The following is a 72,089-nucleotide window of genomic DNA, read 5'->3' on the forward strand; positions in this document are numbered from 1 at the left end:
GGCTCTGTCCCTGCCTGCCACCATGGGGCAGCGGCGGGCCAGGGCGAGCAAACCCAGTGGCAGCGGCGGCCGGCCATGAGCGGCCCCACCGAGCGGCCCCACCGAACTGGGCCACCTGGCCCTGTTGGCAGCCCCGAGCGGGCCAAGCCTGCACAGCCCGAGCCGAGCCAGTAAACCCCGCCATGCCGCAGTTCTGTTACTAATTGGCAACTTTGTTGCACGTAGGTCCTCACTGCGAACAACAGAGTGGCTTATACTCAGGTGCGGCTTATTTATGGACAAAGAACGAAATGTTTGCCAACACCCAGAGATGCGGCTTATAGTCCGTGCAGCTTGTATTCGTGAAATTACTGTATACTATCACATCCAAGCAAATATCCCTAAAACAAATTTTAAAAAAAGTTTCCCACATGTGTTTTCAGTGTCATCATTCAAAGTGATCCTCACTTAAAATAAATCAGAAGTAGAATACTGTCTAGATCAGCAATCACAACTACTAGGGTGCAAAGGAATGGGAGGTCATTGGGCAAGTTCCCCAAAGTGCAGCATATGGTGTGGTCATGAAAGCTGAAGCCTCGTGACCTGCTACGAACACAAGCAGCTCCCAACTATTGGTCAATAATTTTCTGTATAATTTACAATAGATATTAAAAAACCACCAACACAGTATGAAATTGTGTCCACCTGCTTTCTAGGACATATCTGCATATTTGCTAATGGAGCAGGCATTAGCAAAGAATTTCTCTGTAGCAGATTTTATTGAGAAATTCTAGAAGCATTTAAGATTCAGAATTAAATTAGAACTTAAAGCTTAAGAAATACAGAGTTTTGGAAGTGCTAGTCAGCCTTTTCTATAAAAATTTTACTTCAAATATAAATCATGGGAGTTTTGTCATTATCTCTAGAAGAAGTAAAATCATAACCTACTTTGACAACCTCTTAGTTATTAGACCATAGGGAATTCAAAACTGCTTTTCACCTCATGCATAAAATTTTCAATTATCTATAAAACACTTTTTTCCTGTATACTGTATACTGTAGCTTTTGATGTGAACTTTTGTGTTGTGGAAAAACTAGTTCTACCAGTTTGTATTGAGATATATGCTTCCTTCTGGTGCTTCTAGATCTTAAAGTATCTCTCTAATGATTCAGACATGAAAACAATTGTATGTCAAATAGTTAATGTTTTATATAATTGTTTGAATGACCAAAAAGAGGATTTACATCCACAGACAAGATCTGCATGGTGTGTAATGCAAAAACATATTTGGGGTCAACAGAATTCTGCATGAAAGCAGGGGTCCCAGCCTCTGGAGGGATACAAGGTTTACTTGCTATCTGCATTCCTCTTTTTACTCTATCTTATTAAAAGAGCTGTCTTATTGAGCTATTTGTTGTCAGATCTTTCTTGCCAAAATCCAGAAAGAGCCGTACACCATCTCTCTCTTTCTTACACACTCTTTGCCTTGATACAAAACTATTTCTCAGGGCTGCTCTTAGCTCATCTAACTTTTATATTTTTCTGTTCTTCAAACAAGAATGGATCTGCAGAATGCTATGAGGCTGATTAACCTCCCCCAAGAAAACCTCCAAAATTGCTTTAGTTATGAGGTAATTTACTCTCAGAGACAGGAGTTTGAAAACTCTTTTAAATTTTGGTGAAAATAAGGTTTATTACTACACTTTTGCTGAGGGCTACTACATATCCTAACCTAACCTGATTCACCAAAAATCTTTAAAGATAACCTAGCTAAGAAAATACTCAGTTAACTAGAGAAAGTCTTGACAGCCTAGAAGGTAAAACTCTTTTGATAGTCAATGGCAAGGTGACAAAAAGATCAGGCAGTATTATGGAATTTGGCTTTCAAAACTATTAACTGATTGTTTTCTTCCTCAAGGGCTCACTTTGAGCAGAGGGAAGATAGCTTAAGTGTTCAGCTTCTGTAATACCATTGCAAAAGGCATAGCTGACAAAGTTCAGGAAGGCTGGAGAATGAAGACTGCTAAGCAAAATCTATCCGCAGACTCCTTCCGATTAACCTAGAACTCCATTAAGAGAGTTCCTTGGTTAGCAAAAAAAAATTTCAAAATCATTATTATTTGGGGAACTTCACAATCAATTATGCTGATAGATGGTTTAATTTGTTTGGGAGAGGACTGTTTCAGTGCTGTGACAGGGCAAAAAGGAGCAACAGCAAATTCGGCTGTGAGCCACTTGGCACAGTGTTTCAGCATATGCTGCTCTGCATCACATTTTTGGAAGGACAGAAAGCTCTTAGAAAAGTAAGTGGACAGAATCAATCTCTTATGAGGCAGCCAAAGGCATAAGTGCCATTTTTCTCTGAAGATTTCTTCTATAAAAAAACCCTGATTCTCCCCATTAGGCAGCAGTCTTTGCTAATAAATGTAACTCGCTTTGTTCAAGTATTCATGGAGTAATACTGAAGTTGCAGATTTCCTCCCTGAGAATGGCCTGAGCAAGTAAGTTCTGAATTAACTGCACTTACAGACTAGGCCACGAACTCTTGCACATAGAGGGATTCAGAATTAGGCTACGACTCAACTACACAGTTTTTACTCAGTGCAAATGATTATGGTCTTCGGAGAGCAGATATTCCTCATCTGACAATCTGCTCCATGGCCACTGTAATGCTAGTGACACTGATCTTTAATGAAGCCAGTGCCACTACAGGATTCATCTGGAGTGATGAAGGTCAGCTACATCACTCTCAACATGCCTCTTACCAGCACAGGACCCGAAGGGGAAAAACTAATGGCTCATCAGTGACACAGATGTGCCTGCGGGAAAATGTTCCTCTGGTTATTTATGGTTGGATAAAGTCATTTACAGCGTCTCAGTGGAGCCAAAGGGCCATAACCAGACTTGAGAATCTATTTTCTTTTTTAATCTCCACAGGAATTTCCATATACTGTAACTACATTGCATTCATGGAATGTTCCTCTCAAAGAAAAAGCTGCTTCATCCAAACCCATTATTTGAAAGAGGTTTCTGGAGGGGGTTTTCTACAGAATATTTCCCACTAGAAAATCAGGGTGAAATGAAAAATTTGCATGTGTTCAGTGTAATCTACGCATTTAGTTGGGGCAAAAGAAAGCAGGAACTATAAAGGAGAATGAAATAAAAGAGACAATTACCAGTGCCTTCAACAGTCCTTAGAAATACCTAATGAACATACAGTTTAATATTAATGTTACTCAAGCAAAATATTCTAATATATACAAAGGTATTTTTGAAACAATTTTCCATTAGAAGAAAGGGGGTTATTTTCACTTTTAAAGATGTTGAGGACAAAAGAGCATTATATCAAGACTTCCCATGTGACAATATTCCTTTTACAGATAATTTCTATCAATGATTGGCAAGGATTTCTCTTTGATGAATGTAAACAGAAGTTAATCAGAAGAAAAGACTAGGAGAACCTTGAGATGGACAAAGCTGAGGTATTCAGAAGATGCAAAACAAAGACAGAGAGAAAACATAGAAAGAGAAATCAGCATACAAATGAAATGCAGGGTTGGGAAGCAACTGAAAAAAGATGGCTAAAGCTTAAGTCTTCCTGCTAGTGGTCTCGAGTATTTTTTCTGTCTTAAGCCTTCAAACATAATTTATTAAGGATTCTCATTACAGCTAAATGCTAGTCCTAGTACATGATTTAATAGCATTCCTTAAAAAAATAATTGCTTAAATTTCATAAGATTTTGTTCCCCCTACTTGAACAGTGGAAAATGGTTATTCCTTAGAAAGCTTAATATATTTAGTAAACTTTCTACACACAGGTGCATCAACATTGAATTACTCTATTTATCTTCGTATTATTTGTCATACACCTAACAGAGTATCACTTTTAAATTACAAAATAGAAATTGTCTGTCTCAAAAGCATTGTACACAAATTTAATCACCCCTGTCATAAAGTGAATGACCATTTCTTTCAGCCACAACATCATAAAGTTTATACTAAGAAATAAAATATGTTCCTGATTTCAGTATCCATTCTCCATTAGCCTTCTCTAAAAAAGTCAAGATAGATCCTGACACTTGTGCCATACTATATAAAGAAAGGATTTTAATATTATTTCTCAAATTCTGTAGGTTAAAACACTGTCCAAATCCTGTGTTGTGTTGTCTTAGTTAGTAGTGCCTAATAAGAAAATGTAAACCCATAAATAAAAATATTTTGGTTTTCTACTATATGGTCAATCTACTTAATCAGAAAGTACTAAGCAGATCCCACAAGGCTCCCCAAAACAAAACAGCAACAAAACGCAACAAAAAAACCCAAGCAAACAAACAAAAAGAAAAAAAATCTTCAAAAGCAGGATATATATGTGCATAAAACAGAGGAGCCAATAGTTCGAATTTTACATGTAGTACATATGTTTATGACAAACACTTTCATTCTCTATATAATTTCAATAACCTCTGCAGACTACTGTGATTTTGTTGAAACCGTGATTAGGTTACTCTATTGAAACAATCACAAGTAGTATAAAAATACTTTAGAACATTTCTGTGCAGCTTTGAAATTTATATTTGCCTTTTAACTTAATAATTATTTACTTATGAATGCAAAAATAAAATAAAATATGGAAGATTTTAATCGTTGATGATTAAAAAAAAAAGTTTTAAAAAGTCAAATTTGGATCCTCTCCATCAATAAAAGCAGTAAAAAAACTTCTACATGATTAAAACACTACCCTTAAATGATAATGCTTTTCAGTAAAAGTATATTAATATTACAAATAAATTCTTTATTTTATATCAAATACAGCTTTTTTAACTTGATTTCCTCATGGAAACTACTGTGGTAAATGACACAATTCACAGAGCCATGAAACAGGCAGAAGAAATATGTTGAGCATGTTAAAGAATAAGAGTTTTTTTAACTATTCTTTGTGCAACTTGTATGATATCATATGGTCTGCTATTTCAATAAAAGGAAGGTTCACTGGCCTACTCTTAAATACAGATTTGAAAATCATAATGCAAAGCATAAAATATTAATTAACATATTTATTTAGGGCTACTTTTTAGAAGCTTACACAATGTTACAATTGTTCAGCACATGACATTTTGACATAAAGGCAGGATAGGCTCCTCAAAAGAATAAAACACAAATGCACTTGCTTAAAGTAGGATACATATTTATACAGGAAGATGAAGATTCAAAATAAAACCTATGCCTATTCACCTATGGTTATTTTAGCTCTACCTCAAAATACATAAACAAGTGAAACAATCCAACTGCTGATGAACAGCCGTGAGTTTCACAGACTGTCTCTGTACTTATTAAACTGGACATAAAATGTGCACACTGCTTCTAAACAAAAAAATGTAGTGGAGTGCAATTTTACTTTAACAACATGGCTTTTCTGTAAGCACACTAAAGCATATTCTAGTCACAGAATAACCTACAATTAAATCAATAAGCATTAAGAATTTAAATAGCTTCCTGGACTGGGGACACAGAATTTACTACAGGGTACCAACAGTCTCTATTTGGCAAGGCCAGAATACTTTGCTGAATAAGGAGTTCAAGATATGCATAATGTTTAGCTGTAAAATATTTTAGCAAGTATGGCCCACAATGATGAATTAAGTGAAAATCAAGAATTTTTCTAATCTTTCAAAAATACTTTTAGGTTAAAATTAATTAAACTTCTTTCACAACATTTTTAAGGGCACAGAGTTGGGAAGCAACTGTAAAGACATTCAATTGACTACAATTTTAATATTTGGTTCATGTCTTGTAAATTGATCTATGAAAAAATCAAGTGTTCAAGAGATCAGTTGTTGTCTAAACAAAAATCAAATATTAGCTCCTAGAGAGGATTAGTTGGGGTTTTCTACAATAAAAATTATAACCTACCATATAGAATTCCTTGTGAGAAATATATTGATAAAATACTTGCACTTTTCAAGTTTCTCCGGACAGTTTTCATGAAATCTAGTGCCTAGTCCACAAAGTCCTTCATCCTTATTTAAAGTGAATATGGATTTTGACACAGGTTCACAATGGTTACCTGGGAAAATTTAGCTTGCTTTGGGCATAACTGAAAAAAGTTATTCTTAGAAGCATTTGCAATTTTAGGTGGATGCTACTTGAGAAGTACATGTAAAAAGGTGAAAAGACTGACCTCTGTCACCACGGATGTGTCAGTGTCTCCATTACCCAGATTGAATTTAGCTATAGTTTGCATAAAGAGGAAGGGTGATTCACCTTGGATCACAGATTCAGTGCTCAGAAAAAGGGCAAAATTTTCAGTGACTTTATCTATTGCTGTCACTTGTCACTGTAGGGATCAATTTAACTTTACAGCATCCAAAGCACCTTTTGCTCCTTTTTGCTGCCACAGCACAACTCAACAGGATTCTTTCATTGAGTGCTCTTAGATCCCCCGTGACTACTTAAAACTCTCAGGGTAATTGTGTAATAGAATACAACCTGACTGGCTGCAACCTACTGGCTTTCCGGCACACCAGAACAAAAGCAAATCAAAACAAGACAAATACCCAGCATTCAAAAACCTCCTTCATTCTTCTACTCTCCAAAGCATGATCATAGGAGACTTAATGGGTTTTTCTAAGAGGAAGAAAAGGGAGAGGGAAGATAAACATGAATAATGTGAATATCTAAGGATTGCTAACAAAATTCAGGAAAAAAATGTTGGCCACAAGCATTCACTACAAAATTTAATTAATTGCAAGCAAAGACTGATTTAAAAGACCTTATAAAAGCAGCATTAAACAGAAATCTAGACCTTCAGGCAAGAAGTTCTGATGTAAGATTAAATGCTACACAAGGTTATACCATTCGAAGTCTCAGTTTTTAATATATGTTTTTCTTTAGCTCACTGGGTAAATCTGGCAAACAGAATTAGCTATGCAAGCCATCTATCCAACATCCCCACAAAGTCAAACAGAATAAGTAGTTACAGCTCTTCTTCATATCATATGCTCTTTAAAACAGTTATTTCCTATTTATTATTTTTATTACATACAGGTAGTTACTGGCACATGACAGAAAATTGAATGTGTTTTATAAAAAACACTTATAGATCTTAAATATTGTTTAGTATTTAATAACATTATCATCCACATTGTTTGCAACCTAAAAAGTCAGATTTCCAGGGGAAGCAGAAGGAGAGATGATGGACCCTTTAGCTCTAAAAAACCTCTATATAAGAGTCCTTGCTATTCCTTTGAAATTAGTTAGGGGAGGGGAATTAACGCTAATAAATTATTCAGTAAAATGTGCACAGTTAAGTGCCATTTACAGTATTTTAAACATTGATTTTCAAACTTTCTTTTAAGAATAAGTAGTCACAGAGAAACAGGGCTAGCAAGCTATTTCATCATACGAACCTTTGTTGCTTTAAAATTATTACCTTGGAAGGGAGGAAGTCACTCTAAATAAGCCAATATGATGTTGTATCTGATTTGATTTCAAACTTTAAGGTTTGTATGCTCTCATACTGCACCCAGAAATTTTGCAAACATTAATTTATTTCCCACATTCAGCAAGGCTGCTGAAGTATTTAACTAAATATTTATGAGGTTTTTGAGGAAAACATTAAATCATCCATCTACTGGTAGGTGACAGGAAAATTGAAGTAAATACTCACTGGTTTAGTATATATATATGTGCATGTGTGTGTGTGTGCCCACGTGTATGTATAAATTTGTTTACTTTTTTCAACTCAACCCCCAGTTTGGAGACTTAAACCAATTCAAGGACCTAGGTGGGTATGGAAGGGGAGTTACAGAGACAACGGGTCTGAATCAGCAGGTTACACATCACTGTACTGCAATCTAGATGAGCTTTCAAGATCAAGGCATTTCTCTCTTACTGACAAGAATAATTCATGTACTGATTGTGGTGTTTTAAAGTGCACAGTCTTGTCTCTAAGTATCTAATTACAGCATATGTTTTGAGATAAATCTGAAAGTATAAATAATGATCTATTTCCATCTTAATGTGTGGTTCTTCTATTTGGGGCTGAGAACAATCTCCCCTTAGAGCAATTATTCTGGCTAAACCTTGATGTTAAAGAGATAGATGACCAAGACCACTAAAACTCTTCTTACTCTTATGAGTGGAATTAAAAGAAAAACACTGAATTTTCAATACTGATTATAAAGTGTGTATTTCAATACTGATTATTGAGAGATTTAGAAAATTATAATGCATCTTTTCAACTTCAAATCATTACAGCTCTGTATGAATCTTTGTCAAATATAAGAAACACACAATCTTTTCTCATATACATATTACCTGAAGAACACTGGAAATATTATGGTTTGGCACATACACTGTAAATACACAGGCTTGGTCAATTCCATCCTTTAAAAGAGAAACTTTATGGCTTTTGCCTTATTTATTTTCTAAGATGTTTTAAATAAGGAAAAATTTATAAAAGTGATCATTGTTATTGCTTTTATGGTGTATTGAATAATCCACAGAAGACTTTTTACCTGCAGTATATATCAAAAAATAGCAGTTCAATAAATTTAAGAGGCACCTTGAGCAGAAGGCAAGTAAGGAATATGAATGCCACTGCTAAGGAAACAAAACCTGCTTGGAACTAAATTTATTTCATCCCAACAGAAGAAATTCGGAAAACTTCAGAAAGACAAACAAACAAACAAACAAGAACAACCACAGACTTTAAAAATATGTAAAATAGTTCTGTCTTTTCAGAATACAAAAAGAGCTGCCTCTGAATCCTTTACTGGAATCAGGAATTGCATTCTCCCCTCCCAGCTGCACTATGGAGAGAGGGCAGTATAACTCTACAGCCTACTAAATACACTATTGCTAAGAATAGGCCATAAGTTCTGTACTGATGTTGCAAAGACTCCGAAATGAACTTTGTCAGGATTACTTTGTACTTTTCTTGACCTACCTGGAACTTTGTTTTAGCTTGTTCAGCTATAACAGCCTAACTAGATGGCTATGACTAGTTTGGGTTTTCTTTTTAATAACTCTGTATTAATTAACCATAATCCTGTACAGAACTCTTGCAATAAGTACGTTGTTATTTCATGTATAACAAAAATCACATGGCTCTAACATAATGGTGTAAAGCAGGGAAATATGGCTTGGTATGACAGTAGAGGCTTTAAAAGCGAGTTGTAAACTGTGTGTAATGTAGAGGAGCACTGGGAGAGGATAGTGACAGCAGTGACCCAGGGCTGGCTCTAGAGAACCTACACCTGTAAACTCAACTATGGACAATTAAAGAAATGCAGAATAACAAGGAGAAAAGCAAGAAGTATCCAGTATATGCAAAATGTTTTCTATATAGTCAATTCAGCTTTAATATAGACCTGCAAAGAAAGAGCAAAGTTTGCAATCTGTGCTAGAAGAACATGGAAATGACCCTGAGCAGATCCTACAGTGAGGGGGAGGCAATTATCATTAACATTATATTGCTCTTGTTAATGGACTCAGGATCCTGAAAACTTGCATGTCCAACTGAAGATGTCAACTCGAAGAAGCCAAGGAGCAGTGGAAGGGTGAATATAAGTGCAAGAGAAGGGGTAGATTAAAACAAGTCCATGTTTAATAATTTTACTTTATTACTATTACTGATTCTTCCACAATACAGGAGGGTTTGTTCATTTGTTTTTTTCTATATTTTCCTATCACAAATTTGAAGCAATGAATATTCTTTAAATTTTTAAATTTAAGATTTCAGTTTCACAAAGAAAAAATATTGGTTTTTTGTATATAAGATTTGTTTACTTTTTGCCCATAGGAAGACAGAAACTTAAATTTAGATCCCTGCAAAATGGTACTGAAAGATTTTTTTAGTGTCTCAACACAAGGATATAACCTTCTAGTTCAGTCAAACTCATGCAACCTGATGTTCATTTGGAACAGTTTCCCCCACAATCTTCCACACAGTTTTTCCGTTTACATATCCTTCTTCTCTTTGTATGTGTCAACAGTTTCATTTGAAAAGAATCCACATGGGTGTATATATTTGCTCGGGCATTTGAACAAAAAGTAGACTTTTATGCTTTGCTGTCTACTCTGAAGATTTTTAATTCTAACAGAGTACTATTGGAACAACATTTTTAATTTCAGTTTCAAGTAGCATAGACTGGAAGAAACACTTGATATCTTGATATAACGCATTTATTTCTATAACAACCTGCTCTGACAAGACCTCATTATACTTCAGGCTATCATCTGGAGCATCTGTTCACATATCCCTTAAACTGTGAAGTGGGCAATGTATCAGCACAAAGTGCATGCTAAAACATCAGAGCGATACTAGGATCATCCCTTCTCTCATCAGAACATATTGTCTGCTACCTGTGAAGAAGCAACATGTAAATAAAAACATTAGAAGAGGCTACATAGAATATGTTTTCCCCATGGAAACATGGAGCTGTTTCTGCAGGACAAGCAACCTATAGGCAAAGTAGATTGAAACTGTTCTAGGTTGAAGCTACTCATTTTCACTTCTTTGCACACGTTACAGCTTCTTCAAGCAGATCTGGAAATATGAATGACTATGAGGTTTGATTGAAACAAGTGCTATTTCCTTACTAACTGTGCTAATTCAGCAAAATGGTAAAGCTGAGATGAATCACCATGCAAATCTGTGAGAAGCTTTAAAATACTAGCTGCAAAATGAATACACATTTTATATTTGTTCATAAAGCCAAGAGACTAAAACTCTGAATCTTCCTTATGTCTGCTGAACTTTACAATACACTACAGAGCAAGAATTATAATATTAAAAATTTTAAAATAAACCCCAAACCTTGTATGAGGTACAGTAATAACCATTCAGAATAGAATTGGCTATCGTTTATATTACATTATTATAATGTGTAGAGAGCACACATTTCCTGATGTTCTCTATTTACGTTCTCACATTTATGTTCTCTATTTACGTTTCAGTACAAGACACATGCGCAGCATACTTCATTAAAAAGTAGCATGTAAGAGAATAAGGCATACTGTTTGCATCAGAATTCTAGCTGCAGAGGACTTTAAAAATATCTCAGCTGCACTTCCAACTTTATGTTCAGTTTTCAATGTCCTATAAAAGAAAATACGTGAATATTAACGTGAAGTTGGCCACCATTCTGAAACCCACTGACCACCTGTTTTTTACAAAAGAATAAACATGGTAGAAGCTACACAAATACATTCAAGTGTTGTCCCAAAACAGACTACTAGATGCAACCAGCAAGCTCCAAAGATGTTCTGCATCTTTCAAAACATGCAAAAAACTGATAAACACCAACAGCCCTCTAAATGTCAGAGAGCATCCAGGCACAACTCCAGAGACAAGATATCCTTGTTGAAGATGCAGCTCCTGAAAACAATTCAGAGGAGGAGCTTAACCTGTCTTTTTCCCGAAGCTGATCCACATAGTTCCTTCTTCACTAACAGTACAATAAGATAAACCTTCCTTAACTTTTTCTCCTGGAAACTATATTTTGTCTGAATAGGGTCTGCTTCAGTAGGGAAATATGCCTAGAAGATTCAAATAAGCATCTTCCATGGTTGCAAATAGTTGGCCCAAAAGTGTTCTTCTGACTGACCAGAAGGCACTATGATTACACAACAGCATTTCAAATTATGTGCTTGCATACTCAGGTGCTGAGCAGGCTGGAAACAATGAGACTGCATACCTCTGGTCTCAAATCGACTCCAAACTCCTCAGTCTATTTCCTGCCTGCTATATCTCTCACTGAATACTCAAAAGCAAGAATCAAAACAGTTCAACAGAGGAGGAAGAATGAAAAAGTACCCAAAACAATTAAAGGTAAGAAAAAAATTAAAGTAAGAACAATTAAGGTGTCAGTTAACAATTTTTCTGACCAAAATTATGCAAAATTCTTATTTTGGATCCAGGAAATATAATTAAAATGTGGTGAGATTCGATGTAAATGAGTTGTCATCTGCAGGAGGACTCAGTACTTCAGTAAGCCTGAGGACAAGAAGCCTAAGGACATCTATGGACTATATTTCCTGGTAAGTTTATTGTATGCATTAAGGAAAAAAAAAAGTCAAAGAAAATGGCTCAGAAAAGTGTAATTCTCCAAAACGTATGGAGAACCTATTCTTTCTAACAAATGACTTATTTTTGATGTCTAAAATGTCTTCAGTTTGTAATTTATTTTAGGGATTAGAAATTTTTAAAAGTTCAAATGACTCCCAGTTGTCATGTTATGCCAGTGTAATGACATTGTTATGTGTAATATATCATCAAACTGACAATTTTGTAGTACAAAGGGGAATGAAAGATAATGGATTGCAATGAAGGACCTTGAAAAGGTAGGTTTCAGAGTTTAATGATTTCAGTTTAGGAAGAAATCCTTTCTCAGGGTTGTTCATCTTGTTATTCTATTTTCTTCTTCATTTAGGCTTAAAATGTTGGTAACAATCTAATCACTACCAAATGTTTTCAACAACTGTATTTTTAATAGTGGCCTTGCTTCAAAGTGTTCTATATTGCTGCCAATAGCCTGGCAAAGTCTCTGAAAATTACAGACATTTAAAAATGGTCATTGTCTATATATAATGTTCTGGCTATTGTCCATTTTCTAACACTAAATGAGCAAAATCCAATAAATTATTTTTCCTCAGGCTCAAGACATTCCTTCTTCTTAGAATTTATGTGAAACAAGTATGCATGATATAGAAGAAAGTAAAATATGTTTTACTGATTGTGGTATGTACCCAAAATTGTAAGAGAGTGCTGATAATGTCTCTCCTTTTATTTGGTTATATACATACACACACAGGCATATATCTTTAATAAAAGTAGAACTGCTACAAAAGGAAGGAAAGACATAGACTGAAAAATAGCCCATACTATTGTACCAGCTTCCAGCTGCAATTAGAGCTGGAGCTTGTACAAACCTTTTCACATACCAAGTGCATATTCTAGCAATTCTGAGTTAGTTGCTCAACTTTTCAATCTGAAAATGCTCGGTCTGAAATGCTCATAAAGGAGAAGTAGATTCTTATTTTTAAACATGTCTTCATAATTTTGTATATTGGGGGCAAACTGGGCAATCTCTGAAAGCACTGGACCACCCATAGAATAGTGTTACTGGTAGAGCTTCACTCAGTTTAAGAAAACTGTGCTCACTCAGTGTCGCTAAGCACACAAGACTGAGAATACATCCAGAGTTCTTCTCCTTATCATAATTCCATGTGATTTGAAGTCATTGTTCCTCAGGGATCAGTATTGGTACCAATGCTGTTTAATATCTTTTTCAGCAGCACAGAGGGTGGGATTGAGTGCAAGTTTGCTGATGACACCAAGGTGTGTGCTGGAGGGAAGGGATGCCGTCCAGATGGACCTTGGTAGGCTTCAGAGGTGGGCCCATGTGAACTTCATGAAGTTGAACAAGGTAAAATGCAAGGTGCTGCATCTGAGTCAGAGCAATTCCAAGCCCAAATACAGTCTGGGCAGAGAATAGATTGAGAGAAGCACAGAGGGGATGGACTTGTGGCTGTTGGTTGATAAGAGGCTCAGTATGAGCTGGAAATGTGTTTTCAGGTCAGAAAGTCGATCATGTCCTGGGCTGCATCAAAAGTAGCATGGCTAGCAGGGTGAAAGAAGTGTTCTTCTCCCTGTCCTCTCCTGAGATCCCACCTGTAGGGCTGCATCCAGCTCTGGGTTCCCCAGTATAAGAAGAATGTGAACCTGCTGAAGCAAGATCAGAAGAGGGCCATGAAAGATGATCAGAGTGCTGGAACCACTCATCTATGAGAACAGATTGAGGAAATTGGGGTTGTTCAGCCTGGAGATAAGCCAGGCTCCAAGGAGGCCATATAGCAACTTCCACTACCTTAAGGAGACCTGCAAGAAGGCTGGAGGGACTTGTCACAAGAATATATAGAGATAAGACAAGGGACAATGCTTTTAAACTAAAAGAGGGTAGGTTTTGATAGATATTAGGAAGAAATACTTTACCGTGAGGATACTGGAACAGATTCCATAGAAATACTGTGAATACCCCATTCCTGAAAATGTTCAAGAACGGGTTGGGGGGGGATTTGAGACAACTGGTATAGTGAGAACTCTCCCTGCCCATGGTAGAAGGATTGGAAGGAGATAATCTTTAAGGTCCCTTCCAAGCCAAAGCGTTCTATGATCAAAGACTTTGCATGTCCAAATTCTAATGGCTACAAAAAGCCTGAAAAAATAAATATATCTCTGAAATACCACTATATTGTGTGTAGGTGGCAAGATTTTGAACAACATGAGGGCTACAGTGATGACTGCTTTGGTAGGAGATCAGAACTCAGCTGATTTCAGCCTTCTCTGCAAGGGACCCACAACAGGGCAAAGTGGAAGTTGTTGGACATTTGTACATTTCCTTGTATTTACAGAGAGAGAAGAAAGGAGAAAGTGTGAGAAAAAATCTTACAAGCAACAAGGTGTGACAAAGAGGGTGAGGATGTGCTCCAGGTAGTGTACCAGTCATTCCCTTATAACTCTTGCTGGAGCAATTTGTTTCCCTGCAGTGTATGTACTTGACCACACTGGAATAAATATCCATTTGCAGACCTTGAAGGACTCTGCTCTGGAATGTTGTTCATTTCCTTTTAAGATACAAAAGAATGCATATTTTGTGTGTATATTTTCAGATTCTCAGACCTACTATTTATTAGTCATAGTGCATCACAGTGGTCAAGAATGCTTTCTAATGCAAGATTCATGTTAGTTTTGAGTTAAATTATTGTACTTCCTGGAGTTCTGAATGCCACAGATAAATAGCACAAGTTTAGGAAGATTCACTTGCTATCAAACATCATATTCGACTTCAAAAAAATTCTGTATTAGGAGATTAGAGGATTGGACTCAAATCAGAAGGAAGAGATGCCACTATTATGATATGTCTTTTATGATGAGTTACCCTTAGATTTGTCACACTCTTTTTGTTTAGTTAAATAACAAATAATTTTTGTACATCAATGTACAAATGTGAAAGGTATAGATACATAAGATATATGCTTAAGTGTTTATATGTATTAAAAATATGCACATATGTCTAACCCTTGAGAGTATCCTGTGCATTTGGATTTCAGATTGCAGCAAACATTTTTAATTATTTGCATGTACAAAGCTATATTTGGCAGCACATTTTAACTTTTATAGTTAAGTAAGGCTCAGATGAGAGATTATTCTGAATGCTAAGAAGCCATTGGAGAATTTTAGCTCTCTGACTATAAAGAGATTGACTTGTGATCTGTAGTGCTGTGTCATTCACTCTTGTCACTTCTTTGCTAACGGAGCATACAGGGGAGATCAAGAAAAAGCATATTAGAATCTTTGCCAACCTTCCACTGACATTTCACCCCTACAGTGGAAGTATTGGAAGACAACAAAACTGTAAAAAAAATTAACTCTTTAGCAGTTGGGTATCACTTATCAATTTAAATCTAAGCCACCACAAAACAACAACAACAACAACAACAACAACAAAAAAAAACCAAAAAAAAAAAAACCAAAAAAAACCCCACTTGCCAAGGACTCAATATATATTAGCAAAAATGTGCTTTAAAGGATATGATTACATATCACTTTATCATAAGTGGGAAGGAAAAAAAAAAAAAGAACTAGATTTTCCATTTCTCAAAGTTTTAGATGTCAACAGCACAAAACTGTTTCCATGGAAAGAAAGAATATGACCACCTGCTTTTTATTGTCACATGAATAAATCATGCCAAAGATTAACACTCTCACAGAAGTGTGTGATTTCTTCTTTTTTGTTTTATTTTGTCAGCTGTGCACATTTGTTTAGTTCCTGAGGTGAAAGTTTGGTCAGGACAGAAGGAATTTGATTAGGGTAAGAGAGAAAGGGAGAAAATAACTGAAGACAGGAAAAAAAAAGAAGGCCTATGAAACATAGAAAGAAAGCAAATAGGGAAAATGGAGGTATTATGGTGTAAAGAGCCTGAATGAGACAAAGATATGGAACTGAATTAAGCAACAAATCAACATAAAAGAATGAATGCCCAGATTAAAAACTCTGAAAGTCACCTGGAATTGATGGCACCCATCTCCATTATAGCCACCATATTCTGCTCATGTCAGTTGATTTTCTATGTATTGTAGCAATTGTGGGCTTTTTTCTTCTCTGCTTTAATGGTTTGGGAGTTCTTTTTCTCTTCTTTCTACCATGACCAAAAAGACAGAGTGACCATTGCAGTGTTCTTGGTATTTCATACAGAGGAAGCAAATTGAGCTTTAAAGCTATGCAACAATATTAGTTCAGTCCCATGCTCAATAACAGTTCAATCAAAATCATAGCCCTATTTTCCTCAAAACGTCTTAGTGATTTCCCAACCTGGTATTAGCAGAGCCAGGTATTGCTTGTCTGATGAGACCGCATGCAACAGTATCTAGGGTACTGCATCTGCTTGTGACAAACTTTTTTGGCTACAAACTCTCCCTCTCTTGTTAGTGATTTGAAGAAATCTTTTTTTGCATGTACATATGGTCATGCAAGTGCAAGGGTTCCATTCAACCTGTTTTGTACTTGGAATTGAAAGTTAGTGTATTCAGAGAAGCCCAGCCCTGAGAGTACCTACAATATTCTTGCTATTACATATCCCACTATACTTGGTTCTGTTTAGCAGTAGCCTACTCTGGTGTAAAACTAAATTTTTTTTTTCCCAAATAAAATGTGCATTAATGAAAATATGTCCCTGAAGTCATGATGAAAATTTGATAAATAAGCCATACACCAAAAAAACAATGAATAAAATAAAATCTTTTAAATGAAATTTTTAACATTTTCCCACTACAGTATAATGTGAAGTAACGCGGAGATTTTAATTTAATATAATATGCTACAATAACTATACAGTTCTGATTAAAACCAAACAGGGAGAAAATTATGTATGCATTAATAATAATGCTCTCTTCATGAAATCCTATAGCATTTTTTTAACTCCCTAAGGATGTTTCAGAATACATTAGAACTCTCTGGTTACCCAATGATGTGTAGAGATGACACATTTCGTGTAATTTTTTTTTTAGCAAATTAGTACTTACTAAAAATGACATGAATGAAACAAAGAATTAGAATTTAGGAAAATAGTACTCATTAAATTGGATTCAAAAGGGGAGGATGCCAGGGAGGAAACAACCCTGAGATATGTTTTCTGTCATTTCTTCAGCCATTCAACACATATTTTCTGGATCAGTGAAAATGAATAGCACCTTTTCACAGATGCGTGTTAATTTCCTTTTCTCTCTCAAGCTAGTAGTGTAGTTTTGCAGGAAGACAGCATGACTGATCAACTGTTTTCCATGCACAGTGTTTGGTTACTGATATTTTCTCAACTGAGAAAGAAAACAAGGTAAGACTGACTTGGTTTAGCAGCTTTACACTGACTATTCATTACTGACTAACATCATTAGCAGGGAATAAAAGGTAAATTCTGTGAATGGAAAGTATAACACCCAAACATGTGAGGTCCTGAAAACTCTAATTCCTTCCCTTGGCTTCTAAGACAGGAAGAGTGCCAAAAGAGAACAAAGCAAGGTCAGTAATTAAATGAAGCATCCATGCAAGTTCTTGAGAGGTGGCACAGTATAAGGGACAGTTGCAGTCTTACCAATTAAAGATACCTTGAGGTCATACTTACTAAACCATACAAAATGGGCTGAAAGACTAATGACTCAAATCAGCATACACAAACTCAGATTTTAAAATGGTTGTCTTTACTGCTGTGACAGCTGCTTTATAGACTATTGCATTGTTAAATGGATCAGTATTCCTTTGATGTTGTGGAAAACCTGACATACACTCATAATCGGAAACTGACTAAGAAGACATTAAATACAGAACTCATTTAGGTAACTGCTATCTTTCTTTAAGGACTTCACTGTGAGCTGGTTAACTTCCAGTCCAGTAACGGAATATAATTACCTGTTACTTTTCTGTATGAGTTATTCCCTGCTATGGCCGTAAAAGAGAACGGAGAATGTAGATGTAGCAAATCCGTTGCTTTCTCCACAACATAAACAATCAGAAAACAGTCGAATGCATAGAGAAAAGGGACTAGGGAGAGGGAATCTTTTAACCAAAGGGTAAACCCTTTATAAGGGGAGTCATTTCTTCAAAGAAACAAACTCAAAGTGGTGATGCAGGCAGGGAAAAAAAAGTTGTTCTCAGTATTCAAAACTGTTCTCCATGGTCACTTCTTCTGCAACATGCAGAAGAAGCAGGCCTAAATTGCTGTCCAGAAATTTTAGGACAGGCACTGCTCCCTTGAATAAATAACTAGTAGAAGGTGGGCTACCAACATATGGGAGTTAAAACCAGTTTTCTCAAAGCAAGGACTGAAAGCCCACTCAGTTCCAGAGTCAAGAATATTTATAAAATGATGATAAAAATCTGGGGAATACAGAGAGGATAAACTTGATATTACATTATTCAAGGTCATAAAATAAAAGTTGGAGGTGAAGAGCTCTAGAAGAACTTTTCAAGAATGGGCAATATGATAACAGATGAAATTCAATAATCACTGTCTACTTAAAAAGCATTAATACATGTAAACTGATTCAGATCTCCACCTAAATCTTTTTTTTCCCTTCTTTTTTTTTTCATGGTGGTGATGCACCACTATGAAACTAATGTTGTCCGCCAATATTTAAAACCTGTTAGTATTTCTGGTAAACAAGAATAAAGAGACACCCTTTAAGAACAAGAGTTTTCTTTGCTGGCACCCTCAGCTTGACAGACTGACCCTCTTCCTGCTATGAATCAGCCCAAGGCCTTGTTCAGACCACTGTCTCTGTAGACAGAGGTACTCCATTTTCATATCATCTTCTCTTTCAATTGCTAGGGCTGAGGCAAGCAAGTATCTATGGTTTATGTGTATGTCCTAAAGTATTAGAGAGAATGATCAGAAAGGAGAAAAATATTGCAAAGATAAGAACAAGAAATGTATATGAACATGAATGTGTAACTATGTTTCAAAACCACCCAGTGTTTCAGTTTGGAATGCACTGTACAATTACATATAAAAATATTAATTAAAGACAGAAATATGTTGTCCTTTTAATTACTGAATACTAAGATAAGCAAACTCAGTATTTAAGTGTAACAATATAAACATTTAAGAGAACAGTCATACAAATTACTGCAAGAAAGGAAGCCCCACACTTAAGTTCCTCCTGATTGTCCTGGTTTGGAGGACAGGTGTCTGCTAAGACAGGCAGAAGCCTCTCTTTGAAATGGAGAATGTAAACCCCCTCCCTCCAAATTATTATAATTTTGAAATCAAGGGGCTCTCATGCAAAGATATGGGAATTAGGAATAACAACTCTTTACTAGGAAAATTAAAAGAGAAATATTGTACTACAAAGAACAAAATCCAAACACTGACAGAGTCAGAATACAACCTGACACCCCGTCAGGCAGGGTGTTGGTAGCAGTCCCATTAAATGGTGGCTGCATCCTCCTGCAGTGACGGATGTGATTCAGTTGAAGCAGTGATCCTGTAGAAGGTGCAGTTTCCCTCCGGAGGTCCAGTGGTGATGTGGAGAAATCCGGTTTTCCTCTGGAGTCCAGTGGAGAAAGGGGCTCCCTTAGTGTCCCAAAATCTCTTTTTTTTTCTTGGTAGGAAAGTCTTGGTTCTTCCCCCTGGCTGGAGCATCTCCCAATAGGATGAAATAATTTTATCAGTCGCACAGTAAGAGTCAATGGGCCATTAGCAGAACTCCCTGGAGAAGCATGGGGGGTGCAAAGATAAAGAACAATGCCCCGCCTGGTTTCAATGGATGGCCCATTAGCAGAATATCTCCCATGGAGATAAGGATCACTGCCCCACCCGGTCTCAACAGATGGTGATAGAATAGATACTTTTGGTCCTGTATTGTAACCCAAGACACTGATTGAACAGAATAATCTAACAATGTTAACAGGAAAGAAATGCAGATAGAAGAACCTAAAGTATTTATCTGTAGTGGAAAATACTTTATGTGATGAAAATGTTATTTAAAGGGAAGAGTTAAGTTTGAAACTTTCAAATACCTTTAATTACCTTTTAAATAATTTTTTTCAAATATATCTTGATTTAAGCTTGTACAAAACAGCAAGAATTTGAGGCATTCTGATTTCAATGGTTTGATTTAGGAGGAAAAAGTTTCAGTGAATTATTAAAATTTACTGTAAGCACTTGAATAAATTAATACAGATTTATTTTGATACCAGCAGTTGAATTTTGGCAGGGACTATAAGGATATGCTGATTTGCTTCTATAAAAGCAAATGCTGATTCATTTGAGATCTTCACAAGGCTTTTTATATAATATTTCTTGAGTATTATATCTTTTTTCTTCCAACACAGTATAGTTTATTTTAATAATGAATGAATGGTGCAACCTGATAAGAACACATTCCATATGAAGTTTAATCTTGGGGTGTTTATCTTTAAAGTATTTTTTCATTACTGACATTATGCGCATGTTCTGATAGGTTCCTTGTTTCTGTTAGGACAGAAAGGACAACTGATTGTTGTGATGGTGCATGCCCCCCACATCCTTTCCTTGTTCCACACTGTGATTTCAGAAATGCTCATTAGCCCTTGGTCTTGACAAATAACACCTGGACTAAGCTCCTCTTGAGCCTCTCAGAAACACTGTCAGCTCCCAGGAACTAGTGCTGTCTAATGAGCTCCTGTTTTTTTAACAAACAGCTTTGGTAACTTAAATTTCTTCCCTGAATAACAGCCCAAGTGGAACAACACTTTTGTTATTGAACTCTCAAAGAAGGTTAGGGACCCAAATTGATGCCAGGATGGAAAATTACTGTGGCTGAATCCAGTGCTCTTGCAACCATATGAACAGCAGTTCTAAATGAGATGCTCTGAGCTCTCCTGGACCCCAGTGGGCTGCAACCAGCAACCTCCCTCTGAGTGAGGCCTCTCAGAGATAGCAAACTCTCAAGCTTGCTGTAGTTGGAGGACTGAACAATGATGACACAGCCTGAGCTGATACCCCCACTCCTTGAGGCTCTACCTTTCCCCTATTGTGAAGGCGTAAAGATGTGAGTACTTCACTGAATTTGAGGGGAATTTTTCACACGTATTAGTCTCACGCATAATCCTTTAAGTCTGTATGTATGTGGCTGTGAATATGCAATAGAAAAAGTACTATGAAAATTGCTCTCTTAGATTCTTAAGTAACTTAGATTCCTAAGTAAGATAGGCCTATAAACGAGTTACTGTTGTGCTTAAAATAAATTCTATAAAATATTCTGCTGAATTATTTAAATAGGCTATAAATTTAGTATTTGGTAAGTTGAAGTGCTGTTAAAGCATTTAGACCTAAGACATTGGTTCAATCCAGGGCTAAGTTTGGCAAGGGAGTCTACTCTGAACCTTGTGACTCAAAGAGAAAGTCTCTTTTGTTAATTTTTATCCTTGCTCTTTTCCATCCTCACCCTTTTTACATCCCCAGACTCCACACAGATCATTTTAGTTTTAGATTAATTGATTTTTCTCTGTGTGTTTTAATCATCTAGTAAGTAGTAGAGTGAACTTTTTAAACAGACCTTTTCAACCTTTCACTTTAATAGTATACCTGGTTTTGCTGATATATTTGCTTTTTGGTTGATCCTTTGAACAACCTAAGACACTCATTTGCAACAAATGGTCAGAGAGACGATCCTTTCCACGCTAATGTAAATCAGTAAATACTGAAAATATTGCAAGGAAAGACGATCCTCAAAATTGTGATGGTTTCTCCAGCACAAGAATTCAGATAAGTTAGTATAAGTTTAGAATGAAATTTCTTCTGCAAGAAACGTATGACTACTGTCTTTGGCAACACCAAGTGCTTTTCAAAAAAGCAGTTTCTAATTGCATGATACATGTTATAAGAGATATGAAAACCTACAGAAAATCATTACTTCGCAACTTGAGCTTTTAACTTGAGGTAGTAAAGTTGAAAGGTGTTCTTTTTCTCTAGTTATCAAGGAAAGGTATGGAAGATCTCATCATGATAGACTAACACAAACGTTATCTGCTAAATGACTATTTTTCACACAGCTGCTAAGCTTTGATGTGAATTTATGTAGCCTGTGTGAAGACACCTTAATGAAATATGACCTGACTTGTATCTCTGTACTTTAGCAGGTAATGACATGTGCTAGAGACTAGAGAGCATTCTGTAGACCAGCATTAACCATGACTTTCTTTGGTGCCAAATAATTCCTACATACAAACATACCATGCACTAAACATCTGTCACATGAGCTGAAATGAAGACACTAAGAAAGAAGAGAAGATTTAAAGCTACATTTGATCCAAGACAGAATGATACTATTGGAAAATAGAAGGCATAGTGACTGCCAGAGTGTACAGACTTCACAGAATATAAGTGAATTTCTCCTGGAAAATTATATATAAAAGCATACTGTCAGTATATAATGGTGTACAGAGTTGTCCAGGGCTGAAACATCAAAATATATTTCAGAGCTAGGGTTTGTTGTTAAGTTTTTATTCCATAGTACTGAAAGAATTAATTTAATGACTGCTTAGATGACATTTATTTGTAAAATTATCATTGTCATTTCAAGTGTCATTTTGACACACACAGCAGTTAAATGTTTTTCTGGGAACAATCATAATTAGGGAAAAAAGAGGGATTGGGGATGATATAGAACCACAGAATACTTTGTATTGAAAGAAATCTTTAAAGGTCATCCAAACCCTATATAATGAACAAGGATATCTTCAAACAGATAATATATTTATATTTATATTTATATTTATATTTATATTTATATTTATATTTATATTTATATTTATATTTATATTTATATTTATATTTATATTTATATTTATATTTATATTTATATTTATATTTATATTTATATTTATATTTATTTATTTGTTATAATAAAGACTTCAATATTTTTATGTTTTGAAAAACTAGAAGACATATTCTCCCTTTAACTGCACAGTGCAAACTTATCCTGGAATTTTACTAGAGTTCTTCCCCAATCTTCACTATCTTTACTAAAGAGAAATAATGAATAAATTCCTAATCAAGAAAAACAGCTAATACAAAAAATTTTGTATAGTAACATAAATTGCTAAAAATCCCACCACTTCAGCTCTAAAATGCTGCAATCAATAACATTTTCAAATTATTATGGGTTTTTTACCCTCTAAATCAGATTAGTTCATGTTACTTTGCAGGCTTATCAGGTACACATGGATACATAAGATGACCATTAACTTTTATTTCTTTTTCCAGATTTTCCTAGATTCCAGCAATTTAAGTTTTTGAGATGGAGTTTTCTTGGTTTCCATCAGAACAAAAAGATTCTGTCATTAGCAAGATACATGTATGACCTTCAGAACTGTGTCTCCAATTTCTTCCTAGCCTCCTGTTGGTCTATTCAGTCTGCAGTCTTTTGGGACAATGATGAGCTGCATATTTCTTAAGCACAAAATAGCAAAATAAGGTGCTCCTCTCAGTTGGAGTATAAATGTAATTGCAACACAATTAATAAAAATAATAAACTCAAACCAATTATATAGACCATATTAAAGGCTATAAAATAGGGCAAACTTTGACTTATTCTAATCTCCAATGGCAGATTATTCTCTATAAGAATCTCCATAACTTATGCTTTATCAGAGGCTCTCATATGCTTTCCTCTGGATTTATACCTTTTAGCTTTCCAAAGAAAACCTATTAAAACAACCAGCATGGAAAAAGTAGAATTAATCTTTACCCCAATTCTTGCTTGCCATCCTATACTCCATAAGAGTATATTGTTTCACAATAGTAAATTTTCCTTGAAAATTCTTCTTTATATATCCATGACACGATAAGTATTCTCCAAACTAATTGAATCTTGGACCATGAGTTGCAGGAATAAAAAGCATAAGAATCCAGACTTAAGTAACTTTTTTAAAAATTTTTTATTTTTTAAAGCAAACAAGAGAGAAACAAATATTTAAACATTTTTAACTTAAGTTGAACTTCCAGTTTCTTTAAATGAACAAAGTATGCATAATGAAAGTAAATTTTACATTAAAATGTGTAAAATACAAGATTTGGATCCTCTTGAGTGTCTTAATATTTCTTCAAAATGCCATAGAATAAAATCAAATTCCGCTTTGTTGTAGCAGTAGTCAAATGAGAGTTTAGAGAAGAAAAAAAGAGAAAAAAGTAATTTTTTTTAAACTTAATATAGTTAATTGCAGCTTTCCTCAACAATAATTTTTCCTAGATTGCCTTAACTGCTAGTTATTTTGTGGATCAAGCAGGGTAGCAATACTACTTTTTTTTTTCTCACACACAATTGTGCTGTTTTTCAAACCACATGTATATTATCTTACCTCTCATTTTTCAATTTTTCTAGTTTCCTCATTATAAATCATTTTTTCTGTTATTTACTTCAACTTTATTCTTAATTTATGTTTAGAATGAAATTTATGTCACCTAAGTTTTCTTTTCAAATGCCCAATCTTATTAAATTGCCCAGTATAATTAGCCAGGAAGAGTCACTTCCAAGGAGCATTTCATCCCCTGCCAAGATGGGAATTTTCCTCAAGTTTTATTTTATCAACTACTTGTGATGCTGTGGCTTTGGCATCTTCTCTTCAGGTGATTTACACTAGCACAGCTGCAGTCTTGCCATCATTCCTTCCCTTTGCTCCTACCTCCTTTCTTCAGCAAATAAGTAGGTTTGAGAAACATCCAGGGAGAAGAAACCACAGGGCACAGTTGCAGGGGGATTATGGTAGCCCGAGTTTTGTCTACCTTTTAAAGCAGTGATCTTCACTTGCAAATTAACTCTAGTTCTTGAAAATCTGTCCAGGCCAGGTGTTGAAAGGATCCAATTTCTTCAGATCTTCAGAAGTCATTATTATAGGTTGGTAAGCATTCTATTGCTAACTTTTTTGAATGTTCATTTGCTAGAAAATTGAAATAGTGTACTGTTGGCCTTCCAAGAGTGATTAACTCCACTTTAATCTGCTCTGGATAATTGTTATGTGCTTCTAGAACTGAAAACACATCCAAATTGTTAGTATTAATCATTTGCTAAAGTAGAATACCTTCCTAACTGCTTGTAAAAATAATGGTGCTCATACATTGTTTCAGCATACAATTTGTACCATAAATTGTAACAAGTTATTTTATTGATATTTAGAGACAAATAAGACTATCAGGGGAGTCCAAAATCCTACCTTGTTGTGCTTTGAGATGTCACTATTAATGCTGCAAAATATCTGTTGCTCTATTGATTCTAAGACTTTTTAACTTCAGAGAAATATTTTTGAACCATTTCCACAGTTGTGAGAACAAAGTAGTTGATATGCACACTTAATTTTCAATGGAATAAAATTATCTACAACATCAGCAAGACTTTACAAGTTTCTGTCTCTCCAGAGGCTTGTAATCATAGATAAGATCGCTAACATTGGTAGGTATAAATTTCAAGTGAATAAAGTGTTTTCTTTGTTGGTGATAAAGTCAAGGTAGTCTGATTTGCAAGAATAACAGCAATACCAGAGCAAGTAGCGGTCCTAAAAAGAAGGTAAATTTGTCTAAAAATAAACCCACACATATTAGAACTGCGCTTCCCCTGACTCTCCACAATACTCTTTTCTTATCTCGATTTCAAAAAATACAGATTCAAGAAGAATTTGAGAACATTGCCTAAACTGATGCTGACTGCTGCCGGATGTACCACAATCAATGCTCACATCTGTGACCCAGATGTGCTAGTTTTGACTGGAGTACAGCTAATTTTCTTTACAGTGCCTAGCATAGAGTTGAATTTTGGATTTGTGCTGAACAAAATAATGATGACATAGAGATGTTTTTCCTATTGCTGAGCAGAACTTACACAGAGCCAAGGTATTTTCCACTTTTTGTTCTGCCACGCTAGTGAGGAAACAGGGGGTGCACAGAAAATTGGGAGGAGGCATAGCTGGGATAGGTGACCCCAACTGAGCAAAGGGATATTCCAGATTATATGACATCATGCTCAGTATTTAAAGTGGAGAGAAGGAAAGAGGGGGCTGTTTGGAGTGATGGAATTTGTCTCCTCAAGTCACTGCTACATGTGATGGAGTCCTGCTTTCCTGGGGTTGGCTAAATACCTCCCTTCCCATGGGAATGGTGAATTAATTGCTTGTTTTGCTCTGCTTGTGTGCACAGCTTTGTGCTTTCTCTATTTAACTTTATACCAATCCATGAATTTTCTAGCTCTTACCCTTCTGATTCTCTCCCTGACCTCCCTGGGAGAGTGAGAGAGCAGCCGTGCTGGGCTTGATATTGATTGCTTGCTGGGGTCAGACCATGACAGTCCTTTTTGGCATCCAGTGCAGGGGCATAAAGTGTTAATGTCAGATTTGTAAACTAACTTTCTGTCCAAGACTTAACTAGGGTATCTTTGTTTCTATATACTGAAATTGTCTTTTTCTGCTGCCCATGCATGACTGACATACATTACTCAGAGTCTCATCTCAGAACCAGGTTTTTGTCAGCTAATAATCAGAAGTTTCTTCTTCAGTTCTATGCCGTGAAAATTAAGCCATTAGGACATTCATTGTGCATCTGCATTTGTGAATATGCAGATGTTGTCTAAGATGTAAAAGTGATATGCTCAAGTTTGAATTAATGATCTTACACTAGCTTTTACCATACCTTATTATTTTCTACCTATGGTACAGTTAGATGAGCAACTTAGCCTCTCATTATTGAGAAAAAACCCAACATTTGGGTATGACATTTTCCTTCTTTTCTGAGAATGAGAAAACAATGTAGAAAATGAAATTATTTGAAAGAACTTTACAAAAAAGTACATGGAAGAGTATTTTTATATTGCTCCTCCTTTTTAGCCATTGCTTTTTCTACACCATTCATAACTGTTTAAATGGTAAATGGAATTAACAGTGAATTCAGATATGTGTTGAATAGTATGAGAATCTTTCTTCTTCTGGTTAGCTTGTCTCATATGTAATCTCTGTAAAGATGAAAAAATACTAGCATCTTGCTTTCCTAATGGGTAACAGAGATAGATGAAACTCAGAAATTTAATTTTGGAGTTTAATATTGTATTCTATGCGCAAAACCTTCACAAAGAAGCTGTAGATGAAATTATTGTAGGAAACTAAACCTACCCAAGAGCAAGTGGAGTACTATTGAAGCATATCTCTTATGTAGGACGTGGAAAATATGCAATTATGCTACTATCTCTCCTCACTTAAGCATGTTTCATCAATAAACTTACACATCTTGGTATCTATCCAGAAAGAACCCCAAACAACCCTTCTGTAAGAAGATGCTTTTGTGTACTGAAACAGATGGGAGAGCATGTTCTCCACAGTCAAAACACCTCCTACAATCATCTTTTAGCTTGTGAATATAGAAATGGTAGAAGATGAATGTAGCCTCTAAGGAAGCTAGCAGAAGGAAGAAAATTATCAAATCAGATGGGTTTTTTTGTCATATGCTTATGAATAGGAGAAGTTTGAAACAAGCAGCTGTAAGTAATAAATAAAAATAAAAATAAGAAGATATTTAAAACATTTTGTTCACATTTATTTAAAAAAATAATCTTGTAAAACCTACAGAAAGCTGAAGGTCTATTTTGAACCAGTTCTGGAGAAGTATTCTGATATCAAGGTCTTGGGGTTTTTTTAATCCATCCTGTAAACACTTTTGTGCTTGCTACTTGTGGCATGGCTTTCCAGGTTGGACATTCACCTTTACAAATTTCTGGCTTGTGTATTTACATCCTGCTAAAGATTAAGTTGAATTCATTGGGAACCTTTCAGTGAGTAGTATTTCAAGTATAAGGTGTGCTGTCAACTTCTTGGGCCTAAGTCAGAGCGTCTGGCCTGAAGACATTTGAATTTAAACTGAAAAATGACTTTTTGATATCTGAAACACAGAAGTATGTATTTAAAGGAGAACAAAACAAAAGGGTCTCTTTCATGGAAAGGTGTGAGAATCATGTCAGATGAAATCAAAAATCCACTAAAAAGTTCATAGCAACTATGGCTTGGTCATGTAACCATGATAGAAGGATGCAAAGGTGGAGTGAAGAGTCCCCAGGAACAGAATACTATAATTCCTTTTTCATTTAAGAACTAATTGTTCAAAGAGTTTCAAGCAGAATCTGTAATAGGGTATAAGGGTAAACAATAAGTTGGTCATAGTAGGTAGTATGAAAAATCTAGGTTGTAACCTAGATTTATCTGAGATGATTATAATTACTAAAAAGCACAACCTTTGAGAAATTTATATATGTAAATGATAATATAATGAACTAGACTAAGAGCTGTTCCCCACATCTCCCATCCACTGCAGAAAATCTTTGTTCCTCCCTGAGCTTTCCCAGTTTGTTTACCATGTATCTCTGAATTTCAGTTTTTCTTCTGCTTTGATTCTCCTAACCATAGCAAAGCTACTACTTTCTTCTCCTTCGATTCTCCCACTTGCTCCTTTTTTCCCCATGTCTATGTTCCACAGAACAGACTCACTGTGACAGCCAAAGCTGCTGAGCTGTCCTTGCTTGTTCTGCCTCCACCACCTCAACTTCTGGCAGATCCCCTGCCACTACACCTTCTCCAGCAGGTGCCTATTTTTTCCTGGGCACCACGGCTAGCAGATCCTAATCTTTTCCCAAATCTGAGCCCTGGACTTATGCTCTTAAAGACATGGCAAAAATTTCAGACAGTGGAAACAACCTCCTCAGGTGACATTCTGAGGGCAGAAAGAATGACACACACAGAAAAAAAATCGGGTGTTTTCTGACCTGCCCTCCTTCCTATTTTATCAGTTAATTGAAGTGCTACATCAGTGAAACTTTGCAGTAGTTTCAGGTCCCTCTTGACTCAATGTAGACATATTGGCTATCTGTCTTTGCTCCTTACTCTTTCCTGCCACTGTTTGGCCACTGCTGAGAAAATAAAAAATAGCAGCTAGACATTTACTACTTCTATCCCATTTTCTCCTTCTGGTAGAAGGCCATGCAAAGAGAACACTGACATTTTATTCTCTTCTAGAATGCAGATGCTGAACCACAGTCTGGCCTGGTGCACTTGGTATCGGAGTGCATTACAAAGGATTCACAACAATACATTTTAATTAATCAGTCTTCAGAATTTCATCTGGAACTAGTACTACACACAGCTACATTTAGAATTATTTTTATATCAAGTGTCAGTGTACCATTTTCTCCTCCTCAGTCTTTGAATTTGGCAATAAAACTGGATGAATTTTTGCCAAAGTGATTCATTTTATCCAGACCTCTAATTATGTTTGGGCAATTAAGAAGAGAGTTGAGGGCAGTTCAACAAGTCAAGAGGATTTTATAAATAAAATTTTGTTGAGTATAATGGAAAGTAGTAGCTACCAAGTAAAATTATATAAATCGAGAGCTAATGTTTGCTGAAGAAAAATAAAAACAAAACCTGACCTTTCTGCAATTATGCAGGTTGATTTGCTGGATGAGAAAAATGCAGAATCTGGAATAAAAAAGGAATGGGATTTCAGAGTCATAAAATCGAAGTATACAGACGAAGTAAGTAAATTCTGCTTCTCCAAGACAACAAAAGTTGTACCTTGAGTGCAATACATACTGAAAGACCACATTGGTCTTTCACTTCAGATGTTTCCCATTACACTGTTTTGCCAGGGTTCCAGTTTCATAGTGCACTAGGCTACATTTGGTAAGGGTGATCAAAGAGCTTTAATAACCATCCTTAGCTGGCTTAAGTCAACATAACAGGGAACTCTAATTTAAACTCTATTTATCTTTATGTTATGTTTACTCTTCTATTTATTCTACTGACAAAATGTCTGTGTTGTGAAAACATCATGAGTTTCTTACTATATCAAATTTTATCTCTGTTAAGCAATAATATACAATAATCATTTAAAGAAATCAGAACAGAGCTCTGTACAGACTGAGTCCTATATTCTTTAGGAAGAAAAACGGTACTGAAAATAATTAGGTGTTTAGATTTACAGAGGATGCACAATTTTATGTTTGTCATTTAAAAGATGAAACATGATAATCACCACTTAGTTGTCTTTCAAGCACTTACTTCAAACGAGCAATGCTAGAATAAGAATTCACTTCCTAAACTTTATTGATACAACACCACAAGTCAAATGTAACATTGTCAAAATTACCTGAGAAAACATTTTTGCATCTGTTTTTCTAATGTTGTGAGTGATGATTCTCCATATTTCGTTAGAACTATTCATTTTCACTAGAAGATATTTGAAGACAAATCTGACCATTTTCTGAGTCACATTTAAAATAACTGTGAGACTGATTTTCCATTGTTCTGAAGAGTGCATAGTCATTGCAATGGTGCAGAATGGTCCCACTTCACCAATCTACTTAAAGTACATGCCTGACTAAGTGTGTGAATTGTCCCATTGATTTCAAAGGAACTATTTATATCTTTAATGAGAGGCACACTTGGAAAAGGCAGACTGAATCAGAGCTGGAGCAGGACTCAGTCTCTCTCCAGTTTGTATACTGGCACTTCATGCCATGCACCCACCTATTTGTAACAACTGCCTGGGCTGAGTGAAAGGGTGACCAGGCTGCTGCTTCCGGGTCCCAAACACAGCAATCCAATTTACAGCAGGCTGCCAGACAGATGCAGCACTCTTTTAGACAAATCAACACCATTACTCTGACTGGTGGTGTGTGTATGTTAACTCACCCCTATACAACAGCATTGTATAAAACCTCTAAATGCACAAAATTGTGCAAAACCAGTCAGCCAAACAAATACCAAAATGAAAGAAAAATTGCAATTCTTTACGTGCAATTCATAATGTAACAAAAGAATTATTAGTAAGATGTACAAACATCTGAAGTATGACTAATCTTAGATTATATCTTCAGAACACCATTTCCATGTTCAGAACAACATTGCAGGTTCCTCGGGATGCTAAAGCTAAACACCATTATATACCTTAAACAGACTGAATTGTATGTCAGATCATTTTGCATTTCAAATCTGTCTGTAACTAGCTGTGTTCACATTAGGTGCTAATAATACTTACAAGGTATACACAAAGAGCAAAGACAAGTAAAGGGTTGGTACATAAAGTAACAGTAATTTCACGATGATAAGCCGCACAGAGTATAAGGCACACTTCCGGGTGCCAGCAACTTTTCATTCTTTGTCCATACAAAAGCCGCACCTGATTATAAGCCGCAAGTTACAATGCAGAGTGTGATAAAAGGTATCTATTCTATCACCATCTGTTGAGGGTGGGGGCAGTGATCCTTATCTCAACGGCAGATATTCTGCTAATGGGCCATACATTGAAACCAGGTGGGGCATTGTTATTTATCTTTTCACAACCCATCCTTCCTTCAGCCAGTCATTTTCTGCTAATGGCCCATTGAGTCCTACTGTGTGACTGATAAAATTACTGCATCCCATTGGAAGTTGCTCCAGCCAGGGGGAAGAGCCCAACATTTCTTACCAAGATAAAAACAAATCTTTTGGGACACTAAGGTAGCCCTTTTTCCACTGGACTCCAGAGGAAAACTGGACTTCTCCACATCACCACTGGACCTCTGGAGGGAAACTGCACCTTCTGCAAGAGCACTGCTTCACCTGAACCACATCTGTCACTGCAGGAGGATGCAGCCACCATTTAATGGGACTGCTACCAACACCTTGCCTGATGGGGTGTCAGGTTGTACTCTGACTTTGTCAGGGTTTGGAGTTTGTTTCTTTGTAGTACTGTATTTCTATTTTAATTTCTCTAGAAAAGAACTGTTATTCCTAATTCCCATACTTTTGCCTGAAAGCCCCTTGATTTCAAAATTATAATAATTTGGAGGGAGGGGGTTTACATTCTCCATTTCAAGGAGAAGTTCCTGCCTTTCTCAGCAGACACCTGTCCTCCAAAGTAAACCAGCAACTTTTCATTCTTTGTCCGAATATTAGCCGCACCTGATTATAAGCCGCAATTTGGGCTTGGACCAAAAGTTTAGTCAAAATGGTGCGGCTTATAATCGTGAAATTACTGTAAGTTTAAAGCTATTCTAACAACTGAATCTCTAACAAACAATACTAATAGCATTTTTCATTTTTATTTGCTCTATAGTTTAGTTACATTTCTTCTTATAGATGTTTTAATTTCATTTCATATAAAATGGGACATAGATGGAAAGAGATGTTAAAACAAAACTGCATTAAATTTATGAGTTTTGAATATTTTTTTTTAACTTTTAAGTACAGTAATTTCACGATTATAAGCCACACCATTTTGACTAAAATTTTGGTATCAACCCGGAAATGCGGCTTACACTCGGGAGTGGCCAATATAAGAACAAAGTTCTGAAATTTCCCAATCCGGATTTGAGAACCGAGGTGCTGAGCCAAGCACCTGCTGGTAAAACCCAGGATTGCACGATTGTTACAAATTGGTTACTCTGTTGCACGGTGGGTGGAGGCTGGCTCCAACCGGCAGTGCGGGGGGGGAGGCGGGGGGCTCCCTGCAGCCCGTAGGGAGGCAGGGGGCTCCGTGCCTCCCTCCCGCCACCGCTGCGGGTGCAAGCGGGCTCCTGTTGGCACTGTGAGGCAGTGCCAGGCCGGGGCAAGCGAGCCTGGTTGGAGCAGTGCAGGCGATGGGCGGGGATGAGTGAGCCCAGCGACGGCGGCAGCGGCGGCTGGCCCCGAGCGGCCCCACCGAGAGGCAGTGCCGAGCTGGGCCACCCGGCCCCATCGGCAGCCTCGAGCAGGCCGAGTCTGCCCTGCCTCGAGCTGAGCCAATAAACTCCGTGATCCCATTACTAATTTGTTACTTTGTTGCACGCAGGTCCTCACTGCGAACGAAAGTGCGACATATAATCAGGTGTGCCTTATATATGGACAAAGACCTAAACGTTGCCGACACCCGGAGGTGTGGCTTATAATCAGGTGTGGCTTGTAATCGTGAAATTACTGTAATTTTCTTGTAAACATTTTAGAATTCTAGGTACACAAATGATGCCTTAAATAGAGCTCTGTTTACCTCTCCACATCATGATATTGCAGTAGTGTACACAGATCTAACAAACAGCTTTGACATTCTCAGCTTTTTTAATATCTCTCCACAGTCCCATCTCTCTTTCATCTCTTGTTCCACCCTGCAAAGTTATTTTACTGCTTTTATGTCATTACCTCAGCCCCACAGAACTGAAAACAGGGAACCATACATTGGTAGAGGATTGTCTAGGGAAGGATCTCTGCTTCCATCTATTGGTGAACTACTGGAAGGGAGGAAGAAGGCCTTACTCATTTTCCTGTTTCCTCTATTCTCAATGAGAGTTTTCTGCACAGAAATCCTCTGGGCTCATAGCCACCCTGTTGCCCACACCTGTGCCACAGAAAAATGAAGTGAGATCTTTTGAATGAACTGGTAGTCTTCTCCAGCTGTTATATTCTAGATCTATCAACCTTATTGCCAGGAAGAAAATATCAACCAAAGAACATGTTGCATGTCACAGTCCAGTCACCAGTATTGCTGAGGGACACCACACAGCTTCCATGGGACCAAAACCACAAGTTAATGCAACATCACAGCAAATTACCACTGAAAGAAAACAGTATCACTTACAATGTATCTCTAAAAGTAACAGTTTGCCACGAGAGAGAGGGAAAGCAATGCTCTAAATAGACTTGCACCAAACAAAATAATCAAGATATTTACTATCCCAAATTTTTTAAGTGAGAGTACAAGGCAGTACACTGAATTCAAGAATGGCTCGACATTTAATCCTTGCTCTCCTTGTTCAAATCTTGCACCAACATAGTATTGCCTATTGTGAAATCAGATGGTCAATAATATTTATTTCTTAGTAGTACACATACATGTTGCTTTTTCTCATATTCACACTTTTTCCTTGTATGTATTACTGTCTCTAAATATCTACTTTCTTAATATTTGTGTATTAATTTTCTTAATTGTATTTTTTTTTTAAAATGTCTTTTCTCTGCATTCGGCTTTGTTTATTCCACTTCAATTCTTATTATCCCATCTCCATCAGTATTTCCTTAAATATTGCAACCACTTGCTTATAACTTTATTTTCTCTCCTCAACTCACTGTTGTTATTCTTTGTTTTCTTCTTTTTGGCATTAGTTATTTGCTGTTTCAAGAGTGTCCCTTCACACCCTTGCTCCTTTGAATCCCTCCCAATATATCTTCACTAGTTGGGCCACCATGTTTACTTCAAACTGTCACCCACAAGGGCAGTAGAAATCTTTCTATTGCCAGCAAAAGGACTTTCTCAGAAGTCTTCATATGGTATATGGATCTGTATTCAAGCTAGTACTACACACTAAATTAGACAGAACATTCCTGCCATCTGTTCAGAGTAGCTGTAAAGAGTTGCACAGACTCTGGTTTGACTGCACAGCAACAAATTTTATTGGTCTTGGTAACCCCAGAGATTATACTACATAGTGAGCACCACCTACTGGCATCCAATTATTTATACATGTATGTAGATATACAGTATTTCTTTATTCTTGAACAAAAAACCAATTCTATTTTAAGGAATAATAATTTTTTGCAGATCTAAAATTAGTTTTCTGTTCAGATCACAGCATGGTAATAGCTACAATTCTGGTAGAAAGGGGAAAAAATCCCATGATATTTAAAATACATTATTTTAAATTAATGCAAACACACATGTAATTTAACACACTCAATTTGTAGATAAATATACAAACACACATATGAATGATAATATTGGCTTTAAATCATCTCCTCTTCACTTTTATCCTAGGAAGCCTGCCTAAAGGAAAATAAAGGTGATTAATCCCACAGTTATAACTGCAGATATTGCAGCAGGAATATATTTTATTGATATTAAGAAAATCTCTTAACTACAGAAAGACTCTGAAGAGGGAGAGATTTTGAAATACAAATTGAATTTGGACAGGTATTTGATACATATACATCAAAGGAAGAGCTTGACAGGAATTTTCTAATCTGAATGATTTTGTAAGAAATGCACTTTTCACAAGCTCAGAATGTACTGAAGGAAGCTTTGATTTTCTTCTAAGCCTTATACTTTCTGTGAGTAAAACCCAAAAAATCTATTGTAGGAAAAGGAATCTACTCTGTTTAGTTTTCTTCTTATTCAAGTAACATTATTTTATGGCATTCAATTAGCATGGTAAAACATCAAACTGGCTTCACCAATTATACTTCTTTACATAATAGAAGTGGTAGAATTTGAATTTGATGATGTTTTGAGTATGTTTATTCTGAGCTGCTATTGTTTCACTCTGCAGTCAGATTGTTTAATTTTTATTTTAGCAGTAGAAATACAAGAGTTTTAGTCCAATTTTACTAATGGAAAAGTTAGAAAATACTATTATTTAATCCTTTTGCTTTCCAGAAATAGAGTTTGCAGACATAAGATTTTCCTTTCAGTTTCTTGCATAAGAAAGGTTGTCAGGACAATGTCCATACTACCCTACCTAACTGAGTGTCGCCAGGAACTTTTCTCAAGTACAAATAGCATGGAGTAGCTTGTCAGATTTATGGTATTGAAAAATGATGATCAAATTCTCTTTTCTCCACCACAGGAATTGCTGCAGGAAGCTGAACATTGGGAACAACCCTTGGAGTGATATAAACCTCAAGCTGTGCCAAGAAACTGTTTAGGATTCACTAATTTATATTTAGGGAACATAAGAGTAGTTTGATAGACTAGACAGTCATATTTCAGTGCTTAGAAATGCTTGTTGATTAATCTACTTGCATAGGCACAGCCTTAGATGTTTAAAAAGTGAAACTAATCCTAGTGACAGGCTGATTGAGATATATTTCCCAAAGCTGTGTGTTATGCCACAGGAAACCTGGAACCTTATATAAAGTGCACTATTTGTCTCATTTAAGGCACATAGGGGAGATCTACAGGGGTTTTCGTCAGTGTTAAGGAAAATTTACATCATTGTGCTTACCATCATTGTCATGTATATGTCAATCATCAAATTAACTCACAACAGTGACTCTGGACTTTATAAATGCATATCACAAAATAAATACATTCAAGGATATTCTCCTGATGTTCACCACCAGTTAAACTGTGAGTTTCAATCTATTTCAGCACATAATCTAATTTCAAGAGATAATAATACATATCAAACTAATTCTGTTAAAATTCTGGCAATAACACACTGGGTTAACTAAAAACTTTAGTTAACTAAAAACTTTTACATTGATGATAGGACTGAAAAATACCTAACCTTAAGCTGGATAAAATAATTATATGCATTTTAACGTAATATCTGTTTCAGAACAGTAAAGGTCAGGGTCTGGAAATAAAAATCAGCACAGCACATAATATAAACCTCTGCCTAGCCTCCCATTTGTTTCTGGAAGAAGACATTGTTTCCAGAACAAAGATTAAGTTTCTTCCCTAAATGCCAGTTATCTATTGAACCCTAGAAGACTTCTGTGGGACAATATGCACAAGGACATTTTGACTAACCCCATGTTACCCCTACAGCTGCAGTCTTACAGCTATTCTTCCCCCCTGAATTGAGATAATGAGTTAAGCTTGCATCCTCTCCTGGCATTCTATCCTTTCTAAATTTACCTCAACATAAAATATTCTTTTAAGCAAAATATTTTGTTGGTCTAAAAAGCTATTTCATTATACTGCATTATACTAGATGAATGCAAATTAATTATAAAAAATGCTACTGAGATTTAGCAGTGAATTTCTATACAGCTCTATTACTTGTGCCAAAAGTAATAAAGACTTTCCTTTTTCAATTTCAAGTTTACAAAGGAAAAACATAAATGGGCATATATATTTTATACCATGCCATACCTTTCTCAATTAGCTAGCGAGAATAAGCCTTCCTCAGACTGATAATTCTTCTGAAGATTCTCTTTCCAGGCTTCCACATAAGAATGTGTGCTTTTAAATTGATTTATGCATGCACCCCAAAGCTCTGGCAAGGCACATTTTAAAAATTGCAATAGAATATACATTGATATTTAAACACATTAGATACTCTTGAACTTTTACCTTGAGCAGTTTTTTTGGATTTGCATGAAAATGTGTTTCTTTAAAGGCTGAGAAGAGACTGAATCATGAAGATACACACTCTAGAAGCAGGCATACTTAATGCTTACTTTAAGGAACATTTTAGCTAGATAGAAAGTTTCAAGTTCAGGACTTGAACTAAACGGAATACTATGGGAAAGGGCCTCAGTAAGTGTAATACATATAAGAAGCAGAAAGCAAGGAGAATTATTTTATGAAAGTTTAACCTTCTAATTTCCCTCAAAATGTTTTGAAATACTGTATTTTTTTAAAATTTGAAAACTGCATTTTTTCAGTTTTCTTTCAAGATTTCTGAATTAAGAAGAAGAGTTTGTTTAAATAAGAAAAATTAAAATCTGTTGAGAAGTCCTCCATCTGCAGCCCAGGGGCACCATTACCTTAGCTAACCAAATCTCTTAATCTTCAGATATCTTGACAAAATGCCTGAACATCAAGAGGCTAAATTCTAATAGTAACTCTACTGCTTGCCAGAATTATCCAGGCTACTCCTGGCACCTCCTTGTCATTTCTTAATCTACACCTTGTCATCTCAATTTGCACTGAAATGGCTCAGGAAACAATTTCTGTGGAATGACAGTATTAAAATAATTTCTGAGACATAAAAAAGCCCCTTGCCCTATCTATAAGTTATGACCACAAACTTCAATATTACTTGATATAAAATTCTAATGTAACTTTACAAAACAAATAGACATGTAGCATCAGGCATATATTCTTAAAAGGGAGAATCTGACTGGTTTTGTAAAACTGTTCTTACAGCTACCATAATTCCAAATCTACCGCCAATTCTTATTGCCAACACACTCAACAAAATATTTGTGTTTCCTCTTGGAAGTTATGAGATAGCACCACCACAGGTACTTTTCATACCTCAAGACTGTTCATACAGGTTCTAAGTTTTATTTTCAATAGACTAAAGATGGCTGCTGAGTTAACTTGTACACCTCAGAAACCCACAGAAGACAATAACTTTTGAGAAGAATTTTTTTTCACTATTGATGTGTGCTGGGGAAGAATCAATACAGGAAACACAATAAAAACCCTGTATTACACAAAGTTGGTGCTTACAATATTGTTAAGCTATGCTTAACTAACACTGTCTGGGGTTTCTACAAGCTGACAAAAACTGGCAACAGTTTAGAATAAAGAACTCAAACAATACATGCCAGATGCACCTAAACTGCAGGACAAGATGTTATAGCAAGATGTACCATGCCTGAGTGCCCCTTAACCTCTCAGGGTAGTGACATTAGAAATTAACCTATCAGCAGCAATTGTCTTGGGGCTGGAAGCCGGCAATAGCACTGTATCATCTTATTTCATATTGTGCTGTTGGGAGGGCAGTGTGATCAGATAAAAGATTAAAAATTATCTTCTAAATTGCAAAAATGGAAACCTGCCAGAAAAGAGATATCTTTCTTTCCATTCTAATGAATTGCTTAAAGTAAAATTATTCTCAGGCTTGTAAATCAGCTAGAGGACTCCCCAGATTACTTCATGGGAAATCCAGATCTGTACTCCACAATAAAAATAAATACATGAGACTAATGAACACATAAAAACAAATTTATTATAATTATTATTATTATTATCATTATTATTAGGTTTAGGTTTAGGTCTAGTCTGATTCTGTATAACATGACATTCAAGTTTACTTATTTGATCTACAGGTCTGTTATCTCATTGTGGAAGCTGGATACAAAACAAATTTATTTAGCTAATCGGGTCAATTCGTTTGCAGACACAGGACAGTTCCCAAAAGCTTTTCTAACTATTATGCAGTAATAGGATCCAAATCAAAGGGCTTTAATTATATTCCAATACACATTATCTCAGCATTATATATTGTCCCTGATACTCATTGTCTCCGTATATTAATCTCTCTCCATTTTGGAACAAACTCTGTACCTAGTTTAATTTTCTTCGGGGCTTGAAAACTACTTAGTGTAACATGGCTGTTCTCAGTCAAATGCTGCTAATACTCTCTGTAACCAAATTTCCCTGCTAAAGTGAGGTTTACACATTTTGGACTGCAATTTGTCATTGTTAGGAGTGAATTTTAAAGTAATTTGAGCCCTTAATGCTATTAGAAAACCAGGGCAATTAGAGGTCTAATTAACTTCCCTGATTTGTGGTTTAGATCTTAGGGATACAACTTTTTCTAAATAGTAAGAGTAGGACTTCAAAGGTATTTTTACTGAAGCCTGTCATAGTCCAGGTGGACAGACTGAACTTTTTTGAGCAACCACAAGTATCCAGCTGTCAGGTAATCTTTTCTTAATGAAACCTTATATGTAAAAATATGTATGAAAATCACTGCTATATGTCAAATTAGAGTTGCAAAACCCCAGAGTATTTACATTTACAACATGTGCATTTACTTGAGTGTGAAAAAAGAAACCTGAATTCACATTCTGGATGAGTTTGCTGAAAAGTTTCCTCCCATAAATGCAGCTACTGTTTAAACACCCGAAGTTTTAGAATAAATGTCAAATTGAACTGTCTTTTTTGCACATTAATTAAGATTTGAGAGAATGCAGAACTTTGGACAACACTTTGAAAGAAATTAGAAAATAAGGCTCACTTAAAAGAGAATCTAAGATACCTGAAAAAAATGCAGAAAGGTCATAAGCAAATGGATGAATAAATTAAAGCATGTGCAATCCCACCATGTACTAAGCAAAACAGAAGAGATGGAACAAATATTTACATGACTTATCTATCTTTATGATTGAAACTAATTTCCTTACTATTAATTTAATGATTGGATATAAGAAGCTGGGGAAATTTGCTTGAGGAACCTCACATATAAGGTACATAGCACTAATGAAAATGTAATTAATCCTATAGCACAAATCCTAAGAAATCATAGCTGCACTACAAAGCACATTTGGAAGTGATAGCACATCTTTCAAAGAGTGCAAATGCAACATCAGTATAAGAAAATAAAATCAAAGCCAAAATGCAACTTTTTAGTTCAAAAATCTCTCCTTTTGTGTCCTCTTTCCATCACTGGTGAAGCAGACCCTGACTCAGGTGCAGGACCTTGCACTGGATCTTGTTGACCTTCATGTGGTTTGCATAGGATCTTCTCCGAAGCCTGTCTAGGTTCCTCTGGTTGGCATTCCTCTCCACCAATATGTCAACCACAACACACAGCTTGGAGTAATGGTGAGACTTGCTGAGGGTGCACTCAATCCCATTGTCCATGTTGCCAACAAAATTGTTAAATGGCAATAGTCCTGATACAAATCCTGGAGGAACACCACACAGCACAGGAGTTCCTCTCTATGTGTCTATTTACAATGACAGCTTATTGAGAGATATAAAAGTGTTTTAATTCTTAATATTCAGCAACTCAATGTTTTTGGCTCCACTGGGATCACTCATAGCAGTAGAGCTATAACAGAGAAGCATGCAGTATATATGAACAAAGCAGATAAAGCCTGTTTTCCTGCTTGTAGCTCTCTTTTGTCATCACATACTTCAGCTGAACTCTGGTTCCAGGCATCAAACACTTGTCTATAACTAAAGCAAAGAGCCCAAGGTCTGTCTCCACTGCATCCAACAAACTCAGGCTTCATGACAAAACTAAGCTTACCCAAACCTTGTGCACAGTGAACACAAGGAATTTTACTTATGAATGGTTCTTAGGCTGTATGCAGGTTTACTGATGACTCTGGCTAGACTTTCTGAAAAAGACTGAAAAGCTTATATAAAATCCCCAGATATTATATGAATAAAAAGATTCTAAACTTTTAAATACAGAAAATCATAAGCAATTTTGGGAAATAGGAGGGTTGATAAATACTCCATACTGTAGCCTTGAAGGGAAGGCCTTTATTACCGTCAGTTCAGGGATATTTTTTCAAAGTTGCAGCCACCTGGGATAGCTCATGCCATACCTAATCTAGCTCTCATTTCCCAGTCTGCAAAAGTTTCTTGAGTCCATGAGGATCAGGCTTCAAACTGCAAATAGAAATTCTTCTCTAGCCTTACCCTCTCAGTTCTTAAGTACTTCGCATATTGAGCAAGCTCAGTAGCCTCTAAAAGAAGAGCAATTTCCCGTCTCCTTCCAGAGGACTTTACCTTCCTCCTTCCCTTTGTTCTAATAGGGAAACAGTCTCAGAGGTGAGGCGCACAGAGAGACTGGTGTCTCCTAGCAAAAAAGGAGCATTGTCAGGCCCTGCCCACATCTGGCAGTGCTGCTTTGTCCTTTGGCTGAAATGTAGCTGCTCCAGCACGGCTCCTCTCTGTTGCTGGGAAGGCCACATAAGGAGCTGTGGTTTAAGAGCTCTGCCATGAGCAATCCCAGATAAACCTTGATAAACCTCAACTGATAAACCTCAACTACCTCTTGCTTCCCATCTGAGGATGCTGGGAATACCTTCTGCTCTGTCTCCAACACTTCTTTGCCCACTCTGCAAAGTAGCAAAGAAGAAGGCAAGAAGGCACACTTCTGAACCTTTCCTTCTTGGGGCAGGCCAGTGGCCACACAAAGCCTAAATGCCACCTGACTCCAGAGAGGTTTACTTCTGTGTTTCTGAGTAAAGCAATGAATAAGTCAGTCACCAGAAACTATAGCACATCTGACCCAGTCATACCCTGTTACTGCTCTTCATCCTGAATCTCTGGTCTCCGTGCCAATGTAGAGTCAGATAGCACATATATTTCCAGTGATATTAAACCTTTTTCATAAGGCACCTGCATTACTCACAGTTATAAATTCTATTATAAGGATTCAGTAAGAGATAAAAATCTGTGCACCCACAGACCCTCTTGAAAATATGCAGCTCTGTGCTTTTCCAAACATAACCCACAATATAAACTTAAATCACTGTAATTCATTTGAAAGTACTGGGTTTGAGGGATGACTATTTCACCCACTTGAAGGACTGGCCAAAAAAAATTAGACTTATTTATTGTTACAAATACCATTGTGATAAAAACCTTACACACTGTAAAAACATGTAATTGAATAACCAAATTGGTAGAAAGATTTCTTTATTCATCTATAAAATTGCCCTCCATAGGTAGAAGGAGGAGGTTACATTGCATAACACAATACTGCTTATGAACTCTGAAACATGAATAGTGTCTAATTTTACATCATTGTAGAGAATTAGTACAATACTACAGCAGATTTAGGAATATCTTCCTCTTCTTTCTCTCCAACATTTTTTTCAATTTAACCACAAAATCTTTAAAAAGATCATTTCCAGCAAGTTCAACTAAGACATAAGAATCAGATATATGAGATATATTATAATTATCTATTAATATTATCTAACATGTAATATATGATATGTAATATATAATATATGATATATAAGCTACATGCTATATGCTATATATTATATATTATATATTGTATATTGTATGTTGCATATTATATATTATATATTATATATTATATATTATATATTATATATTATGTATTATATATTATATATTATATATATCTATAAAATTCATAGATTTTATGAGAATTTATTAGAATTTTCTGTTTCTCCATGGGAAGAATAAAGTGAAATATGCAATACATGTGTTTAATTTATATGGTATGAATGTATTAGGAAAGAGTGATCTTGCAGACATTTAAGAAATTTATATATACTCCTAAGCAGAAGTGTTAACCTGAAACTCACACAGAAGAGACGAATTTGTTAAAGTCAGTAACTAGAATCACTTCCCAGTACCCCTGTCAGAAAATAAACGGCCCATCATCATACCTGAACCTGGGGAAACATAAGCAAAACCGTAATGTGAGATTTTGGAGACTTTTGCTTAAATATTGTGTTAATTAAGACCCACATTTGAGGAATACCAATATATTCTGAGTCATTCTCTGTCTGTGGTCCTCACTGCCCAGTATTGTCTGACTGCAATTTCGGTTACTCCTTGGTGAATCTTTACATATCCAGCCAGTCAGCTGGAACGGCTCCTTAACTTTCCACAAGATGTCAAGCACTACCCATATATTTTGGGAACAGAAGCTACAGTCTCTACTCCCATCTCTGATGATGAACTTTCAACTGTCCGGAGGTTCTGAAAGGCATAACTTGGTCCATTGTTTATTCTCAGTATAGCTGGTTCATACATGCTTGAAATAAATTTACAACAATATTCTGCAATGTCTCATTTATCTTTGATTCAATATTAAAGGGTTTTCCCCCTGCCTTCTTCCAGTATTTATAAATAGTTTGTATATCTAGTCAAAATAGATGAACATTTGATTGTGACTTCTATTTTTTGTTTTCCTCTCATTCTTCTGAGGTTACTTTTTTTCTCATTAAAAATTCCAGGAGTATCAAACTCTGACAGTACAGTAATTTCACGACCATAAGGCGCACCAGACTATAAGGCGCACCCCCTGGGAGTCGGCAAAATTTGCAACTTTGTAGATCATATAAGGCACACCAGACTATAAGGCGCACTTTTTTTTCGCAGCAAGGATCCGCCCCCAGCTCCCCCCGCACGGTTGCTGGCTGAGGTCCTGCCTCAACCCAGCAACCATGGACCCCTGGGCCTGCCTGGACCCAGTGGGGCGGGGCATGCCCACCGCCGCTGCGTGCAGCGTCCCCGGGGGCAGACTATGTCCGCCGCTGCTCCGTACAGTGTCCCCGGGGCCCCGTTGCTCCGGGAGTCCCCTGGCGCTCCAGGTGCCCTGATGCCGGCAGGCCTGCCCCGCGGGGCTGCCTCCCCAATGCTGGCGGGCCTGTACCGGGCTGCCACTGCCCCAATGCGGGTGGCTTTGCCCCCCTACCTGGGCTGCACTGCCGCTCTTTCCCCCCGCCACGTGGCCGCTGCCCTGATGCCGCCGGGCTCGCCCCAGCCCGGCACTGGCCCAATGCCGCCGCCGGGCGGGCTCTACTGGGTTGGGGACTGTTGCGGGCTTGCACTTCTGGGGTGGCAAATGTCATAGTTTTGTACATCATATAAGGTGCACTACTGGGTTCAGGGGAAAATTTTAGTCAAAAGGGTGCACCTTATAGTTGTGAAATTACTGTAATCTTTGGCTAATATTTAATTTTTTGGATCATTCACAAGTTAACATTTTATTTTTTTGTTTCATTTAAATTTGTTTCAAACTTGACAAAGTATGGTTTTTTTAATATTTGCTTTGCTATCTTGTATCTCACCAAAAAAAAATATAAAAATACAATGGATTAATAGATGCAGTGGCATTGCAGCTACATATCCCCAGGTTTGACCAATAGTGAGGATGACAGTAAATATATACAAAATTGCACTCCACATACTACCCATATGTGGATATACATACATACAGAGCTGGACATGCAGCAAATGTTACTTTAGCAGAACATACAGGAGGAAAAAACCTAACATTCCCACAAATGTGAACAACGCATATGGGCCAGTCCTGTTCCTCCTCTCCATCTGTGCAGTACTGAAGTCAGCTACTGCTCAAAAGCGGATCACTCCAGAGGCTGAGTGGCCTTAGGCATTCAAGTCACCAGTGGCCTTAGACACTCAAGTCTATCCAGCAGCTTCCCCCCAGACATCCTGAGTCTCCCTGACCACCTCCACCAAGACATACAAGAACTTGAGATTTGCAGCCCCACTGCAGCTGATGGCACTTGTATTCCTTGTCATTACACACGCATACATACACAGCACATTTACACTTCCTTCCCTCAACAATTCTCTCCAGTAAGTTGTCCAGACTGATGATCTTTGCCATTGCTGCCCTTCAAGCCCCCTTGTCCTTCTGAGCACTCTTTTGGATTTATGGTCCCTGCAGCAGCTAACTCTCACATCGGTCTCTTTATTATTTCACTAGTGCTGCACAAACCCAGAATATTCCACTCAGGAAAAGAAGAATAGGGTTTAAAAGAAGACTTGACACAGTACAATCAAAACCACAGGGCATAAGTGGATAAATTTGCTGGCTAGCAGTCAACTGGAAGTAACATTTTCTTTTCTGCATTTTCATATTCTTGTTCAAGTGCATGTTTTCATGTGCTTCTTCCTTTTTGATTTACCTCTAGCTGTTCTTTTCTCTGCCTTTGTTACCCCAGTTAAGAATCCCATATTCAGTTTCCCACTTAAAATACCCTCTAGTGAATTTTGCACATCCCCCAAATCTCTTTCTGCCCCATACTGGCTAATACCGGTATCAGTAGCTTACTGTAGTCTTCAAGACATTCCAGGAAATAAGTTTCTTTGATGGAACTCTCCCTCTGGTGGGCTGCAGTGGGACTGATTGTTCTCCTGTGATAGCCTGAGGAGAAAGGTACAAGCATTCCTTCTAATGTGTCTGAGCATCTGATCTTCAACGGGTCCTTTTCTTTGTTCTCTATGACCAGACACTAGACATATAGCCTAATAAAAGCTAAAAACGTTTTAAACTAATTGTATAGTTGCAAATATCAGTCAGAGAATTACTGAGAGAAAGAAAGCCTTTGTCTTCAGAAAGAAGTCGAAATGTAAATACCAGAAAATATGTTTTCATTTAGCTGTCTCTGAGAATAAGAAGCAAAAATTTTTAGGTTTTCCTTGTACTATCAAACCCAGGTATTGCCTGGCCTAGATTAATAAGAAAAATAGCAAACAAAGCCTATTGGAGTCTTATTTTTCTTCTCAACAAAAATGTAATTGAATTTATTTAGGGAAACCTTATTTAAAGGAAATTTGCACTCACATCCTTTTCTCTCTTTCAAGGAAGTTCAGCATTTTGAAGCAAAAAATGAGGCTATTTGTCCCACAGCAAGAAAATTGCTGGAACAAGCAATAACTAAGCATAAAGTCTCTTTCACACATAATTTAAAGCCATTGACCAGTTTAAAAAATAAATTTAAAAATAAAAAAATATTTAAGACGGCAAAATTATCCATGACATACATGAATTGCCCTAGGTCATGTGGCATCTGTACATGAACTGAGTGCCATTTCAGAGGCAAAGGACACATTCCTCTTAAGTAGTTAGAGGACATAGGGAGAGGCTACTCTTTCCTAAGCCATTTTTATGTTCCTGACAAATTCCCCAGTGTGATATTTTTGTCCTTTCAGATGTAGTTCAGCAGCTGATGTAAGAACTTTAAGCAGCTGATGGAATTATAAAACATTTGTCTGAAAAGGGTCTCTGGAGGTTACCTAATTTGATTTCTACTTGCAGAGAAACTTTCCACAGAACTAGGTCAGATCAGTCATGGCTTTGTCTACTGAAGTCTTGGAAATCATCAAGGAGGTTCCATGACATCTCTATGTAAACTGACCCAATGCTATACATATATATATATATATACATACACACCTATAGAGATATATATATATAGAGAGAGAGAGATAGATATTGACATCTGTACCCCCTTCTCCTTCAATTTGGCTAGGAAAAGATAATATCTAATATGCCAATGTCTAATTCCAAGCTGCAACTCATGGCCATCATTCTATCACTTCTCCTGCCACTACCAAGAAAGATTTGTCTGTGACCTTTGTAATTCCTCTTCAAGTAGCTGCCAATTATCCTTAATTAAAAACCGCATCAGCTTAAAAAAAATCCAACCATCTCAGCTTCTTAGTCTAGTTCATGTTTTTTGGTTCTGATTATCTTGATTTTTCCACCACCGGACTTTTTTTTTAACAGCTTTTTGAACTGGGTGAATAAAAGGCATAGGAAGTATTGCATATGCAGCCTCAGTGACAGTGAACAAAAAAAGATAATAATTTCTTTTGATCTGTTAGTCACAGCAATGTAGCTCAGTATGAGTCTGTCTTCTACAGTGAACACTGTCCACTCATATTCAGTTCAAACTCCAGTACTTTATTGCAGGACTGCTAACCCACCAGTCAGTCCCAATCTGTGCAGCTGCATGGGGTCACTCTGCTGCAGGTGTAGAACTGTGCTCGTCTGCTTCTTGAACTACAAGAGATTTCCAATGTCCTGATTAACCTGCTGATGTGCATGTGTTAAAAGTGCATTAGGAAAAAAAACAAACCACCAAACCGCAAACAAAACTACTTTATTTTTCCTTCTGATGCCCAATTCTAAATCTCAGGCTAAATTTGTCTTGGTGTCTATGCAGAAGAGCTGTGGTGTAGTCAGAGAAACCGGCCGGGAAGGGTTACTGTGTAATCGACTTGCAGTCCCATATCTGGATGTTCAAAATAATGAGCATTCTGCATTTATCTACCATTGCATTCCAGTAGCTAAATATCTCATGGACTTTATTGACACAGCTTTGATGCCTGTAGCATCTTGCTAATGGCAAAGCTTTCTGCTACGCACTGTTTTGGGAGGAACAAATTCCAATTTTGGTGCCCACATCACACTGAAAATCAATGGTGAACAGACTCTAAAGAGAACATGGGCATTTGACTCTGGCAATTTAGTTCCTATTAAAGGGGATGTGGTCAACAGCTCCATATCCTGATGGCCATTGGTATCATGCTGTAGACCTAATGAAGCAAATCTAGAGGAGGGTAATGGAGATGGTTAGAGGCATGAAACACGTCTTCTATAAGGAAAGGCTGGAAGACTTGGGACTGTTCATCCTGGAGGAGAGAAGGCTCCAGGGATATATTATACCGATCTTCCAGTACCTAAAGGGAGCCTGTAAGAAAGCTGGGGACAAACAAACAGAACTCAGAAAATTCACAAAATGACTTGAAGCCTTCTGTTGAAGAGCAAAATATTTCTGTATGCAGGCAGCATCCATCAGAGCCAATTTCAAGGTAAAATACATTATCATTTTTGTCATGTTGTAGAAAAAAATGAGGATTTTGTCATGTTATTAGGGACAAGTTTTAGAGTCTCCACATCATTTCACCTTTCTATCAGCCTTATTAAAAGCCTCATATCTTCTAGTATTAATTTTAAATCCTATTCACATATAGGAGCCATGGTATAAATTAATTTTATAAAATGAGAAAGATTTAACCTCATAATATTATTCTCAGATAATTCTTATATCAGCAAAAGTATTTCAATTCGTTTCTCTTCTTGTAACTTTCTTAGAGATTCCACTCATACCCTTATCCTACAAAATAGTACAGTAAAACACCATGATTTTCGTCTCAGAAGACCTGTATATTTCCCATTTTTTCAGGTTTATAAGTTGTAACCTCATGATTCTTATTGAATGTGGATGATTGAATTTTGAGTGCTAAAAGAAGTTCAGAGTGACATAAATTGATGTCTCATACTCCATGTTTCTCACAACTTTACAAGCATCTAATGTGTCTCTGCACTTTCCTTCCTTCCAGCTGTGACCTGGCATATCTCTCAATTCATAACTTTAGCTACATGGTTTGCAAGAATAGAAAACCCACTTCTCTGACAGTGTTTCTAAATGATGTGGACCATAGAGTCATGTCCTTTAGTCCACAACCAGAACCAAAATGTCACATCTGAACCACAGCTAAATGAAACTAAACTTGCAATTTCTATTTCAGCAATGGCTCAAGTAGGTGAAATGTCAGGCAACAAACTCCACTTAATCATCTGTTACTGTATCCCCAAGCTTCCTTTAAAATGGTTTAGTATTGTTTGTCACTGCCTATACTGGAGATTATGGAAAAGAACCAATTAATGATTTGCACAGGAGTTACTTAATTATGAGATTTGCCAAGATGAATAGATTACAATAATTCGGATGGAGAATAATAGCTGACAGAACATTCTTTCAGAATCCTGCTACCTAATTTTGATATTGATGATAATGTGCAGTGCAATGTTTATATGTCAAACTTGGAAAATAGACACTTTTTCAGTTCAGCTGAAAGTGTTCTAGCTGAGCCACAAATGATGCTTAAGCCTTGTCACTGATACCAGCTATGCTGAAGTCAACTGATTTCTGAATATCACCATGCCCTATAAAGTTTTTTCTCTCATGGTCTTGTGAACAAGTGAATGACTACAGATTTCTGCATGAAAATGCAGCCTTTTGGAATGGTAGCATTTATAGTGAAAGCAGACTTAATTCTTGATGAGTCAAATTTGAATTGTACTTACAGATTAAATAAAAAAAATCAAATTCTATATTGAACTCAAGGAATATTTGCATTCCTTTTTACTTGAACTGAGAGAAAAAAAAAATGAATAAATTTTTATCTTTCACATTTTGCTTAAATACAACCTGGGAAAAAAAAAAACAACACCGGAATTTTACCATTTTATTACACCTTCTTAAACAGACCTTAAATGATTTAGTAAAAAGGTTTCTATGTTCTCTCCCTTTGCATGCATTATCTTTCAACATAAATGAGACATCACCTTTAAGGTTCAATTATTGCACTGCGTTACTATAGCAACTCCCAGGAAAAGTCTATTAAGCAACCTTCAACAAAAAACCAACCCTACTTCATTTATAAAGTAAATTAAGCAAAAGATCTTATTTTAGTTGTTAAATACCTGATTTTAACAACTATATAAAGCAATAAAAGATCTTTACTTGTATCATGAAACCAATGCTGCCCATAGAGTTTAGGGGAAGGACAGTCAAGGCTGGAGTTAGGGTAACATTCAGATGAAAGAATAATTCTTCGTTAAACCTGGTGATTAAAGACCTCTTTGAACATAACCTATTCTGTAAGTTAAAATGGGCACATTTCCAGTCATGGAAAACTGACACAGTTTCACTGAATTCAATGGAGCAAAGCCAATTTACACCTGCTGAGGCCCTTCATATTGTATGAGATGAATAGTACATTCGTTCAGGATGAGAGAACTTTTTGATCATGCTCTCTGAAGTGAATGGGCAACTCTGAAGGAAAGACGATGGCAAATGTTTAAATCAATATTAACCCAAGTAAAATTGAATTTGGTTCATAACATTTTTTACATTGAATGTTCAAGATGAAGTTACTGTCCTGACATTGATAAGTGCACACATACACATACAATTTTCAGAGTGTGATCTAAAATATTTTATGTCAAAGCCTATTGTTGAATATATATATATGACCAAAACAAAGAACTACTTATTTTACATTTTATGTGGAATAGATTGTAATTAGCCTGGAACCAACATTACTTCTAACTGGCATTAGGACACAGTTTTATGCCTTGCTGCCAAAAATACCTTTCCTTGGAAAAAAAATCTATTTAAGAAGTAGGCTTTAAGATCAGCTGTGGATTTTAATTCCAAACACATAGTACTTCAATTACAGATTTGGGATTGGTTTCCAAGCTGCTGGCTGTCCAAGTTAAATGCAGAACTTTCCAACACTACCTTCAGTGGACTAGGAAAACTGAAGCATATATATATCCACAGATGACAAAAGTGATTAGACCAGATTCTGTGCACTCTGTCTTTTCAATTTTCAGCTTTCTTCCCCTCTTAGACATAGTGGAATGATATCTAAAGCAAGAAAAAGAGAGTTGGAAGGATACTCAGGAACCCATCCATTTTCCCCTTCTGCCTGAAATTGTTTGCAATATTTAATTGCCATTTTTATCATGTTCCTTCTTACCTTATTGGTTATCTTATTAGTTTGATCTAAATGTAGCTGAGATATGACAACTTATTTTATTTTCCTTTTGAACACAGTGTTGAAGAGAGAAATGGTATGAATATTATAACAGTACAAAGTCAAAATTTCATTAGCAATGTATTTTCTACTTTAGTGACAAATTGATGCGCAATTTTTGGGCACCAAAACAGGCAGGTGATTTTTACCAGAGTAGACAATTGAGGACTGTTTTACATTCACAAGTTTATATGCATTAAGAAAGACAAAGGATCTGACATGAGTTTTCAACAAACACAAAACACAATAAAATGGGGTCAGGAGAAATGAATGGAGAGAATGCTTTCTGAAATTTACAGTAATTTCACAACCGTAAGGTGCACCGGACTATAAGGCGCACCCCCCAAGAGTCGGCAAATTTAGCAACTTTGTAGAAAATATAAGGTGCACCGGACTATAAGGCGCAATTTTTTTTTGCAGTGAGGAGCCACACAGCGTGCAACAAAGTAACGAATTACTGGCAGGTGCTCAATTTGCAAACATTTTTCAAAGATGGGTGTAGCCTTTAAACGTAGCCCCAGGCGCCCTCCCCGTGCAGCCAGCCCCAGCACTCCCACCTGCCCCTGGTGCCGGCTGGCACGGCTCCTGGCTCCCGGCTCCTGGCTCCCACCACGCGACCGCGCTGCGTCCCGGCTTCCCCCCGGCTGGCGGCGGTGGCGCTTCTCAGTGCTTTCCCGTGGTGGCGGTGGCGGTGGTAGTGCTTCTTGCCACTTCTCACCGCTTTCCCGTGGCTGGTGGCTGCGCCGCTTCCCCCCACTTTTCCCTGGCCAGCAGCAGCGCCGTGTCCCGGCGTCCCCCCAGTCGGCGGCCGCAGTTCCCATGGTTCCTGATTCGGCTCGCAACTCGCACTTCCGGGTTTGCAAATTTCGCAACTTTGTACATCATATAAGGTGTACCGAACTATAAGGCACACTTCCGGGTTCAGACCAAAATTTTAGTCAAAAGGGTGCGCCTTATAGTCGTGAAATTACTGTAGACAGATATGGTGGTTTTCCCAATGTAATATTCGTTCCTCCTAGTGTTGTTATTAACTCAAAATCTTCTGGCTGCCATGAAACCTTTAAATCAGACTGCACCAATGTCTCACTGCTCAAACCCCTACAGGAGCTCAAAAAAAGAAATTCAGCATTAAATAACGTGGATTTTGTTCTGAAAGTTCGGTTGTACCTGAGATGAAATTTAAGAAGCTAAAGACTCTAAACCATTAAACAGTCTTACAGCTGAGAGCATAGCTTCTTCAAATTCCATCCAATTTCTGTGTTTTCTGAAGGTACAGAATCTGGAAAAAGTAAAAAGAAAAAAATTGAACACACTCAATTTAATAATTTCATGAATCACAAGCAAATGAAAATTGCTTCCCCTGTGGCATACAGTTAATCTTCCATATTATTTAATTTTTAGGAAACTTATTATGCAAGTAAGCTTGTTCTTTAGTAAGCTTACCCACTTGTCTCCTCATCCCCAACCTGGTGGGATAGTGGGGAGAATAAGGATAAAGAAGTAACATTTGTAGGTTGAGACAAGAACAGTTCAATAATTGAAATAAGGTAAAATATAATGACAGTACTAACAACAACAAGTGATGCACAATAAAATTTCTCACCACCTGTTGGCCAATGTCCAGCTTGGTCCCGAGCAAAGATCATCCCCTTCCAGATAACTCCCCTCAATTTATATTTCGGACATGATGTTCTATGCCATGGAATGTCCCTTTGGCTAGTTCAGGTCAGTCTTTTGTGCACTTCCTCACTAGCAGAGCACGAGACACTGAAAAATCCTTAATTTAGGTATATTACTGCTAAACAAAAATATCAGTGTGTTAGCAATATAATTTCAGCTCTGTTCCAGCTAGTAAGATAACTCTATCTCGGTTGAAATCAGAATAAAACACTATGCTCCTTCAGCAGCATCTTTGTTGACAGCCTTTTACTTTAATAAAATGTGCTGGAATTTAGCCTTCAAGACCTTTATCCCTTATTCAATTCCATCCAGACTGAATACATGAATTCAGAAGTTACAGAAGAATAAGTTACATGTCACAAAGACAGTGGAACAAAATTCATTTATTCAGGAAATTTTGCTATAGTAACTTCTTTTTCTAGGTATGTCTGAATATTTAAAACCATTTGTCCATATTTTCATTTTTAAATGCAAAGTCTTCTGAAATTTTGCCCCACAGAATTTTTTTCTTCTGTTTCAAGAGAAAATATTAAAAGCATGTGCATGTTCAGAACATTTCCAGGGAATATGAATGCCATAGTTTCCACAGTCTTTTCTACAAGAAAGTTGCTTCTGTCTTGCTACAGCAATTCTTTTAGACATCGTTTTACTTAAACAAATTGTTTGCCTTTAAAGTACATCTTCTTAGTCTAGACATTATTATTTTATACATAACACAAGAACAACATTATCTCAATAGCCTTCCTATTTCCTGTTAAATTCAAAATAGGAGGCAAAAAAATTTCCTGGAGTGAGAGCAATATTCAGATTTATGCTAACCAGACCAGTGGAAGATGCAGGGGAACATCTTTCAGCAAAGTGAAAGAAATGAAAAACCATGAAACAAAGTGGGTGAGAAGAAAAGTATTTACTGAAATGTCAAGTCACAGGTAGGATTCTAGTTTTCATAGCCTGATAATTTCATTCTGTTATTATCCTACATAACCTACAGTAATTTCATGAATACAAGCTGCACTGAGCATAAGCCGCATCTCTGGGTGTTGGCAAATATTTCATTCTTTGTCCATACATAAGCCGCACCTGAGTATAAGCCGCTCTGTCGTTCGCAGTGAGGACCCGCGTGCAAGAAAATTGCCAAATAGTAACAGAACTGCGGCGGGGCAGGGTTTACTGGCTCGGCTCGGGCTGTGCAGGCTCAGCCTGCTCGGGGCTGCCGACAGGGCCAGGTGGTCCAGCTTGGTGGGGCCGCTCGGCAGGGCTGCTCGGGGCCAGGCGTTGCTGCCACTGGGCTAGGTCACCACGGCCCGGCTCGGTCACCACGGCCTGTGGTGGCAGGCAGGAACGGAGCCCCCCCTGCTCCTGCGGCGGTGGCGGCGGGCGGGGATGGAGCACCCCGCCGCCTCCCCGAGCCGCGGCAATGGCAGTACGGGGCCCCCGCCGCCTCCCCAGGCCACGGCAATGGCGGCACGGGACCCCCCGTCTCTCCCCCGGGCTGCGGCAGAGGAGGGAAGGAGAGAGCTCTCCCTCTTCTCTCCCTGCCCCCCTTGCTGCCTGCAGGGAGCCAGGCTCCACCCGTGGCACAACAGAGTAACAATTTGTAATAATCGCGAAATGCCGGCTTTGCAGCTGCTCAGCTTGGCACTCTGGCTGGCACTTCTGAGGTTGTAAATGTAAGAAAATCATTCACATATTAGCCACTCCTGAGTATTAGCCGCATTTCTGGTTTTGGAGCAAAATCTTAGTCAAAATGGTGCGGCTTGTATTCGTGAAATTACTGTAATTTTAAAAACATAGTGTACTTATTTCAAGGTTAACAAAAATACCTTTAAAAGATTCCAAGTCAGAGAACAATCACAAGAAAGGAAATAGTAGAGACACTGGCTTAAGCTACCAAGCCAGAATACGACCTGACACCCTGTCAGTCAGGGTGGTGGTACAGACTGATTAAAGGGTGGTGACAGTCCCATTGGAGTGACGGAATGCTGTCTTGTCAAAGCAGTGATTCTGTAGAAAGGTCTGGTTCTTCTTTGGAAGTCCAGCGGTGGTTGTCAAGAGCTCTTGTCCTCTGGGTATCGAATAGTGGGATCCTGGTGTCTCAACCTTCAGATTATGTACAGGCAGGAATGTTTGATACCTACCTCCCCCAGAGTGGGGAATTTCACAATGGGATGGTGTAATTCTTTGAGTTATTTTAGGGAGATTTTGGAGGTCTGTTAGCAGAGATGGTCCCTTCAGAGTGGTAGCTGCTTCCCTGTTAGGGAGTTATCACAGTTGAGTCATGGTAAAGATAAAGCAACACTTTTCCACATATTTTAACAGCTCAACAGAAGGTAAAGATGGTGGTAGAATACATAGAATACGTAGAATTTTGGTTACGCCTTACATTGTAACCCAAGACAAACAGTATGCCATAAAACAAACAAACAAACAAACAAACAAACAAACAAACAAACAAACCAAAACCCCAGACAAAACCAAAACCAACGAAACCAAATAAAAACATAAGCAAAATCAAACAAAACCGCTCCTTGTTCCCCCTCCCCACGCAAGTAACAACACTCCCACTAAAACAGGTAATTTCATTGCTGCTGTAAAATTCAAGTACTAGAAGCCCAAGTGTTCCTCCATAATCTTACAGGTTGACACATATGTGAAGTTCTGTGGAAACCCTATTTCATTCAGAAATTTGTCAGGAATTAATTATGATTAAGCAATCAGAAATTATGACAATGCTTGTGTGTACATTTTGAAACTGAAGATCAATCTGACAATCCTAATTCTGTTATTTTCTACTGTGCTTTTTAAAACTTCATAGATATAATTCCATAGTTGTTGGTTGATATTTTTCATTATATTTGCCGAACTACGATAAGCAAGAAAGACAAGTAAGTAAGTAAGTGAATTTTTAAAAACACACTAGTCATCTATACCTCATGTTTGAAATGTTTTACAAACATTGCTGTTATCAGATCTTCCTTTTGCCACACGGTGCAATCTATAAAATCAAAGTTACAGCTGAAAATCTAAGCAAATGTTTCAGCATCCAAAACTTTTTGTTTATATCACACTTTAAAGAACTAGTACTTATTCACAATATTTTTAAAATTTTCTTCTGTATTTAAAATATTATCATATTTTCAAGCTATTTCAACAGTCTTTCCCTTCTATATCCAAGGAAGTACATTACAAAAAAATATTGCTTTTATATGGCCCAGTAACCTTATTTGAAATAGTTCGTTATTATGCGTAAGATAGATGCTTAGCAGAGAGAGTTTATTAAAATTAAATACTTACATTATAAAAAGAAAGTTGCTTAATAGGAGAACAGATGGTTAATGGGCTGTGACTAGCCACAAATGGATTGTGAATATTACAGCAAGAATCTATCAACAGATAGGAAAATTATTCTGGACAAGGACTGATTGCCTGGAGTCAGAACACAATCTAATTTTAAACCCTTTCATTTTGATTTTTACCTTTTTTTTTTTTTTTTTCCTTTCAAATAATATGAACAATATAATGGAGTCACTTTGTTGGAAACAATTGGACAGAACTGACAAATTCATAATGCTTCAGATCATGAAATCTCAATTGGTCCAATCACAGATACATTTATCATGCCTGTAGAGATATTATTATAGTTACAAGTTATAGCCTTTCCCACTGTGATAACAACTTCTTTGAAATTTGCCAGTTTTTCAAAATAATCCACTCAAATCTCTTCAGAAGATGCAGCACAATCATTTTTTTAATCAGAAAGTTCTTTCGTAATTTAATTTTTCTTCTTAAAAATGCACTTGAGAAACACTCTAATAGAGCTTTTAACATAAAATAGTCAACCTAAACGTTTTGTTCTCTGTGTCTGTTTTTACAGTTTTTTGCACCTGAAGGTCAAAGCAAATGTGACTAAATTCACACATGACCACAATCTGCACAAAGAGCTTTCTTTTATACAATGAACACCAATGTTCTTTGTTCCTATAAATTTTTTGTAAGGATTTAAAATGTTGGCACGGGAAACCCTGACTACTTTATTCTCTCACTCAGTTCTTTAGAACCAGCATAAAATACAAATGTCCAGGACAATATAGTACAAAAAAAATCACACTAAATTAAATAGCTAGATTAATTATAAATATTTATATTAACTTATTTAAGCCTAATTGGGCTGAATAATTAATTCCTTGTGCTCTTTCAGAAGCCGTCTTTCACTTTAGAGGTGTAAGAAACAGTCAATATTTTTCTAGTACACAGATAAACAGAAGTAACAGAACTTTATTTCTGTAAAAGAAATAGATCAGAAGTACAGTAATTTCATTATTATAACACGCACCATTTTGACTAAAATTTTACTCCCAACCCGGAAGTCTGGCTTACACTCAGGAGCAGCCAATATATGAACAAATTTTGGAAATATCCCAACCCAGAAGTCTGAGCCCGCAGCAGCCCCGAGCCAAGCTGGAGCCTGCCCAGCCCCGGGCAGCGGGGCAGTGGTGGCACAGTGGTGGCGCTGCCCGGCCCTGGGAAGCATGGTGGCGGCAGCAGCCAGGCATGCCGCACCCCCGCATCCAGGAGGCACTGTTGGGCACACTGCACCCCCACTTCCCGTAGCAGTGGCCAGGCATGCCGCACCCCCGCTTCCCAGCAGCAGTGTCCGGGGACGCCGCTGTCCCTCTTCCCAATGGCAGCAGCTGGGCATGCCGCTCTCCCTCTTCCCAGTGGCAGCGGCCAGGCATGCCGCACCCCCGCTTCCCGGCAGCAGTGGCCGGGCATGCCACACCCTCACTTCCTGGCAGCACCAGCCGGGGACGCCACACCCCTGCTTCCCGGCGGCAGCAGCCGGGGACTCCGCTGTCCCTCTTCCTGGTGACACCGGCCGGGCACACTGGTCCCCTGCTTTCCAGTAGCAGCAGCTGGGCACGCTGCTCCTCCACTTCTCAGCAGTAGCAGCCGGGCATGCTGCACCCCCTCTTCCCAGTGGTAGCAGCAAGCGGGGCCAGGGCCGCTCCCTGGCAGCCGCCCCGAGCGGGGCCAAGCCAGTAAACCCTGCGATCACGCGATTCTGTTACTAATTGGCAACTTTGTGAAAGTTGCATGTGGATCCTCGCTGTGAACAAAAGTGCAGCTAATAATCCGTTGTGGCTTATATATGGACAAAGACCTAAACGTTGCCGACAGCTGCAGCTGCGGTTTATAATCAGGTGCGGCTTGTAATCGTGAAATTACTGTAATTTCTCTTAGGACTAAATACTGCGTAGCAGAGGACTATCCTATCTTCAATTACAGAATTCCAATGATGAGGAATCCACCAAAATCATCCTTAATCAATGATTCACAGTTAAAATGTGCTCATCATATTTATATTTCCCTTCTTCTCTTAGTCTAACTTCCAGAAATGGAATCTTTTATTTCTATTTAAAAGATCAGTTCACAGTGAGCTACCTGTAGACCAATTACTGCACAGTTCTCTCTCAGAAAAAAAACCAGAACAAAACCAGCAGTTTGACCTCACCAAGTTTCTCTTTTTCTTTTTTCTTTTTAAATAATGCTGCTTCTCTGTACCTTCTAAATTTTCAATACAGTTATTTTGAACACAGATACAAAAAACCTGAGTATTTCCATTGCAAATAGGACAGCAGGATACACAGAGCACTCGATTTTTCAACATTCCCTAGTATTTATTGCTTTTTTAAAGAGACAGTTTCACAGTACAAACTACTTTTCTATTAAATATCTGATTATCTTCACACCATTCAGAGTTGTTTTGGTTTGCTTTGGTTTTTATTAAATATTCACACCTTTATTTTGTAAATATGGTAGTAAAACTTTTTTTTATTATATTACTTTATAACAGGGAGTAGTTCCACTGCATCTCATTCTGCACATTACATAGTCCAGTGAAAATATATTGAAAACAATTTTTTGTTATTGTATCAAATTTTAGTCACACCCATTTCTCCATATACCAAATTTGGGTAACATACAACTACAGATATCTAATGCAAAAAAAAAAAAACCTTAATTATAATAACATGTTTGAGGATTTTAAATTTGAAGCTTAAAAAATACTGAAATTGGATTTTTTTCTTTAAATTTCTTGCCCTCAAAACTCCAATATTGCTTGGGTGACAGCAGTACTGCAATGTGAACTGTCAAGATATTAAGTTTTATCTTCCTTTAAATCACAGAAGATCACTAATTGGACTAAATGCTGCTAGCCTGCAAAATCAGAAAATGGTGCTAAAATGAAGATGTAATAATCACACACAATCACTAGGTTGGAAGAGACCTCCAAGACCAACAAGTCCAACCTAGCCCAACACCTCAACTAGACCACGACGTTGAATGCCACATCCAATCTTTTTTTAAACACATCCAGCGGTGGTGCCTCCACCACCTCCCCAGGCAGACCATTCCAATACTTTAGCACCCTTTCTGTTAAAACCTTTTTCCTAATATCCAACGTGTATCTCCCCTGGTGCAGCTCAACGCTGTGTCGTCTCGTTCTGTCAATTGCTGCCTGGAGAAAGAGACCAAGCCCCACCTGACTACAAACAATATTCAGAGAGTTGTAGAGAGTGATAAAATCACCTGAGTCTCCTTTTCTCCAGGCTAAACAACCCCAGCTTCCTCAGCCGTTCCTCACAGGGTTTGTGTTCCAAGCCCCTCACCAGCCTTGTTGCCTCCTCTGGACGCGCTCAAGCATCTCAACATCCTTCCTAAACTGAGGGGCCAGAACTGGACACAGCACTCAAGGTGTGGCCTCACCAGTGCTGAGTACAAGGGAAGAATGACCTCCTTGTTCCTACTGGCCACACTGTTCCTGATCCAGGCCAGGATGCCATTGGCCTTCTTGGCCACCAGGGCATACTGCTGACTCATGTTCAGTCAGCTGTATCAGCACCCCCCAGGTCCCTTTCTGCCTGGGCACTGTGCAGCCACACTGTCCTCAGCCTATGATGCTGCAGGGGGTTATTGCGGCCAAAATGCAGGACTGGGCACTTGGACTTATTAAACTTCATCCCATTGGACTCTGCCCATCCATCCAAACACTCCAGGTCTCCCTGTAGAGCCCTCCTACCTTCCAACAGAACAACACACACTCGTAGCTTAGTGTCATCTGCAAATTTACTAATAAAAGAATCAATACCCTCATCCATGTCATCAATACAGTATTGAACAGGACTGGTCTAGCACAGACCCCTGAGGGACACCACTGGTGACTGATCCCCAGCTGGAGGTAGCACCATTCACCTCCACTTCCACTCTCTGGGCCCGGCCATCCAGCCAGTTCTTAACGCAGCAAAGAGTGCTCCTGTCCAAGCCATGGGCTGCCAGCTTTTCCAGGAGTGTGCTGTGGGAGACAGTTCCAAAGGCCTTGCTGAAGTCCAGGAACACAACATCCACAGCCTTTCTTGCATCCACCAGGTGGGTCACTTGGTCATAAAAGGAGATCAGGCTGGTCAAATACGACCTTCCCCTCCTAAACCCATGCTGGTTGGGTCTGATACCCTGGCCATCCTGTGAGTGCTGTGTGATGACACTCAGTATAAACTGTTCCATAACCTTACCAGGTACTGAGGTTAGGCTAACTGGATATCCGGTACCCAGGCCCCAGGTAGGCAGCAGACATCCCTGTGGGATGGATCCAGTCAATATATGGGTCCTTCTGATCCTCTCAGAAAGTATTCACCCATGATCACTGCCCTTTTCTTTTTCATATCAGAAGTAGTGATCTGCCCGACAATGTGCAATTGAAAGGTTCACCGGGTAGATAATTTTCTTCTATGTGCTCTAGATCCAGGGCCTCATACCTATTCTGAAGTGGCATCTGGGTAGGTGATAGAGATCGAGAGGAATTTTTGCTTCTCCCAAGTTGAAACCCATTTCCACTCCCCCTCATCCACCAAGTGTCCTCCTATTGCCTGAGAGTGGGAGGCATGGGAGTCCTCTGACTCCTGGTGGGCCTCCCTCAAGGATGGAAGGGTGCAACTCCACCAATCTATTTCCCTTTCACTTTCCTTAATACTTCTTAGTCTTTCAACTTCGTCCCTAAGCTCAGCCACCAGCAAAGGAGACCTGTTTACACTGCAGGTAGCTTTCTTCTGCAGCATGCCCTGATACCACTGATAAACACTCCGCACACGATGAGTCTGGAGAGATGCATCCTTTTTGGCGGGGGTTCTACTTGGCTAAACACACTTTTACTATTTGCAGTTTTTGACTGTGTAAAACCATTACTAAAAAACCCACAGAAACCAACCAATCAACAGAAACACCAGATAAAGGACCACACTAGAAAGAGGAAACCTGCAGCCCTGCCTACTTACCCTGCCTGTGCAAACTGCCATGCCACACCCTCAGAGATGTGCCACACCCCTGTTTGCCTGCTCCTGTTCCTGGCACTCTCTGTAACCCACTTTTAATCGCTCTGCCTCTCGCCTGAGGAAAACCCCTCCATGTACCTCCATGGTTGACCAAAATAATGAGGCTTGAGTGCTTATACCTGTGACATCACCTGCAATTTATTTCTTCTAGGGTCTGCAAAGTCCCGTCTAGGCATCAGTGTTGAAGTTTGAAAGACCTTCTAGTGACTGAATCATAAAATTATAGTTTGGTAGTCTGCTTGCAACAAAAAACCCCATAAACAAACAAGTAAACCAACCAACCAATTTTGTGACTATCATTTATATCAATAGACTGGATCTTTTCTCATCACAGAAAGGCAAAAATAGTGCATTTAATTAAGTAAATACTGATCCAGAAATGTTATAACTTCATTTTAGTTTGTGGCCACTAGCTGGGATCTTTTTTTTTCTAAACTGATTCTAATTACTCCTTATACTTATGGGAAAATATTAGATAACCTGCTGTTCAGGTCTGTTAGCAACCAAACAAAATCTCATTAACAGAGTAAAATATACAAATCCAAATAAGTAATAAAACACACCATTTCACTCAGTTAAATAATGGATTAAAGTTTGTCAGAAGAGCGAACTTGGGCTATCTTGAAATCTAGATAACTCAAGTCTTTTCATATATGCTTGGTACCTACCTAGTTAATCACAGATGGAATAGTATTTCTTATCCACTAAGCAATGCAATTTAGTTTATATATTATATAATTATATTTGTCCTTTTAATATTTATTCCAGAGATACTGCTATTCTATGTCCTTTATCTTAGAATCCTTCTCATTTCAAGAAGATTATCAAGAGGTCCTTCTCCAAATATTTTTTTAAATACAGTTCTTAGGAAGCGTTCTCTTGTACTTATAAATATCCAAAAGGTACTATTTGGTTTGTGCATGGTTAGAAAACCTGCAGAAAGGTTTCTGTGAAGGCCAGTTGACAAGCAAAACTTAAAACTTTATTATCCAGAATGTTCCAACTTGGTCCAAGGAAAAGGAAGATTAGACTAATTGAAGGTAGCACTTAACAATCTAACGGCTTCTAATCTTCAAAAGTGACCTCTGCTTCTTCATGCTTATCCATGGGTTTAAGCTAAAAATTTTATACCCATTATGTCAATGATCTTTCTCGTACAAAGAGTAAAAGCACATTCTCAAGAGTATTGCAGAGCTCCCCTCAAAGCAGGAGTCTTATGTGAAATATGGGATGGAGTAAAGAGCACCTCCTTTTGAAGACTTAAGGGTGAATCATATGCCTTTCTCAGCTCAGTTGTCTGAAGCAGCACAGTGGGAGAGGATTAATAAAACCTAGCTCCTCCAACTTTCTCTTTGAAATTCTAAGCTGCTTACTCTAAGAACCTTTGGAGTAGTCTTGCTCTCCTTGATCTTCTCTACTCTGCCCCCAGATGCACATGCTCAAATAAGAGTTAAGCAAAACTTTGGCCATAAAAATACCTCAAACTTGCAACTAGCTTGACTTTTTCTCACTTAGAACTCTCTCAATAGGGACTCAGAATTCAGATTAGTAGTTGCTTCCAGTCTGCTTTCTTGTATAGCTGCAGGTGATTGATATAGCACACAGAACTTGAAGAGGATGTTTCCAAGTCATAGAATAGGATAGATCTGACTGAAATAGAGAAAGAAGACCAAGGGTTACAGGTAGAAGTTTAGCTTCCATTTGTACACCTGACACTGGCCAGAAATCATGTGAGAAAAGATTTCTGCTGTTGACAGTAGGTGCCATTCCCTGCTCAGAATTACTGTAATGAAGAAATGCTTCAGACACAACAGGGCAACATAAAGGACCACTGCAGTAGTAGTATGAGTTTGGTTTGTTGCTTTTTTGTTTTTGTTTTATTTTGTTTGTTATTTTTGTTTGTGTTTCTTTGTTTGGGTTTTTTGTGTGTGTGGTTTTGGTTTTGGTTTTTGGGGTTTTTTGGGGTTTTTTTTGTTTTTTGATTTGCTTGGTTTTGTTTTTTTTAAATAAAATATCTTAAATCATGTGATATTCCTACTTTCATTATGTAAGAGTATATCTGACTAGTTTTTCTGCATTTACTGGTTCCAGACTCCCATCTGTGTTTTTTGCAGAACATATCTGCATGAATAAATTTGTAGGAGGACTTCTACTCAAATTCTCTGATCCCTATATTTTGAATTTTGTTCCTAATTCATAAAAAGAAGTAGCATACACCCAAAATCTTGTTCCAGATTTTTGACTTCACAAACAAGTGAAGTTCTCCATTACTTTATGTCTAAAACCTCTTTACACAAAATGTTGGCTCCTTTGCACTGTAGACAGACACGCAAATTAACTGTTTCAAATTAAATTTACAAAATCTGATTCTCCATCTCCCTTCCTTATTCTTTTGTGAGCCATTTTATTCTGTTGACTGGAAGCTGAAGCTTGTGTTAGAGTTCCCAATCTAGAGATTTAAGAGGTCTTCTTCATTCCCAGTATTTTACACCTCAGGGCTCTATGTGTTTTTTGCTCTGTACATCTTTTCATTTTCATAGAACACCATGTGATTGCTCTCCAAGGAGCTTCATGTGTTAATCACTGTCAGAAAGTACAGAAAATCAGGTTATCTTTTCTGTCAAGATTTACTGGATGCACCACAGATCTCTCTTTATTCCAGCTTTTGCTATATAGTCCTACAAATCCTCTGAAACTTTTGCTAAAGGATAGTCAGGGAAAGTTGGTTTGATAAATATTTCTCTTTCCATAGTTCTTTGAAAACTAAGAGAGTTTTAGTTGCGTAAAATTTTTATGAAATTCTTAACTTTAATCACATAACAATAGTTCTGCATGGGTGTCCACCCATATGAATTTGTTGCGCAGAACTCTTGCTCATTTCTTTTATAAGTTTTAGTAGGCACATTTGTTCCAGTCAATTGATAAATATTTCAAGAGATGAATGTCAACATTTTAGCATAAACATATGAAAATAATTGAAACGTCACAGGTGGTCACAGGTAACAGATGCAAAAGTGATGTTGAATAGGAAGGGGATAAAGAAGACAAATAAGGTATTTTACACTGCATGATTTTGTTTTCAGTTTTGATTGCATGTTTCCTAAAAATCCAATAAGCTAATTATATATTTGTGTAATTCAATACTCTTACTTTAATTAGGTTAGCAAAAAAAGTAAATCAGTTAGTGTAGCTAAAGGATTAATTATTCAAAACTCTTATTCAGCTTATTTTATTTTTCAGATTCAGAATCGATCTCAAATCCATTTTCAGCCTATGCCACTAGTAAGAATTTTGATTTCTACAGTACAAAAGTTCTCCAGCTGCCATAACTACTCTTCCTAGCATTAGAACATAATCCTGGCTACATTTCACATTAACGAGCATATAACAGATCATGTAAATGTCTGATGTCTCTTTCTTACTATATTATAATATTTGAGATATATTTACTTCATTCTGAAAAGTCTGTTAACCTTGGGGTGCTGGAGTGCTGTAATATTCTGTGATACCTCTTAAACTAATAGATCTCTACTGTGACTATTACCTTCCCCAGTTCATTTCCATTTCCATCTGGTAGAGTTACAAGATATCAGACTCCAAATTACAGTAATTTCACGACTATAAGGCGCAACCTTTTGACTAAAATTTTTGCCTGAACCCGGAAGTGAGCCTTATAGTCCGTTGCGCCTTATATATGGAAAAAGTTCAGAAATTTGCCACCCCGGAAGTGTGATCCGCGAGCCGCGGGGGGAGATGGCAAAGCCCCGGCCAGTGGGTGCAGATGGGGCCACGGGGCCGCGGTGCTGTGGTAGCCTGCTGGAGGGGGGCCTGTGGGGCTGCAGTTGCTGAATGGAGACGGGGCCATGGGGCCATGGTGACACGGCTACCAGGTGGAGGTGGGGTCACGGGGCACGGTGCCGTGGCTGCTGGGTGGAGGTGGGGACAGGGCCAGCAACCACAAGGGGGTAGCCGGCGATGGATCTTGCTGCAAAAAAAAGTGCGCCTTATAGTCCGGTGCACCTTGTACATGGGTAAAAGTGCAGAAATTTGCCGACACGCGGAAGTGCATCTTATAATTCGGTGCCCCTTATAGTCTCGTAATTACTGTAATTTGGTTTTATAATACAGTAGAAAAAATGTATTCTGGTTTTTGAGAGCTGTTTTGGAATGGGTTTTTATTGTCGTTGTTTAGGGCTTTTTCAGCACAAATGCTGAAGTCAATAGTAAGTAAATGATGTAAAGAAGTAAATATTTGAAACTGTTTTACATGTAGGAGACCATTTAAGATACTGAGGAGAAGTACTGTTACATCCCCTCATGAGCGGTTTTTTTGGTTACTGCATAGGTTCCTTTGATAATATTTTTTCAGTTCATGGTCCTGTCATGTGCATCTTGTTTCAGAATGACTTCTTAGATCTTTTCTTTTTTTAAAATTAGAATGGTTGTTTTGTCAAAAGCTATGATTTTTGCATGTGCACTTCTCTTAAGTCAGCCAAGTATTATCTTTTACTGAATCTTTTCCTATTACACTTTGTAAAGAACAGTCCATTGCCCTATGTGAGATGTAAATGTAATTTTTAATGACACCCAGATCCATTTTGATCTAGCATATGCATTGTATTAACATTGGCAATGCAGCTCAGAAGACCTTTCTAATAAACTACATTGGTTTAGTATTCCATGATTTAATGATTATCTTTTTTTCTGTATCAGTAACTGGCATATACCAAAGTGACAAAATAAAGGATTGAAAAAAGAGATAAAAAGGATGAAGTATTAAAAACAGCCTCAGTATTTTGAACACTATAGCACATGCTGTATAAAATCAAGAATGTTCATGAAATGAATGTTCATGAAAAACAAGGGAGCTTTTAGCTTAAAAGAAAGAAGAAAAATAATATGGTTGTGAACACTTTTCCTTTTTACACATAGAATTTAAAAAATACCACTGAGTTTCAGCTTTAACCTCCAGCTGTAACTTCCAGCTGCGTAGTTTCCACCCCTACTTTTCTATAAATCCACGATAATTTTCACTGTGCAAGTCACTTATTCATTCCCAGTACAGAAGCACATAAGTGGTTTATTTATTTTCACTACCTAGAATCTAGAAAAACAAATTAGACATGAGCGACATTTTTCCATTCTTGCTTCATCTATGTGTTTTTTTTCCTCCCCACTGCATTTTCTAAAGGTTGCATATGTGAAAATTATCAACCTGTTACTTTAGAGTGATAGGGTATTCTACACAGACCTCTCCCAATGGAGAAGAATTCAGATTCTTTAGTCACTCCTTTATCAAAGATATTTCATGTCTGTCACCTTATACTTTTTCACATGCCTCTAGAATATATCACTGAATCACTAATATATAATTATATCACTGAATATTAAAATACCTCTATGAGTACAGCCTATAATCTCTACCTCTGGTGAATGTTTGACTACCCTTTCTGGCAAAATGCAACTCTAGGTATAAGGTGCAGCGGGACTACTGTGATTTCTAAGAAGTTTATTTTGGATGAATGACATTTCAGAATGTATTCCTGCCAAAAGGTTTTCTGTGAATTCTGACTAGCATCTACTCCATACATCATTTGATTCTGTTACAGCCCTCAACTACTGTAGCTTGACTTTGGTTTCCAATTTTAGTGGCTCCTGGGACTTAATGAATTTATTTTTTCCTCTCATTAGGTGTTTGTTCTGCCTCCTTTGTGTCAATTAAAACAATTGTTTTGCCACTAATGTTTATATTAGATAGATTTACCTGCTTCTTGTTTATTTTATTTACTCAAAAAATTACTTGTATTCTCATTACTTACTTACTAATAGATGTACAGTAATTTCACGATTATAAGCCGCACCACTTTGACTAAAATTTTGGTCTGAACCCGAAGTGCAACTTATATATGGACAAAGAATGAAAAGTTGCTGTTTTAGTTTGGAGGACGGGTGTCTGCTAATAAAGGCAGGAGCTTCTCCTTGAAATGGAGAATGTAAACCCCCTCCCTCCAAATTATTATAATTTTGAAATCAAGAGGCTTTCAGACAAAAACATGAGAATTAGGAATAACAGTTCTTTTCTAGGGAAATTAAAATAGAAATACAGTACTACAAAGAAACAAACTCCAAACCCTGACAGAGTCAGAGTACAACCTGACACCCCGTCAGGCAGGGTATTGGTAGCAGTCCCATTAAGTGGTGGTTGCTGTCCTCCTGCAGTGACAGATGTGGCTCAGTTGGAGCAGTGCTCCTGTACAAGGTGCAGTTTCCCTCTAAAGATCCAGTGGTGACATGGAGAAATCCGGTTTTCCTCTGGAGTCCAGTGGAGAAAGGGGCTCCCTTAGTGTCCCAGAACCTCTGTTTTTATCTTGGCAAGAAATGTTGGGCTCTTCCCCCTGGCTGGAGCAACTTCCAATGGGATGAAGTAATTTTATCAGTCCCACAGTGGGACTCAATGGGCCATTAGCAGAAAATGACTCACTGGAGGAAGGACGGGTTGTGAAAAGATAAAGAACAATGCCCTGCCTGGTTTCAGTGGATGGCCCATTAGCAGAATATCTGCCGTTGAGATAAGGATCACTGCCCCCACACTCCACAGATGGTGATAGAATAGATACCTTTTATCACACTCTGTATTGTATCATGCGGCTTATAATCAGATGAGGTTTATAATCGTGAAATTACTGTAGTGTAAAAAATCTTGGGGGCTAGGGTTTTTTTCAAGTTGCAGTTTGAAAGTTCAACGATATAGGAGATGAAGATTAGAAGTATGACCAGTGTTTGTATTCCATTATTGCTTTCCTCTCTATAGTAAAAGTATAGTAAAATATTAGTAGCTCCACTTGTATATTTCAAAAAACTAAAGGATTCTCAGGATAGTACAATATAATGCTTGTAAAAAAAGAACTAAAAGAGGCTTCTATGATCTCACCCAAAATAGTATGTTCCAGGAGCAATTTTTTCAGCTTTACCTTCTGAATGGAAGATGTTCTGTTCATATCATGATGACATTCATATTTGTAGCACAAGCAGCACACAAATAATTTTCATAATTTAGCTCAGGATGCAAGTGTGTTCATATAAGTGTATTGAAAACACCAGAGGGGAAATCACTATGAGTATGTTTTTTCTGATGTTGGCAGAAAATCAAATGGTGTAAGAGATTTTTTATCCTAACAAGGCTGTTGAAAACAAACACTGATTGACTGACCTACCATTTCTGCTTGGAACTTCTTCCAAAAAAATCTCATGAAGGTTTTGGGAAAACATAATAGTCTTATATCAAACAGATGATACAGTTTTTTTAAATCCCCAGAAATCCAACTCCCACTAATAGTGAGTTTGAAAGCTTTTGTAAACTGCAAGCAAGAACAGGATAAAACCCAGAATGATGACTTGGTTTTCTACACATATTGAAAATATTTTTTGCAGTATGAAAAGAATTTTTAATTGACTCAAGACATTTAAATCTGGAAACAAAAGAAAACCCCTTTTTTTTTTTTTTATAAATTACACAATCCAGATTTATAGCAACCTATCTGTTTAGAAGTGTATGTCAACTGCCCAGTAAATTGTCTTCTAGTAAAGTGCAGATGTGGTCATCTGTACACTTATCTCCCAAAGCTGGTTCATATTCTGCTACACATTCCCCTGAAAAGATGATTAACTAGTTTTCCTAACAATTTTCTAAATTATTAGATTATTTTACTATTACTACTATTATTATTATTATCTTCATCATCATTGTAATTCTTATTGCTATTAATTACTATTACTTTTGCTATTATTATTACTATTACTAATATTATTAATATTATTAATATTATTAATATTACCAATATCATTAATATTATTAATATTATTAATAACATTGATATTATTGATATAATTAATATTAATATTATTATTATTCCTGGTGAAATAGCAATAGCTCAGATTTAGGGCACATCTAACCTAAGCATGGAAGTAGTCTGCTGTTTGGGCTAGATGACCTGATGGATGTATACTTCTGGAATCACCTCTGTTTTGTTTTGTTCTTGGTTTTTCTTTTTTTTTTTTATTTTTTTAATTTTTAATTTACCTATGCTATTTACAATCACAACACAGTTCTCATATTATTTTAGGCACTATAGACAAATGTCTCCAGCTCAGGGAAGATCACCTGGCAGCCTAGACTTTAGCAATCTTTCTCCTGCACAAAATTCCACTAAAGACTTTTGGAAAAGCATATTTCCTTAGATGATACATGGTAAATTTTAAGTCTTACATTTGCTTTTTACAAAGTCCTGATTCTTCCATTCTTTCTCAATCCTATTGGGCATAAGCTCCTGCCTACTGTATGTATGTTGTGTCTTACTGCTCATCTAAAATGCAGAGCTTTTTCACATTTCTGTACACAAATTACTGCAACTGACATTTCACTTAGAGGGATTTTCTATTTCTTTCCATGATTAGGTGTAATTTTCAACTTTTGGAATTATAATCCAAACTTCTTTTTGATTTTTGAATCTTCACATTGATTGCTATTTTGATAGGCTTCTTCTAAACATAAACACAGTTTATACCTAAATCTGTTTTGTCTGGATTAGTCACTGATGCCAGTTAAAAAAAACAATGTATTTCTGTCTCTCACGGAATACAATGACATCGTTTGACAATTCTTGGAACTGGGAAGTGCCAACAGTTGAAGAGACCCTTTGTTTCCATGGTGGTGGTAAACTACAGGAGAAGACAGGGACTCCTTAGGTTCTATTAACTGGCTTCTGAGGAGAATCTAGCTTTGTCTCAAAGGCAACAGACCATATTTCCTTGGTAACTGGTAACCTACGAAAAGCCACGGCACTTAATCCTCATGTCTCAAGTGACTACAGATCATAGTGTTGGATGCCTGTTCAGCATTTCCATTTCCTACCTTTGGCAATTGCACCATAGGATACTCTTAAAAGTAAATAGATGCAATACAAACAGTTATGGCTTTTGAAAGTGCACTATGCAGAGCAGATTTAGAAAAGAGGTAGGAATAACAAGAAATCCTAATCTTCATAACACTGAAATCAAGTGCACCTTAAGCACCAGTGGTTTTCCAATCCTGAACTGTAACGGTGTAGTGTAATTGCATCCTCTTAATACCATCTCAGAACCTGGACTAAAGCAGTTTCTAAAATGCAAAAAATAGGCAAATAGTTGGAGCAGCGACAGCAGAAGAATGAAAACTCACTCCGCACTACTTTTTAAAACAGAACCATGGGTAATATGTCCAAATGGTAATTAATTACATTATGAACAAAATTTTACTTAAATCATAGTTCAGCAAGAAGCTACCTCCACACCAGTCATACTTAGTCTAGTGGATATTGCAGTTCTTAGAGACCATTCAGAAGGGTTTAATAAATATTTGGAGGCACTTAATACCATACAGAAGAAACCAGCTCTGCAGGAGATAATGCAGGTTCATAGTTACTCTCATTGAGGGCAGCCCTGCTGAGAAGAACTTGAAGGTGCTGCTTGATGAGAAGCTCAATGTGACCTGGCAATTTATATTTGCAGCCAAGAAAGCCAGTCATGTCCTGGGCTCCATCAAAAGCAGCATGGCCAGCATGGCAAGGAAAGGAATTTTCCCCTTCTACTCTGCTTTCATGAGATTCCAGCTGGAATGCTGTATCTGGCTCTGGGTTCCCTAGCAGGAGAAGGACATTAATTTGGAGGTAGGTCAGAGGAGGGGCACAAATATGATCAGAGATCTGCAACACCTCTCCTATGAAGGCAGGCTAGGAGGGTTGGGATTGTTCAGCCTGCAGAAGACAAGGGCACAGGAAGACCTTAAAACAACTTTCAAGTTATAAGAGGGTTACAAGAGAGATGGAGAGGGAATTCTTGCAAGTGCATGCAGAAGGAATGAGTTTGAACTATCAGAAGGCAGGTTTAAATTGAATGTCAGGAAAAAATTCTTCACTATGACAATGGTGAAACACTTGCATGGGTTGTCCAGAAAAGCTGTGGACACCCCATCCCTGGAAGTGTTAAAGGCCAGGTTGGATAGGTCTTCGTATCAACTGGTCTAGGAAAGTTGTCCCTGTCCATGGCAGGAGGTGTGGAACTAAATAATTTTTAAGGCACTTTCAAACCCAAACCATTATATGATTCTATGATTCATCTTTTAATAGAGCATAAATCATAACATAGTATTCACTAATATGGAAGATCTAAATGCTTCTATGATAGAAGCATAAAATTGTAAAATAAGCTGAGTTGAAAGGACCTACAAGGATCATTGAGTCCAACTCCTGGTCCTACACAGCACACCCCAAAAGTCATACCATATGCCCAAGAGCATTGTCCAAACACTTGAACTCCATTGGGCTGGTGGTGTGACCACTGCCCTGGGGAGGCTGTTCCAGTGCTCAACCACCCTTCACCTTCTAAGTGAAGAACCTTTTCTAATATCCAATCTAAACTTCCCCTGACTCAGCTTCATGTTTGTTCTCAGAGTCCTGTCCCTGATCACAAGAGTGAAGAGATGGGTGCCTGCCCCTTGGCTTGCCCTGATGAGGGTGTTGAAGATCACAGTGAGGTCTCCCCTTGGTCTCCTCTAGGCTGAACAGGTAAACTGCCCTCAGCCACTTCCCCTCATGGCTTCCCCTCATGGTCTTTCACCATTCTCATGGTCGTACTTTGGATACTCTCTAATAATTTAATGCCGTTCTTACAACTGCCCCCAGCACTGGAGGTGAGGCTGCCCCAGCTCAGAGCAGAGCAGGACAATCCCCTCCCTTGCCCAGCTGTGATGCTGTGCCTGATGCTCCCCAGGACAGGGTTGGCTCTCCTGGCTGCCAGGGCACGCTGACTCAGGTTCATCTTTGCCTCAACAAGAACCCCCAGGTCTCTTTCCGCAGGACTGCTTTCCAGCCTCTCATTCCCAGTGTGTGCACATGACCAAAGCTGACCCATTGCAGGTGCAGAATTTGGCACTTCCTCTTGTTAAACTTCACAGGGCTGGAGATTACCCATCTCTCTGATTTATCCACGAAATATTAAATACTACTTTTAATCACTCTGGCTCACAACTTTCTTTAGCTTCCAAAGCAGTACAGATTTAGAAGATTTTAAATATAACTATTTTTTACCAGACATCTCTGGAAAGTCTTCCTATTTATCTTATTTTAGTTACAGGATTTCCATTAAAATATCTGATACTTGATATCTACCAAGACTTTTAACATATTTCCTAACATTTTTAATGAAAACATTCATAATGTCTCTAAAATTCAAATGTAGCAATACATTCCCTGATATAGATTAAGAAAGAGAATAAAAATTTATTTAGGTAAGTAAAATATAATCTTAAAAAAATAAATAATGCCACACCATGTTTCTTTACAGATTAGACTTTTACTCTTTTAACACTGAAGAGCTACACA

General features: G+C 37.5%; 1 long non-coding RNA gene across 3 annotated transcripts; it reads left to right on the forward strand.

The window, feature by feature from the left end:
- The first annotated feature begins 4,770 nt into the window (after positions 1-4,770).
- Positions 4,771-36,596, forward strand: LOC116997023. Of its 3 annotated transcripts, XR_004418055.1 has the most exons (3): positions 4,771-12,022; positions 29,493-29,579; positions 35,619-36,596. It is a non-coding gene; the product is annotated as an uncharacterized LOC116997023 (long non-coding RNA). The 3 variants fall into 3 exon arrangements; XR_004418054.1 differs by lacking the exons at positions 29,493-29,579; positions 35,619-36,596 and adding an exon at positions 13,277-15,473; XR_004418056.1 differs by lacking the exons at positions 29,493-29,579; positions 35,619-36,596 and adding an exon at positions 13,280-15,473.
- Positions 36,597-72,089: the final 35,493 nt, after the last annotated feature.

The sequence above is a fragment of the Catharus ustulatus genome, chromosome 1 (genome assembly GCF_009819885.2).
Source record: "Catharus ustulatus isolate bCatUst1 chromosome 1, bCatUst1.pri.v2, whole genome shotgun sequence".
NCBI lineage: Eukaryota > Metazoa > Chordata > Aves > Passeriformes > Turdidae > Catharus > Catharus ustulatus.